Source organism: Tympanuchus pallidicinctus, unplaced genomic scaffold (genome assembly GCF_026119805.1).
Source record: "Tympanuchus pallidicinctus isolate F22 unplaced genomic scaffold, pur_lepc_1.0 scaffold66, whole genome shotgun sequence".
Taxonomy (NCBI): Eukaryota; Metazoa; Chordata; class Aves; order Galliformes; family Phasianidae; genus Tympanuchus; species Tympanuchus pallidicinctus.
In genome coordinates this window covers 1-50,641 of record NW_026294787.1, presented here as the reverse complement: position 1 = coordinate 50,641, position 50,641 = coordinate 1, and the positions used below count along the sequence as shown (strand labels likewise).

General features: G+C 66.2%; 3 protein-coding genes and 1 long non-coding RNA gene across 5 annotated transcripts; 2 read left to right on the top strand and 2 right to left on the bottom strand.

Moving 5' to 3' along the window:
* Positions 1–2,774: 2,774 nt before the first annotated feature.
* LOC128072017 (uncharacterized) lies at positions 2,775–4,821 on the top strand. Its single transcript, XR_008202061.1, has 3 exons — positions 2,775–2,867; positions 4,274–4,339; positions 4,729–4,821. It is a non-coding gene; the product is annotated as an uncharacterized LOC128072017 (long non-coding RNA).
* Positions 4,822–6,965: 2,144 nt separating this feature from the next.
* On the bottom strand, positions 6,966–16,156 carry POLR3C (RNA polymerase III subunit C). The gene is made up of 15 exons (XM_052665395.1): positions 15,999–16,156; positions 15,267–15,435; positions 14,914–15,169; positions 13,428–13,613; positions 12,686–12,774; positions 12,289–12,393; positions 11,825–11,917; positions 11,218–11,298; positions 10,145–10,196; positions 9,050–9,110; positions 8,272–8,422; positions 7,997–8,098; positions 7,806–7,855; positions 7,168–7,317; positions 6,966–7,076 (listed from the first exon to the last, which is right to left on the bottom strand). The coding sequence occupies exons 2-15, from the start codon at positions 15,411–15,413 to the stop codon at positions 6,995–6,997; spliced, it is 1,605 nt and encodes a 534-aa protein (XP_052521355.1). The 5' UTR covers positions 15,414–15,435; positions 15,999–16,156; the 3' UTR covers positions 6,966–6,994.
* A 21-nt stretch (positions 16,157–16,177) lies between these two features.
* RNF115 (ring finger protein 115) lies at positions 16,178–23,596 on the top strand. Of its 2 annotated transcripts, XM_052665396.1 has the most exons (9): positions 16,178–16,362; positions 19,227–19,285; positions 19,550–19,601; positions 19,695–19,906; positions 20,338–20,409; positions 21,021–21,093; positions 22,271–22,364; positions 22,517–22,632; positions 22,706–23,596. In XM_052665396.1, the coding sequence occupies exons 1-9, from the start codon at positions 16,270–16,272 to the stop codon at positions 22,829–22,831; spliced, it is 897 nt and encodes a 298-aa protein (XP_052521356.1). In that variant the 5' UTR covers positions 16,178–16,269; the 3' UTR covers positions 22,832–23,596. The 2 variants fall into 2 exon arrangements, with proteins under 2 accessions (XP_052521356.1, XP_052521357.1); XM_052665397.1 differs by lacking the exons at positions 16,178–16,362; positions 19,227–19,285; positions 19,550–19,601; ... (1 more) ...; positions 20,338–20,409; positions 21,021–21,093 and adding an exon at positions 21,255–22,100 and having other exon boundaries at positions 22,234–22,364.
* Positions 23,597–23,800: 204 nt separating this feature from the next.
* ITGA10 (integrin subunit alpha 10) lies at positions 23,801–49,096 on the bottom strand. The gene is made up of 30 exons (XM_052665398.1): positions 48,518–49,096; positions 45,375–45,486; positions 44,820–44,927; positions 44,240–44,313; positions 44,037–44,151; positions 42,668–42,795; positions 37,236–37,384; positions 36,093–36,243; positions 34,172–34,331; positions 33,483–33,556; positions 32,369–32,513; positions 30,963–31,111; positions 30,363–30,506; positions 29,686–29,886; positions 29,176–29,303; positions 28,582–28,745; positions 28,020–28,159; positions 27,800–27,907; positions 27,628–27,713; positions 26,835–26,976; positions 26,310–26,402; positions 26,162–26,238; positions 25,989–26,078; positions 25,817–25,901; positions 25,618–25,731; positions 25,432–25,512; positions 25,233–25,346; positions 25,036–25,131; positions 24,710–24,823; positions 23,801–24,373 (listed from the first exon to the last, which is right to left on the bottom strand). Exons 1-30 carry the CDS (start codon positions 48,674–48,676, stop codon positions 24,320–24,322), a joined length of 3,555 nt encoding a protein of 1,184 aa, XP_052521358.1. The 5' UTR covers positions 48,677–49,096; the 3' UTR covers positions 23,801–24,319.
* Positions 49,097–50,641: the final 1,545 nt, after the last annotated feature.

The window sequence follows — 50,641 nt, the reverse complement described above, 5'->3', positions numbered from 1 at the left end:
TGGATGGGAATAGCAATAGAATGGGGTGGGAATGGGAAGGGGGGAGGAGGAGAGGGGGGAGAATGGGAACGGGAAAGGAAATGGGATGGGAATGGGGTGGGATTGGATGGGAATAGCAATAGAATGGGGTGGGAATGGGGATGGGGATGAGAATGGAGTGAGATGGGAATGGGAACGGAAATGGGATGGGAATGGAAATAGGAATGGGATGGGGATGGGAATGGGGTGGGAATGGGGAATGGGAATGGGGTGGGATGGAAGTAGGGATGGGGATGGGGATGAGGATGGGGTGAGATGGGAATGGGAACGGAAATGGGGTGGGAATGGGGTGGGAATGGGGTGGGGATGGGGGGAGGGGGGCAGGGTGAGACCCCTGGGGTCCCCGCAGCCCAGCGCCCCCAAAGGCGAGGGCGGAACCCGGAACTGCCGGCAGGGGGCGACCGTGAGGCACTGCGGGGCGGGGGGACGTGGGGGCATCATGGGGACATCATGGGGACATCATGGGGACAGTTCAGGGTTGTGGGATTTTGGGACAGTTTGGGGACATGGGGACAGTTTGGGGCACAGCGGTGGTTTGGGGTCACTGTCCCCGTGTCCCCGTGTCACTGCGCCATGGCGTTGTCACCGTGTCACCTCTGTCCCTGTGCCATTGTCACCGTGTCACCGTGTCACCATGTTCACTTCCTTGTGCCACCGCGTCCCTGTGCCAACATTTATCCGTGTCCCTGTGTCCCACATCACCGTGTCCCTCTGTCGTTCCCCCCCCCCCCTCCCCCTTCAGAGCCGCCCCTCTGCAGCGCTGTGGGGCCGGAGGAGCCTTGGGGCCGCGCTGCCCCATGGACGGAGCTGAGCGGCACGGAGTGCAGGTGTGGGGCGGGGGGGTTTGGGGGCCTGGGGGGGGTTGGGGAGTTTGCGGGGCCGGGGGGCACAGGGGGCTTCGGGGGGCCGGGGAACGGGCGGGGCTGCGGGGCTCAGCGCACAGCGCACCGCGACCCACGGCTCCGCACGCGGTGCGGCGCTCACCCCGCAGGGCCGCAGCGCTGCTGGCGGTGCTGAAGAGGAGGAGGAGGAGGAGGAAGGGGCGACCCCGGCCATCCGGCAGCGCCGCCGCCCGGCGGGCGCCCAACGCCCCGCAGCGCCCGCGGTCCGGCGGTGCTCGCGGCCGCCGCGTGACGGCGGGGAGCCGCGCGGGAGCGCGCGGTGCGGGGCTGAGGAGCGCGGGGCCGAAGGAGGTCGTGCGGAGCCGCGCGGGAGGAAGGGCGGGGGGGGCGGCGGGGCGGCGGCGCGGGGCGCGGCGGAGCGGCAGGGGGACGAAGCGGGGAGAGCGCGGGGCTCCGCGGCGCTGCTGGCCGAACTGACGCGGCTGCGGGAGGAGCGGGAGCGGCTGCGGGAGCGGCTGCGGGAGCTGCGGGAGCCGCGGAGGAGCGGAGCCGCGGGGCGGGCGGCGGCCGCGCGGGGAGAAGCGCGGGAGGGGCGGCGCGGGGCCGCGGAGCCGTGCGCGGCGGCGCTGCGGGAGCTGCACCGCGGGTTGGACGCGGCGCTGCGCTCCCAGCGGAGGGCGCTGCGGGCCGTGGCCGAGATGGAGGCGGGCGGCGCGGGGAGCGCGGAGCTCGGCGGGACGGGGCGGGACGGCGAGGCGGAGGAGCGGCGGCGGGGCGGCGAGGAGGGGCCGGGGCGGGAGCGGTGCGGGGCGTGCCGGCACGGAGGGCGCCAGGTCAGCCCCGCCACGCCGCGTCCCCGTCGCCGCTGCCCCCCGTCGCCGCCCCTCCCGCTCCCACCCCCGTCCGTCGCCGCCCCGTCGCCATCGCGGTCCCCACCGCATCCCACCGCACCCCATCTCCATTTCATTTCATCCCCATCCCATCCCCACCCCAATCTCATCCCAACCCAGTTCCCATCCCATCCCAACCCCGTCCCACTCCCCCATCCCATCCCATCCCATCCCATCCCATCCCATCCCATCCCATCCCATCCCATCCCATCCCATTCCATCCCAGCCCAGCCCATTTCCACTCCATCCCAATCCCAATCCCCATCCCAAACCCATCCCCATCCCATTCCAATGCCATCCCACCCCATCCCAATCCCGTCCCAATCCCAATCTCAATCCAACCCCATCCCATCCCTATCCCCATCCCCATCCCATCTGCATCCTACCCCAATCCCAACCCATCTCAATCCCAATCGAATCCCATCCCACCCCATCCCACCCCATCCCAATCCCAATCCCAATCCCAATCCCACCCTCCCACCCTCGTTCCCCCCCCCCCCACCTTACCCCCCAACTCTCCCCCCCTCCTTCCCCCCCCCCTCCTCCCCATCGCTGTCCCCATCCCACCGCCACCCCGACGCCCCCCGCCCCCATCCCACAGCTGCCCCCCGTCCCCTTCCCCCCGTCGCTCCTGTCGTCCCGTCACCCCCCTCGTTGTCCCCATCCTCTCCGCACCCCCCACTGCCCTCCCCATCGCTGCTCCCCGCCCCACATCCCACGTCCCACATCCCCACGTCCCCCCCCATGTCCCCATCCCTGCCCCACACCCCATCCCTGTCCCCACATCCCCATATTCCACTGACCCCCATCCCCACATCCCTCTGTCCCCCCCGTCCCCATGTCCCCCGGTCCCCATATCCCATTGACCCCCCATTCCCCCGTCCCCATGTCCCCCGGTCCCCACGTCCCCATATTCCACTGACCCCTGTCCCCCCCTCCCCGTGTCCCCCGGTCCCCCCATCCCATTGACCCCCCGTCCCCGTGTCCCATTGTCCCCCCCCCGCAGGTTCAGCAGCTGCTGGCGCTGTCGGGTCGCCTGGAGGCGGAGCTGCGCGCGGTGCGGGAGGAGAGCGGGGAGCTGCGGCTGCGGCTGCAGGTGGGGCGGGGGGCGGCGCCGCCGGGGGTCACCGCTGTGTCACCTCCGAGTGTCACCCCCACATCGCCTCTGTCTGCCACCGCTGTGTGCTCCGTGTGTCACCTCTTTGCCACCTCCGTGTCACCTCCATGTGCCACCTCTGTGTGCCACCTCCGTGTCACCTCCGTGTGTCACCACTGCATGTCACCTCTGTGTCACCTCCATGTCACCTCTGTGTGCCACTGCTGTGTGTCGCCTCTGTGTCACCTGTGTGTCACCTCTTTGTGTCACCTCTGTGTGCCACCTCTGTGTCTCCCCTCTGTGTCACCTCCGTGTGTCACCTCTGTCAGCTCTCTGTGTCACCTCTGTGTGCCACCTCTGTTCCACCTGTGTGTCACCTTTCTCACCTCTGTGTCCCCTCTGTGTGTCCCCTCTGTGTGTCACCTCTGTCACTTTGTGTCACCTCCATGTGCCACCTCTTCACCTCACTCCTCTGTCACCTCTGTCACCTGCTGTCACCTCACCCCACCCCCAGTGTCACTTCTGTCACCTCACCTCACCCTCAGTGTCACCCTGTGTCACCTCACCTCAGCCCTGGTGTCACCCTGTGTCACCTCTCTCTCACTTCACCCCACTGTCAGGCTGTGTCACCCCCCGCTGTCACCCACTGTCACCTCACCTCATCTCCATTGTCACCTCTGTCACCTCACCGCATGTCACCATGTGCCACATCATGTCTCACCCTGGTGTCACCCCGTGTCACCTCACTGCACCCCTGCTGTCACCCTGTGCCATGTCACACCAACCCCCGCTGTCACCCAGTGTCACCACCTCACCCCCTATGCCACCTCATCCCTGTTGTCACCCTGTCCCCTTATGTCACCCTGCATTGTATCACATCACCCTCAGGTGTCACCTGGTGTCACCCAACGTCACCTCACCCCTTGGTGTCATCTGGTGCCACGTCACGTTTTGTCACCCCCCTGTGTCACCTCATGTCACCTCGTGGTGTCACCATGTGGTGTCACCCAGAATCGTCGCATGGTGTCACTGCTGTCACTGTGCGGTGTCACCTGCCACCACCCATGGTGTCACCCAGTGTCACCCCATGCTGCCACCCAACGTCACAGCGTGGTGTTCGCAGCTGTGGAGTCACCCTGTGCCACCTGGTGTCACCCCCCAGAGTCGCCCTGTGTCACCCATCACCTCATCGCGTCACTCGCTGTCACCCCGTGGTGTCACCCAAAGTCACCCAGCATCACCCCGTGGTGTCACCCAATGTCACCCAGCATCACCTCGTGGTGTCACTTGGAGCCACCCAGCATCCCCCCATGCTGTCACCCCTCATCCCCCCGTGGTGTCACCCAGTGTCACCCCACGCTGTCCTCCCCCACCCCCCGATGTCCCACGGTGTCTCCACTCCGCAGCTGCAGCAGCAGAAGCACCACGACGTCGTGGCCGTTTATCGGACGCTGCTCCTGAGCGCAGCGCAGGTGGGAACCCAGCCCAGATGGGGCGGGGATGTGGGGTGGGGGCCGCAGGGTGCCCCACACTGACCCTATGGGGCAGGGATGTGGGGTGGGGGCTGCAGGATGCCCCACAGCGACCCTATGGGGCGGGGATGTGGGGGGGGGTTCTGCAGGGTGCCCCACACTGACCCTATGGGGCGGGGATGTGGGGTGGGGGCCGCAGGGTGCCCCACACTGACCCTATGGGGCGGGGATGTGGGGTGGGGGCCGCAGGGTGCCCACAGCGACTCTATGGGGCGGGGATGTGGGGTGGGGGCCGCAGGGTGCCCCACACTGACCCTATGGGGCGGGGATGTGGGGCTGTGGGTCAGCGCTCGGTGCCCCACAGCTCCCCACGGCTCTGTGGGCTGCAGGGCTCCCTGGATGAAGCTGCCCACCAGCTGCTGCTGCACATCGCGGCGCTGAGCTGAGCGCCACTGCGTGGGGACGGGGGACGTCGGAACACGGGGACACGTGGGGATGCGGGGACGTATGGGGACATGGGGACACGGGGACATGGGGACGTATGGGGACCTGGGGTCGGCGCATTAAAGTGAGCAGCGCAGCTGTGAAACACGCACTGATTTCTTCAGAGCGGCTCAGCGCCGCAGCGCCCCTACAAAACCCACCCCTATACAACCCGCCCCTATACAACCCGCCCCTATACAACCAGCCCCTATACAACCCACCCCTATACAACCCACCCCTATACAACCTGCCCCTATACAACTCGCCCCTATACAACCCACCCCTATAAAACCCGCCCCTATACAACCCACCCCTATACAACCCGCCCCTATACAACCCACCCCTATACAACCCACCCCTATACAACCCACCCCTATACAACCCGCCCCTATACAACTCGCCCCTATACAACCCGCCCCTATACAACCCGCCCCTATACAACCAGCCCCTATACAACCCGCCCCTATACAACCCGCCCCTATACAACCTGCCCCTATACAACTCGCCCCTATACAACCTGCTCCATGAGGCGCCATGGGTCTCTACGGGTCTCTGTGGGATGCTATGGGATCTGTGGGGCACTACGGGGCTCTGTGGGATGCTATGGGATCTGTGGGGCACTACGGGGCTCTGTGGGATGCTATGGGATCTGTGGGGCACTACGGGGCTCTGTGGGATGCTATGGGATCTGTGGGGCACTACGGGGCTCTGTGGGATGCTATGGGATCTGTGGGGCACTACGGGGCTCTGTGGGATGCTATGGGATCTGTGGGGCACTATGGGGTGCTGTGAGCTTCGTGCTCTGCTCTACTGCACGAAGTGACCCCCAGCCTCCCCCCCCACCCCGACCCCCAGCACCGCAGAGCCGTGGGCACGGATTGCTGCCAGAGCGGCGTCACACTGAGCTGTGGGTCAGCGCCGCCCTGCTCCGTGTCTGCTGCCCCATAGGAACCCATAGGGCACCCACAGCAGCACCGGTTGGGTTGGGGGCCCTATGGATCAGAGGTGTGGGGCATGGCTGCGCCCCACGTCCCCCCCATCCCACACAGGGGAGCGCGGGGCTGGGGGTCCCACAGCCCCCAGGCTGGGGTTTGACATCGCTGCTCCTCGTTCCTTGGGGTCGGCGTTGGGCTCTGCGCCCCACATCCCCCCGCAGCCCCACACCGGAGGAGCGCAGGGCCGGGGGCCCCGCTTGAGGTGTGAGGTTGGCATTTCTTCTCTTCAGGGTCAGCGACCCACATCCTCCATCTCCCCCAGCCCCACAGGGCAGCGCAGGGCTGGGCTCCCACCGCTGTGCTTTCCCCTTTCTCTGGACCTGTTTTCTGTTCTGCAGTTCCAGCACAGCTCTGCCTTCGGTCACAGCTTTGTGCTTCCATTCGCCCGCAGCTCGGCCGCGTTCCGGTCACGCCGTCACCCCACGGCGTGTGGGGCTGCAGTGGGGCCGAGGGGTCGGGATGGGATCACGCGCAGATCCTATTGGGGTCACCGCGCAGCCATAAACCACCTTTATCTGCTGGCCCTACAGCCTGTCCTACAGGCCGCCCTATAGCGCGATTCCAGCGCCGCCGCATCAAACGTGGGGCAGAGATGGGTCCTGTGCTCCTCTACTGCAGCCCCACAAATGGAGGGCATGGGGTCAGCCCTGCCCCACAGCGCAGGGTGTGGGGACACGGGCAGGTGGGGGGCACGGGAACGGCGTTGGGGACGTGGATGGGTCTGGGGGCACGGGATGTGGGGACAGGGAAACGGGGTTGGGAACGGAGCTGGGGCCACGGGAACGATGACGGATGGGGACACGGGAACGGCGCTGCGCACAGCGCGGGGACGCAGCGCCAGGAATGGCGTTGGGCGGAAACGGCGCCCCCTGGTGGCCGGGAGGAGCGGGGAGGCCGCCGGGGGTCGGCGGGAGCACCGGCATCGCCAGCGGGGGGCAGCTCGCCCCGCAGCCCCCCCGTCCCCGCAGCCCCCCGCGCTCACTGCCCCGCTGCCCCCCATCCCCCATGGCCCCGTACCCGAAGCCCTCCGAGCCCCTCGCCTCCCAGCCCCCGTTGCCCCCACCCCAAAGCCCCCCCCTTCTGCAGGCCACGGCCGGAGGCAGCGGGACGTCCCTCCTCCATCCTTTATTTCCCCCCCCGGCGCGACGCCCCCCGCGCAGCGCCCCACCAGCGCCGCTCACGCCGTCCTCACGGTGCTCTCGATGAACGACTCGAGCACAAAGATGGTTTCGTCCACCTGATTCTCGCTGGCGTCGATCCTGGGGGGTCGGGAAGCGGCGGTTTGCGCTCGGGGCTCCGCCTCCTCCCCCCCCCCAGCCCCCCGGCTCCGCCCCTCGGCCCCCCGCTCACTTATTGACGTTGCGTTTGAGGCTCTCGAGCTGCTGCCGCTCCGGAGCCGTGATCATCTCCTCGATCTCTTGCAGCTGCGCGCGCTCAGCGCCGGTGGCCATCATGGAGCCCAGGATGGCTTCGACGCGCTGCGATTTCTCCAGCAGCCGCCTGCAGAGCGCAGCGCCCGGCCGGCTGCAGCCCCCAGCGGCCCCCAGCGGCAGCCCAACCCTCAGCCCCCCCTGCAGCCCCCACCCACAGCCCCCAACCGCAGCCCCCAACCGCAGCCCCCTCTCAGCCCCCACTCACATTCCCTAAACTGCAGCCCCCAACCTGCAGCCCCACCTGCAGCCCCCAGCCCCCAACCGCAGCACCCCCCACCAGCAGCCCCAACCACCCCTGGCCCTCCCAACTCACAGCCCCCCCCCCACCCCCCAGCCCCAATCTCCTGCAGCCCCCCCCCAGCCCTCCCAACCTGCGGCTCCCCACACGCAGCCCCCCCAAACCACAGCATCTCCCCCCAGCCGCCCCCCACCCTGCAGCCCCACCACCTGCAGCCCCCTGACCCACAGCCGCCCCCCCTGCAGCTCCCACACACCCACGGCTCCCCCCCACACGCAGCCCCCTCCCCATCCTGCAGCCCCTCACCCCACACTCACTTGTTCTCCCTGGTCTCGTGCTGCCGCCTCTCCATCAGGTTGGCCACGCTCTGGGGAGAGGGAAGAGAAAAGGGCCGGGCTGCGGGGCGGCATTTGGGGCTGTGGGGCGCAGCACAGCAGGAACACCCGTAACAGTGGGGGCAGAGCCGGGGCCCTCGGGGCGGCAGAACCCAGCGCGGCTGGGGAGGAACCTTATAGCAGCGCTGCAGCAGCATCCTGGCGGAGGACGGCACGTTGACGGCGTAGAGGTAGAAGGTTCGGGACGGAGCGTGGTCGGGGGTCCGGGGGATCTCCTGGGGGCGGAGGGAGAAGGGGGGCTGCAGCCGTGCTGCGAACGTGGCAGGGACCGAGAGCTGGGCCCACATCACCGCTCAGCCGCACGGAGCGCAGTGACCCCGTCATGGGGGCTCAGGGACCCCAATCGTGTTGGGGGGCTCAAAGAGCCGCCCCCCCCCCCCCCCCCGACCTGCAGCGCCACGAAGTTCTCGGACAGCATCCTGTACAGCATGTCCTTGGCCTCCTTGGCCGGGATCATGGCGAAATCCTCCACCTGCTTCTGCTCCAGGTGCTGCTTCCGCAGCAGGAGGCGGAAAATCCGCGCACAGCGGGAACCAAACCTGAGCAGGGAGGGGAGAATGAGAGGAAGGAGGGGAGGGGAAAGGATGGAGGGGGGGAGACAGAGAGGGGAGAGGAGGGAGGGGAAAAGGAGGGGGAGGAGGAGAGAGGAAGGAGGGAAGGGGGAGGAGAGGGGAGAGGGAGAGGAAAGGAGGGGAGGAGAGGAGACAGAGAGGGGAGAGGAGGGAGGAGAGGAGGAAAGGGAGAGGAGAGAGGAGGAGGGACGGGGTGGGGGAAGAAGAAGGCAAGGGGTGAAGAGAGGGAGAGGGAGGGGGAGAGAGATGGAAGAGGAGGAGGGAGAGGAAAGGAGGGGAGGGGAGCAGACAGAAGGGAGAGAGGGAGGGGAGAAGAGGAAGGGGAGAGGAGGAAGGGAGGGAGGGAGAGGAGGGGAGGGAAGAGAAGGGGAGAGGAGGAAGGGGATCGGGTGGAGGGGGGAGAGGGAGAAGGGGGGAGGAGAAGAGGGAGATGGAAGGAGAGGGGAAGGAGGGGAGAAAGGGAGGGAGGAGGAGGGAGGAGGAGAAGTAGAGGAGAGGGAAAGGAGAGACGGAGGAGGGGAGGACGGAGATGGAGGAGGCTGAGAGCAGAGCGGAGCAGGACAAGACGCGGCCGCGCGGGGCTCCAGCTCACACCTCTCCTCCACGATGGACTCCAGCGTCGCCGTGGCCAGCGAGCGCAGCGCGCGGTGCAGGTCTGAGCGGAGCCGAGTCAAAGGAGCACAGCGACACGGGAGCGGATCCCAAAAAGGATGCTGACCCCGTAGGGACCATCGCCCCCCCCCAAAGGATGCTGACCCCATAAGGACCACCGCCCCCCCAAAGGATGCTGACCCCGTAGGGACCACCGCCCCCCAAAGGATGCTGACCCCGTAGGGACCACCGCCCCCCAAAGGATGCTGACCCCGTAGGGACCACCGCCCCCCCCAAAGGATGCTGACCCCATAGGGACCACCGCCCCCCCAAAGGATGCTGACCCTATAGGGACCACCGCCCCCCCCAAAGGATGCTGACCCCATAGGGACCACCGCCCCCCCAAAGGATGCTGACCCCGTATAGGGACCACCGCCCCCCCCTAAGGATGCTGACCCCGTAGGGACCACCGCCCCCCCCAAAGGATGCTGACCCTGTAGGGACCACCGCCCCCCCCAAAGGATGCTGACTCCATAAGGACCACCGCCCCCCCCTAAGGATGCTGACCCTATAGGGACCACCGCCCCCCCCTAAGGATGCTGACCCTATAGGGACCACCGCCCCCCCCTAAGGATGCTGACCCCATAGGGACCACCGCCCCCCCCAAAGGATGCTGACCCCATAGGGACCACCGCCCCCCCAAAGGATGCTGACCCCATAGGGACCACCGCCCCCCCAAAGGATGCTGACCCCATAGGGACCACCGCCCCCCCCCCCCCAAAGGATGCTGACCCCATAGGGACCACCGCCCCCCAAAGGATGCTGACCCTGTAGGGACCACCGCCCCCCCAAAGGATGCTGACCCCATAGGGACCCCCAAAGGATGCTGACCCCGTAGGGACCACCGCCCCCCCAAAGGATGCTGACCCATAGGGACCACCGCCCCCCCCAAAGGATGCTGACCCCATAGGGACCACCGCCCCCCAAGGATGCTGACCCCATAGGGACCACCGCCCCCCAAAGGATGCTGACCCCATAGGGACCACCGCCCCCCCAAAGGATGCTGACCCATAGGGACCACCGCCCCCCAAAGGATGCTGACGCTGTAGGTGCCGCCGCCGCTGTCCCCGGATTTCGCCACGAACTGCAGCTGTGCAGACACGGAGCTCAGCAGCTCCCGGGTGCCAGAGCCGCTGCTGCCCCGAAACCCCGGCGGACAAAACCCGATTTGTGCTGCGCGCCGGGTGGAAACAACTCGCAGGGGGGAGCAGCAGCCCAGCGCCGCAGCAGCTGCACCCTGACGGCGCAGAGCTGTGCAGGCGGAGCTGCGCCCCACTGGGAGGAGTCGTTTCCATCCAGCGCTCCGTGTCCATCTGTTTCCATCTCACAGCGCCCCACTGCGCCCCATAGCATCTCAGCGCCCCACTGCACCCCATAGCATCTCACAATGCCCCACTGCGCCCCATAGCATCTCATAGTGCCCCACTGCGCCCCATAGCATCTCACAGCGCCCCACTGCGCCCCATAGCATCTCACAGCATCTCACAATGCCCCACTGCGCCCCATAGCATCTCACAGTGCCCCACTGCATCCCATAGCATCTCACAGCATCTCACAATGCCCCACTGTGCCCCATAGCATCTCACAGTGCCCCACTGCATCCCATAGCATCTCACAGCATCTCACAGTGCCCCACTGCACCCCATAGCATCTCACAGCATCTCACAGTGCCCCACTGCGCCCCATAGCATCTCACAGCATCTCACAGTGCCCCACTGCATCCCATAGCATCTCACAGCATCTCACAATGCCCCACTGCGCCCCATAGCATCTCACAGTGCCCCACTGCATCCCATAGCATCTCACAGCATCTCACAATGCCCCACTGCGCCCCATAGCATCTCACAGTGCCCCACTGCGCCCCATAGCATCTCACAGCATCTCACAGTGCCCCACTGCACTCCATAGGATCTCAGTGCCCCACTGCACCCCATAGGATCTCAGTGCCCCACTGCGCTCCAGAGGACCTCACAGCATCTCACAGTGCCCCACAGCATCTCACTGCGCCCCATAGGATCTCACAGCGCCCCACAGATCTCATAGCATCGCACAGCACCCACAGCATCTCACAGCGCCCCACAGCACCCCATCACAGCACCCCACAGCCTCACCGGGTCGTCGGCCATCAGCGCCAGGCACTGCTCCAGCACCGCCTTTGTGATGTTGTAACCCGGCGGCAGCGAACGGAAAATCTGCGGGAGGAGAACGAGTGGCACTGAGAGACTGCGGGACAGACGGACACTGCGGGACAGACGGACACCTCCTGCCCAACCCCCACCGAGAGACATTCGGACACCTCCTGTCCGCTGCAGGACAGACAGACGTTGCAGGATGGACAGACACCTCCTGCCAAATGACGCCGTGGGACAGACAGACGCTTCCCACCCAAACCCGGCCGCACAGGACAGATGGAAACCGCGGGACAGACGGACGCCTGCTGTCCAACCCCACTGAGGGACGTAGTGACACCGCAGGACAGACGGACACCTCCCGCCCGATCCCCAGCGAAGGACGCACAGACACCTCCTGCGCGACCCCCGACCGCAGGACACACAGACGCAGCAGGACTGACGGACACCCCGACCTCCGCCGGCGGACAGACGGCCCCTTCCCTCCTTCCTGCCCACAGCAGCGCTCACTGCAGCCCAGGGGGGCACACGGGGACCCCGGGGGGGGGATGGGAGGAGCGGGGAGGGGGGGGGGAGGGGGGACACCGACCTCATGGGAGGAGAGCGGCTGCGTGTGAGCTGCGCCCGACGCCGTGGTGACCTCGGACATCCGCAGCATGGTGCGAACGATCTCACTGCTGGGCTGCGACGGGGGCGGCGCCGCGCTCAGAGCAGCACCGAGCGGCTGCCCAGAGCGGAGCTCTCCCCACACAGCACACAGCTGTGGGCAGCCCCCACCCCAGCGCAGGGTGTGGAAGCCTCTCCTGCCCCCCACCGCAGCCCTGCCCCGCCGTGGAGCTGTGCTGCAGGGACGCGGATCCCCCCAGCAGCCCGGTGTCCAGAGCCGCTCCACCGTGGAGTCTGGCCGCAGGAGAAGGCAAGGCTCCCCCCCCGCAGCCCCCGGCCCCGCTGTGCCGCAGGACGGAACCCCACCGTCGCCCCCCGCCCTGCAGACCCCAGAGCCCCCGCCGCCACGGGGTCGGGCTGCAGAGGATGGAAGCCCCCCGGACGCACCTGGTCCATGCGATTGGCCACGGCGCTGACGATGGCCTGGTCTCGGAAGTGCTGGTGGAAGCGCTCCATGTTCACTTGCCAATAAATGCCGTCATCGGGGGGCGGCTGCGAGGGGAGCAGAGCTGCGGCTTCGCTCCCAGCACCCCGGGGTGATGCTGGACCGCGAGCCACCAAGCCTGAGCTGCAGAGCCGGAGCAGCAGGGGCGGATGGGGACGGAGAAGCGTTTGGAGCCAGAGGGGACAGCGGCCGATGGGACGCCCCCAAAAGTGGCCGCACAACCCCCCCGCGTTCCCCACAGCACAGCCCTGCTCTGACCCACAGCCCTGCTCTGACCCACAGCCCTGCTCTGACCCACAGCCCCGAGCTTTGGGAATCTTCACCCCCCCCCCCCAGTACCTCCTCACCGCCTGCATCCGATTTCTGCTTCTTAGCCCTGGGGGCGCCGCTCTCCTCCTCATCGCACGACCGCCTCCGCTTTCCCTTCCCTGCCAAACAACCACAGCGCAGCGCTGGGCCCATGCTGCCAAACAGCCCACAGCCCCCACTTGCAGCTCCCAGCCCTCAGCCCCCAGGCCTTAGCCCCCACCTCTCACCCCCAGCCCCCAGCCATTAGCCTCCAGCCCCCAGCCCCCAGCCCTCAGCTTGCAGCCCCCAGCCCTCAGCTTGCACCCCCAGCCCTCAGCTTGCACCCCCAGCCCTCAGCTTGCAGCCCACAGCCCAAAGCTTGCAGCCCCCAGCCCTCAGCTTGCAGCCCCCAGCCCTCAGCTTGCAGCCCCCAGCCCTCAGCTTGCAGCCCCCAGCCCCCAGCTTGCAGCCCGCAGCCCTCAGCTTGCAGCCCCCAGCCCCCAGCTTGCAGCCCCCAGCCCCCAGCTTGCAGCCCGCAGCCCCCAGCTTGCAGCCCCCAGCCCCCAGCTTGCAGCCCCCAGCCCCCAGCTTGCAGCCCCCAGCCCTCAGCTTGCAGCCCCCAGCCCCCAGCCCTCAGCTTGCAGCCCCCAGCCCTCAGCTTGCAGCCCCCAGCCCCCAGCTTGCAGCCCCCAGCCCTCAGCTTGCAGCCCCCAGCCCTCAGCTCTGACGCCTCCCCCCGGCCCTTGGTGCCCAGCCCCCCTCCGGCAGCCCCCAGCCCCCCCCAGCTCCTCACCCACGAGGTTCAGCCTGGGCACAGCATACATGTCCTTCTCGTTGAGCACCAGGGTGGGCGCAGCAGGGGGGGGCACCTCGGGGCCCTGGGTGCCTTCAGGGACCTGCGGGCACCTCTGCACGAAGTGCGTGTCCGCCAGGCGCACAAACGTGCTCCACACGTCCGCGTAGTCCATGGTCTTCCCATCTAAGCCGGGACAGAGGGAGGGCTGTCAGCGCAGGGAGGGGGCAGGGAGGGCTGTCAGTGCGGCGCCGCCACTGCTCCGATCTGCTCTGATCTGCTCTGATCTGCTCCGATCTGCTCTGATCTGCTCTGATCTGCTCCGTTCTGCCACTGCTCCGTTCTGCCACTGCTCCGTTCTGCCACTGCTCCGTTCTGCCACTGCTCCGAGCTGCCGTGGGCCGGTTGTTGTCTGCAGCCCCATGGCAGCGGGTCGGAGGCTCTCTGGGTGCTGGCTGTGTGTCGGGAGGCTCCCACAGCGCTGCAGAGCCGCCCCGAGAGCATCCCACAGAACGGCCTGGATGGAAGGGAGCCACAGGCCGTCCACTTCCAACCCTGCCACGGGCCGTGCTGTCAGCTCAGGCTGCCCAGGGCTCCAGCTGACCTCAAGCACCTCCAGGGCCCGGGGCTACCGGAATCCAATCAGCACTGCCATCTCGCCATTTTCCTTCCTAAATACAGGTTTCTCCTCAACCCCTCGACGTCCCTTATCGCTTTTATTACTATTTGCAGTCAGAAATCACCCCGTGTCACTTCAGTAACCGCTGGGGCCGCCCAGCCGGGGAGACGTGGGGCAAAATCAATTTCCTGAGCAGCCTGAAGGCAGGGAAGAAATCGCAAAGCACCGCTGCCCAAAAAGCCCAAAGGTTTACGCAGGAGAATCAGCAAGCAGCTGAAGGAGTTTTCCAACTGCTTCCAATGAGCAAAAACCCTCTGCCCCCCCCGGGCTCCGCTCCCCACCATCACAGAATCGCCGGGGTTGGAAGGGAGCTGCAGAGATCACGGCGTCCAACCCGCTGCCAAAGCCGTTCCTGCAGCAGGTCGCACAGGTCGGTGTGCAGGCGGGTCTGGAGCACCTGCAGAGAAGGAGACTCCAGCAGCCCCTGGGCAGCTGCGCCAGCGCTCCGCCACCTCACCAAAGCAGTTCTTTGCACGTCTGTGCAGGACTTGCTGCGCTGCGGTTGCTGGCCGTTCCCCTCGTCCCGTCTCCAGCACTGCTGACAAGAGCCCGGCCTCGCCGCTCTGCCCCACACCTCCATATTTACAGACCTGGCTCAGGTCCCCTCTCGGCCTCCTCGAGGCTGAACAGACCCGCTTCCCTCAGCCTTTCTCCGCAGGGAGAAGCTCCAGGCCCTTCACCATTTCGTGGCCCTTCCCAGGAGCTCCCTGTCCTTTTTGTACCGGGGAGCCCAGAGCCGGACGCAGCGCTCCACACCGGCAGCCTCCACCCTCGCCAGGTCCCCGCACGGAGGGGAGCAGCGCCCACCTTCCATGGTCTCCGTCAGCCGATCCGCCACCTTCCTCACCACGGCGCTCAGCGTCATTTTGCCGTTGAGGAGCAGCTCCTCCACCAGCAGCTCCCCGGTGTCGCCGTACAGCGCCTTGGCCGTGTAGATGTAGCGCGGGTAGCGCAGGATGCGCAGCACCCGGCGGCACCGAGCCTCGTACTCCACACAGCCGCGCTTCTGCAGCTGGTAGGCGGCCAGGTTGTGCTGGATGAGGACGCACAGCGCCTTCCTCACCTGCCCCAGGAGCTCTCGGTTGGTCACGCGCTCGCAGAGCCCTCGAGGCGCCCCGGCCCGTTTTTGGGCCCCCGCTGCCCCCCGTTGCCCCCCATACCTGGTCCAGCGCCAGCCCGGTGTCGGCGCAGATGGCCCGCAGCGGCTGGCTGCCCGTCCTCACCAGGTACGTCCCCACCTTCTCCACGATCTCCCCGAAATGCTCTCGCAGCAGCAGGGAGCACAGCTTTATCTCCGCCTGCGTCATGGCGGCACAGCTGGGATCACGGCTGGGGAGCAGAGCGGAGCCCCGCGGTTCTCAGCGCGGCTCTGGGGGCGGCCGTGGCACTGAGACCCCTTGCAGCTCTGGGGGCGGAAAGGAGCTGTTTGGAGATGGGTTTTACGGGAGGAGGAATTTTGTGAGGGCAGAGGAAATGGGATTTTGGGGTGAAAACTCTTCGTTAAGGGAGGGGTTTTGAGGGAAAAACCCCATTCTCCAGTGGATGGGGAGGGGATCCGGGGCTGAAATCCTCCTTTTACCAATTAAAAAAATAAAAATCCCATTTTCTCGATGACTCGGTTCCACAGTGAGGAGGGGAGAGAGGGAGGGAGGGGAGCGGGACATTTCCCGGGGAGGAGGAGCCGCTGCCCCCCCGCCACCGCTGCTCGCCCCCCCCCGCCCCTTCTGGAGCAGATCACCGCCGGGGGCCGCGCCCACCCACACGGAGCTCCTGCCGGGGTCCCCGGGTCCCCACGTCCCCGCCCCGGGCTCGCGGCGCTGCCGGGATCCCCGCGTCCCTCCCTGCACCGCGGCAACGCCGAGCTCCTCGCCCCCCCAGCGCCCCGCTCTCACCGAGGCCCGGCTTAAACCCATGCGACCACCGCGGCGAACACCATTTCCGGCGCCCAGATGACTACTTCCGCTTCCTCGGCGCCGCCGCTCCGGAGGACCGCGGCTACGTGCCGCTCTACCCGCTCCGTCTCGTCGTGCTGCCGTGACGCCGCGCTCTCTCGGAGCGGCCGGGAGGACCGGAAGTGCCGGCGCTCTATCCGTCGGGCCGCCGCCTCGCTGCCCGGCCGGAGGACTGACGGCAGGGAGCCGGCAGAGGAGGCGGAGAGAGAAGATGGCGGAGGCCTCCGCGGCGGCTGCGGCCGCCGTGTCCCAGCACCGCTTCTTCTGCCACAGCTGCAAAGGGGAAGTCAGCCCCAAGCTGCCGGTAAGCCAAGGGCGCTCCGAGAGGCCGGGCCGGGGGCGGGCCCGGGGGAAAGCCGCGGCCCTCGGCGCCCCGCAGAGCGGGGCCGGGGCTCCGCGCGGAGCGGCCGGCGGGCAGCGCTGCCCCCATCGCGTCGCCGGGGCCGTGCTGGGCCCGCCGCCCCCGAGGCCTCCTAGCGGGGGTCCCGAGAGCCCGGGAAGGGAGGGGGGCCGCGAGACCCCCGCGGTGGGGGTGACCCCGACCCCTCCTCCGGGCCCCGCTCTCCCGCCCTGCTGAGCCGTGGGCTGCCGGCTCCCCTCCTTCCCTGCCGTCTGCAGGGGGCTGCGACCCCCGCGTCCCCTCCCCAAGAAAAGCTTTCGGGGATTGCCGCCCCCCGTCAGAGCTCGGCCGTCCCTCGGGGCAGCGCCGACCCCCCCGAGCCGCACGGAGCGCCGGGGCTGCGGCGACCCGAGGGCTGAGCGCCGCTCCCGGCCCATAACTGAGTTCCTTTAGGGCCGGGCTCGGCCCCGGTGCCTTCCTCGCTGCGGGGTGAGGAGCACGGGGGCGGTGGGGCTGCCGCGACCCCGACGTGCCCCACGTGGGGTCCATGCTGGATGTCGGGGTCGGGGTGCCCTCCGCTCTCGCCCCGTATCCGAGCCCGTGTGGGGCCGGGGTCGGTCCCGGTGCCCGCCTCGCCTGAGGGTGAAGAGCAGAGGCTGCTCGGAGCCCACGGCCCTCTGAGATGCTGCGACCCCAACGCTCCGCCGTCAGGGGCTCTGCTGGGTGTGGGGCCGGGGCTGGGCTGTGCTCTGAGGGCACCTCACAGCCGCTGCCACGTCCGTGCCCGCGCTCCCTCCACGTCTGCCTTTATCCCACTGCCCGCACGTCGGGGGTTTGGCCCCGCACCCCCCCACGCTGTGCGTTATGAGCCGTTGCATCCCCTCCCCCCGTAGGACAGCCGCGTGCCCCCCTGCTTGTGGGGCCGAGCCGCTCCTGACGCTTTCTCTTCCCCCGCGTCCCCGCAGTTTTGCTCGGCTCTCCCTCCGCACCGCTTCCCTCTGCCGCCGACGCGGGCGCTCTGCCCTCCCGCATCTCGGTGAGGAGGAGCGCCGTGCGGGAGCCGCTCGACCCCTCCGTCCCCGCGGAGCCCCCGCGTGCGTGCGGAGCGCGTCGTGCGGCCGCGGTGCCGAGCGCCCCCCGGGCGGACCTTCCCCGGCACGGCCCGGCTGCCGCCCGCGGGTTCCTCTGCTTCTAAATCGGGATCCGGCGCCGCGGGTGGGAAGGAGGCCGCCGCATCCTCGGTGTGTGGGGGGGAGGACGGCCGGCTCGGCTCTCCTGGCGTGCTCTGCTCCACTTTCTGCTTCCAGAGCGCCGGGATTGGGGCTGCGCGAGTGTCCTGAGCTCTGCGTGCTCGGGCTGTGCGGGTGGTTGGGGCTGTGCGGGTGGTTGGGGCTGTGCGGGTGGTTGGGCTCTGGCTGCGCTCGGGGCTCTGTGCCCCGTTGCGGTGGGAAGCACCCGCTGTGCTGAGCTCAGGGCACGCGTCGCTCTGCAGCCGTCCGTGTGAACTGAGCGCTGCGCCCCTCGCAGCTCCGCGTCCTGCTCTGCTGGCGGTGGGGTGGAGGTGGAACGGCGACGGGGCACCTCTGAGCCCCGGTGCCGCTCCGTGTGTCCTCCCCAAAGCTGCTCCTTCCCGCTGTCCTCCAAACGGAGCGCTCGGAGCCGGGGCTGCAGTTTGCGCAGCGATGGCTTTGGGGAGCGCCGTGCAGCACGGGGGGCTCGGGGTCGCGGGGGACAGCGGTGGTGGCCGAGATGGGCCGAGCCCAGGAGCCGCCGTCGGCTCCTTCGCCCCATCCCTGCCCTGCGCCCTGCCGAGGTCAGCGGCCCTCACTGCGAACCGCCGTCCCCGCCGGGTGCTCTGCCCTCGAGGGCGAAGCGGCCCCTGCCTGCCTGCCATCCGCACGCAGCGAGGGACGCGGAGCCGAGCGGGGCAGCGCGGCCCGGGGGAGGGCGATGCCGGCTGCTCCCGGGGAGGAAGCGCACAGCGGGGGCGGGCGGAGCGGATCGGCGGCAAACGGCGGTGCTGACGGTGGCGGAGGGACGTCGTGCTGCTGCTCTGCTCCGCGTCCTGCTGGCAGCCCGGGACGGCGCGTTGTGCTGCGGGGGAGGAAGGCAGCTGGGCGTGGGGTGTCTGCTCTGCTCTGCTCTGCTCTGCTCCATCTCGGTGCTGAGGGGGGTGCAGGCGAGAAGGGCACGGCGCTGCCGGCTGCTGTTCCGCCTTCTGACCCACTCGGCTTTGCTCGGCGCGTTCTGCTCCAAAGCAGCTTCGCTCGCTTCTCAGTCCAGAACACGTGTGAGTTGCTGCCTGTTCCGGCCGTGCACCAGGGAGCTGCGCCCAGTGCCGCTGCTGCCGGCTGCCTGCAGAGCCCCGGGCTCAGGTGTGGCTGCAGCTGTGCAGTGCTGCTGGCGCTCTCTGGACAGCCCACCCTGCGCCCATGTGCAGCACTGCCACCCTGCGCCCACCCTGCGCCCACCCTGCGCCCACGGGCGTCGCTCCCAGCCCAGTCTGACACGGAGCCGCTGCAGCTCAGCGCTTCCCCTTCTCACCCCTCTGCCTCTGTTCATCCCAATGGTTCCCAGGAGGCTTCACGCTCAAAGAGAAGCATCGCAAAGGGGTCGGGCAGAGCTGCGCGTGGCTGAGCCGTGCCGCGGCGCCCCTCACCGCAGCGTCGCAGCCCCCCGCCCGCTCTGAGGCAGCCCCGGTCCGTGCTGCAGCACGCGGCTGCGCCCCCCTTGGCTCCGCGCTCTGGCGGCGCTGCGTGGCTGCGGGCCGGGCTCCGTCCCGCTGTGCTGGCGTCACACGGCTCAGCCCGTCCTCCTCCTCCCCCCAGGAGTACACGTGCCCCAGGTGCGAGTCCGGCTTCATCGAGGAGGTGACAGAGGATTCCAGGTGCGTGCGGTGCTGAGGGGCGACGGGGAGCTGCCGCGGCAAAAGGGGCCGCGCTGAGCCGCCATCAGCGCCCTCCCCTCCTTCCCCACTCCGCCTCCCAACCCCCCCGGAGCTGGGATCCGTTCCTCCCCCTCCGTGTCCCCGCCCCCCCGTGCTGCGCTCAGGTTCCCCCCCCGCTCTTTGTGCCCCTCGCGCCCCTCCTGCCCTCCCCTCCATCCCTGCTTTGGTTTCGGAGACCCCCCCCGACCGTCCGTTCCCCCGCAGTTTCCTGGACGGCGGTGGCCTGGAGGACGGCCCTTCGGCGCAGTTTGCAGAGGTGTGTTGTCCCACGGGGGGCTTTGGGGTGGCAGGGAGGAGCGGAGCGCCGCCAGCGGCGCCGCGTGACGCGTCGCGTTCCCCTCTCGCGCAGCTCTGGGACCACTTGGACCACACCATGTTCTTTCCCGACTTCAGACCCTTCCTGAGCGGCGGCTCTCTGGACCAGGACGGCAGAGACAACGAGCGGGGCCACCAGGCCCACGCCGAGCTCTGGGGGCCGAGCCGGCCGCCGCGGTTGCCCATGGCGCGCAGGTTCCGCTCCCGGGGCAGCTCCCGGCCCGACCGCTCCCCGGCCATTGAGGGGTACGAATCCCCCGGCCGGGGGGCGCTGGGGGGTCCTGGCTGTGGGGCGCTGCGGTCTGGGGGCGCCGTGGGGCCTCTGAGCCCATGCATGTGGTGCATGTGGCCGGGGGGCGGTGGGAGGGGGGCGGGGAGGGCAGGGTGTGGGGCGCCGCCCCCTCCTGCAGTGCTGCATCACCCTGCATCCCTGCTGCATCACCCTGCATCCCTGCTGCATCCCTGCTGCATCCCTGCTGCATCCATGCTGCATCCCTGCTGCATCCATGCTGCATCCATGCTGCATCGTACCACATCCACACTGCATCCAGACTGTGTCCAGGCTGCATGCACCCTGCATGCACCCCCTGCTCGCTGTGTCCCTTCTGCAGACGGCTGCCGGCCGCAGTTGTGATGCTGCGGTGGCTCAGCTCGGCCCTTCCCGCTTCCCTCCCCAGCATCATCCAGCAGATCTTCGCGGGCTTCTTCGCCAACTCGGCCATTCCCGGCTCACAGCACCCGTTCTCATGGTGAGTACTGCGCCTGCCTTCGCCCCGGCCCTCTGCCGGCACCTGTGCGCCACTGCACACCGGTAAAAACAGCGGTAAGAACCGCAGCAAACAGCGGCTGCCCGGGGCCTGGGAGCCACTCTTCCCATTTGCCCCCAGTGCGGCTGCGAGTCTGCAGTGGGAGGCTGGGGCCGTGCAGGGCTGTTTGCTGAGCACACGGCACCGCACTGCACCGCACTGCACTGCACTGCACCGCACTGCACCCACATCACTGCATCCACATCACTGCACCGCACTGCACCCACATCACTGCATCCACACTGCACCCACACTGCACCCACACTGCATCCACATCACTGCACCACACTGCACCCACGCTGCACCCACACTGCATCCACATCACTGCACCACACTGCACCCACAGCACTGCACCGCACTGCATCCACATCACTGCATCCACATCACTGCGCCCTCACTGCACCACACTGCATCCACACTGCACCACACTGCATCCACATCACTGCATCCACATCACTGCACCTCACTGCATCCACATCACTGCACCTCACTGCACCCACACCGCATCAAGCTGCATCCCTGCCACGTCACCCCACATCACGCTGCATCCACAGGAGCGGGATGCTGCACTCCAACCCTGGCGATTACGCGTGGGGACAGAGCGGCCTCGACGCCATCGTCACGCAGGTGAGCGCTGCTCAGTGCTGCAGAGCCGTCGCCTGCAGTGCTGGCTGTGTGCCTGCGTGTCCTGGGCCGTCCACAAAGCGCCCCTCTGGGAGCCGCGGCGCTGGGGAGGGGGTGGGGAAGGGGCTGCGGTGGGGAAGGGGCTGCGGTGGGGCAGGGGCCGGGCAGCGCTGTGCTCCAGGAGCTCCTGTGCTGCCGCTGCTGTTGTGCCACGGCCGGCTGCTCCCAGCGGGACGAGTCCCTCGTCTGACCCACGGCTTCCTCCTCCCATCCTCTGCCTGTGGGGCGCGGAGCTGGGAGCAAATGAGAGCCCCGTGATCCCCATCCAGCCCAGCTGGGCGATGGAGACCCAGAGGTCCCGGTTTGGGGATGGGGGCCCGTAGGTCCCAGCTGGGAGGTGGGGATTCGTGCATCCCGATTTGGAGGCGGGCGCAGGGCGCGGATCTGAGCCCATCCCGCTCAGCCGGGCAATGAAGACCCATAGATCCCATCCCAGTTCGGAGATGAGGACCCATAGATTCCAGATGAGGGATGTGGACCCAGAGATCCCAGCTTGGAGATGACGACCCATAGATCTTGGCCCATCCGAGCTGGGAGCCGGGCCCCATAGATCAGATCCCATCCCGTTACAGCTGGGAGATGGGCCCCCCCAGCTCACGCTTCGGGGCGAGGAGCTTTGCTGTGTGGCGCCCCTCACTGTGCTGTGGGGCAGCGCTGGGATGCAGCCCCTGCTCCACTGTGGCTGCCGAGCTGTGCCCCACACCTCGTCCTGTGCCCCACACCTCGTCCTGTGCCCCACACCTCGTCCTGTGCCCCACACTTCATCCTGTGCCCCACACCTCATCCTGTGCCCCACACCTTATCCTGTGCCCCACACCTCATCCTGTGCCCCACACCTCATCCTGTGCCCCACACCTCGTCCTGTGCCCCACACTTCATCCTGTGCCCCACACCTCATCCTGTGCCCCACACCTCATCCTATGCCCCACACCTCGTCCTGTGCCCCACACCTCATCCTATGCCCCACACCTCGTCCTGTGCCCCACACTTCATCCTATGCCCCACACCTCATCCTATGCCCCACACCTCATCCTATGCCCCACACCTCGTCCTGTGCCCCACACTTCATCCTGTGCCCCACACCGTTCTGTGCCCCACGCCTCATTTCGTGCCCGCGCAGCTCCTGGGGCAGCTGGAGAACACGGGGCCGCCCCCGGCCGACAAAGAGAAGATCTCCTCCCTGCCGACGGTGGCGGTGACTCAGGATCAAGTCGGTGGGTGTCCGCGTTCCGGGGGGGTTCGGGAGGCGCGGCTCCTCCCCGTGCGCGCCGCCGCCTCTCCGCCGTCGCCCGGGGGCGGCGCTCGCGGCGCGGGCGGGACGAGGAGAGCCGCCTCCGAGCGCCGCTCCCCGCCCGGGGCTCCGCAGACACGGGGTTGGAGTGCCCGGTGTGCAAGGAGGACTACGCGGTGGCCGAGCAGGTGCGGCAGCTGCCGTGCAACCACTTCTTCCACGGCGGCTGCATCGTGCCCTGGCTGGAGCTGGTAAGAAGCGCCCTCCGGGGTCCCCGCGGCCGCGGCCCCGCGCCGCCCGCTCAGCCCCCGCCTCCCCCCGCAGCACGACACGTGCCCGGTGTGCAGGAAGAGCCTGAGCGGCGAGGATTCCTCGCGGCACTCGCACGGCCCCGCGCCGGGCGGCGGCTCCGGCGGCGACAGCCAGAGCCGGGAGCGGTGGACGTTCTGACGCTCCGCCCGCTGCCGCCCGGCGGCTCCGGCGGAGTCGCGCCGTCCGATCCCCGAGCCGCCCGTCCGGCGGCCCCGGGCGCGTCGCGGCTCGGCGAGCGGCGCCTCCGCTCCGGAACACGGAACGTCCGGGCGCCGCGGGCGGCTCCGAACCCCGTGACGGGGCGGGCGGAGCTCCGCGGGGCGGGGGGGAGCCGCGGCCGCGTTCCGTGGGCGAAGGGACGGAGCGGCTCCGGGCGGGGGGCGGCGGGCGCGGCGGCGCTGTGCCGCGGCTCCCTTCCCCGCTCCCTTCCTGCTCCGCGGCTCCATCCGCGCCCCGGGTCTGTCTGCGCTCTTTGGGTCCATCCGTGTCCGAGGGTCCGTCTTGTCCCCGGGTCCGTCTGTCTCCGGGTCCATTCACGTCCCCGGGTCCGTCGGCGCCCTTCGGGTCCATCCGCGTCCCCGGGTCCGTCCGTGGCCTTGGGTCTGTCCGCGCCCCCACGTCTGTCCCCGTCCCTGGCTCAGCTCGGTGCCCATCCACGCCCCCCGGTCTCTCCGTGTCTCCCCCTCCGTCCCCCCGCGGAGCATCGCAGCCCCCAGGCGCTGCGCATCCCGGACCGCCCAGACGGCGCAGAGCCGCGGAAGAGCCGCTCGTTGCTCCGCTCTCTGTCCTTTTATTTCGGCGCTTCCGTCGCATCCCGGCCCAAAGGAAGCCCCGTTTGTACGGCCCCGACGGGTCCCCGCGCCGACGGTTTGCGATGATGTCCAATAAAGGCCTTTCTAACGACCGGCGCGGGGCTGCGCCGCCTGCGGTGCTCCGTGCCGGGGGGGGTCGGCACCCCATGAGCCCCCCACGCTGCGGCTGTCGCCCTTCAGGGCGGTGCGGGAGGGCAGCAGGGCCGGCCAAAGGTCCGGGGGGGAGGGAGGGAATGGGATGGGTGGAGGGGAGGGGATGGGATGGGATGGGATGGGATGGGATGGGATGGGATGGAAAGAGACGGGATGGGATGGAAAGAGACGGGATGGGATGGAAAGAGACGGGATGGGGGTGGGGGTGGGATAAGGATGGGATAGGAAATAAGGATGGAAATGGGATCAGATGGGATGGGAATGGGATTGGGGGAGATGGAATGGGAATAAGGATAGGAATGGGATGCGATGGGATGAGAGGATGGGGATAGGGTGGGAATGGAATGGAAAGGACCGGGAAGCATTTGTGGCACACAGGGAGCGTCGGGGTGGGCGGCGTTTATTGGTTCTGCTCACCCCCACCGCTGGCATCGCCCCGTCCCCCTCTGCCCCTCACCCCACGGCGGCGATGCGGGATGCGGCTCCTCCTCTGCCCCGCTCCTCCCCGCGCCCTGTCCGTGCCCGGCGCCGTCCCCGCACCGCCATCGCCGCTCCGTTCCATCGTGCGGAACCCGTGGGGCGGCCCCAGCGCTGGGGGGGGGGGGAAGAAGGGGGCACAGCTCCTCCGTGGGGCTGCGGGCCGGTGGGAAGCGCGGGGCCATCACTGCTCCTCCTCCTCCTCCTCGTGGGGCTTCTTGCGGGTGAAGAAACCGAACTGGGGGGAGGGGGGGTGGGGGTGAGGTGGGGAGAGAAGGAGGAGAGGGAGGGGATGAGGGGAGAGGGATGGGGAGAGGTGGGGAAGATGAGAGAAGGGGAGAGGGGGAGGAAGGACGGCGAGGAATGGGGAAAGGGAGAGGATGGGGGAGGACGGAATGGGGGGAGGGGATGCGGGAGTGAGGAGGGGGAGAGGACGGGGAGAGGACGGAGAGAGGGCGAGCACAGGTGAGAGGGCGAGGATGAAGGGAGACGACGGAGCAGAGGGCGAGGACGGGAGGAGAGGGTGAAGGGGGGCAGCGGGGACCACGCTCCCCCAGCGCGGCCCCCCACGCACCTTCCACAGGCAGACGCTGATGGCCGCCAGCAGCAGCAGCCCCCCCAGCGCGCTGCCCACCAGGATCCACAGCGACACGGGCACGCGCCGCTCCCGCAGCACCTCCAGCTCCGTCTGTGGAACGGGCGGCGGCCGTGGCGGGGGGAAGCGGGGGGGGGGGCGGCTTCCGCAGCCTCAGCCCTCCTCCCCGCGCCCCCCAGCTCCCCATGCCCCTCCTTCCCGGTTCCCCCCTCCTCCCGGTGTTCCCCATCCCGGTATCTCCCTGCCCCCGGAGCTCCCCAGCTCCCCGTGCCCCCCCCCCGCCGGTGCCCCCCCGGTTCCCGCACCTCGCTCCGATGCGCGCCCTCATCCAGCAGCAGCACTGCGCTGCCCGCCGCGCTCAGCGTCGCGGTGCTGACGATCCGCACGCTGCTGAACGTCGCCTGCACGGAGCGGAACGAACGCGGGGTCTCAAGGCACGACCCCCCCAAACCGCGTCCCCCTTTGGGATGGGGCTCGCGGGGCGTCCCCTCCCCCCCCTCACCGCTCGGAAGAAGTCGTTGTGCACCGCTCGGAGGACGTGAACGGCGACGCCGTGGCCCCGCTGCAGCCGCCCCAAGGCGCAGCTCAGCTCCCGGCACCACGCGTTGCTGCAGTCCTACGGGGGCACGGAGATGGGGCAGGGGGCACGGACCCCCCCCCGCCTCCCCCCGGGGGCCCGAATCCCCACCGGCCGCCCTCACCATCCTCCCCACGCGCTGCAGATCCGCGGGATGCACGGCCGTCACGCTGCTGTTGGGGGGGTCGCGCAGCTCACACGTGGCCTGGGGACGTGCGGGGGGGGTTGGGGGGGTCAGCGCTCAGCGTAGGGCTGCGGGACCCTCTTCCCCTCCCGTCTCCTCCCCTTCCCCCCTCCGGCGCTCGCTCACGTTCTCCGCCCGCACTCCGGTGACCGACAGGAACGGAACGCGGCCGTAGCCCAAGGACGGCAGCGCCAGGCGCAGCGTCACGTCCCGCACCGCGAAGCAGCCCAAGTTCTGCACCTGGGGGCCGGGGGGACGGACGGGGCACTGGGTGAGATCCTCCTCCCCACCCCCCCGTCCTCTCCCCCCGCCCCACCGCCGTTACCTTCACCGTGGTTCTGAATTCGGGGCCGGGGCCGTGCGGGAAGGTGCCGTGCGGGTGCACCTCGTAGCGGTGCAGGGTGGCCTCGCTGCGGGAGCACGGCGGGTGGGGGGCGGCCCTGCAGATCCCCCCAACCTCACGGAAACCCCCCCCCACCCCACAGCGCCCGCTTTACCTGGACAGGAAGAGGTCGGGTTCGTAGCGGATGGGAGCAGAGAGCAGCACCGCGTTGTCCCACAGCGTCGCGTTGGGTTCGGTGCTGTCGCTGCGGGGGGGATCCGGGAATTGAGGGACCCCCAAAACGCCCCGTAGCCGCGGGGGGGCGTTGGCGTTGTCACCATCCCCTACCTGGTGGCCTCCAGTGCCACTTCCACTCGGTTGAGCAGCACAGAGCAGCTGAACTCAAACTCCAGCGCAAAGACCACCTGGGGGGGGGGCGGCGGTGAAGGGCGCTGGGGGTCGGGGTGGGGGGACCCGGGGGAGCCCAGGCTCCTACCTTGGCCATGGAGCGGAACACGGGGTAACCCACACTGCACAGCTGCTGATGCTCCCCCAGCGCCGCGCACTCCAGCTTCACTGCGCTGCCATCCTGCGGGGAGCCGCACGGCGTGGGGCGGGGTTGGGGCTCCGGGGGCACCGGGGGCTGAACGCACGGCTGCGATGCGGCAACGGGGCCTCATCTCCCCGCTGGGATCAACGGGTGCCTCCTCCCCGCCGGTACCGGCGCGTCACCGCAGCCCCGCCGCATCACCGCATCCCTCGTTGGGACCGGCGGCTCCTCGCCTCCCAGCCGGGATCAGCGGCTTCCCGTTTTCCTACCGCGATCACCGCGTCCTCGTTTTCCAGCTGCGATCGCCGCTTTCCCACCTCCCGGCTGGGATCCCCGCAGCCCCCCGCACCGCGCGCCCCACATCCCCGCCGCCACGGGCCGGGATCGAACGCATCCAAACGGCTCCGCGCGTCCGCGCCGTGCGGGCGGCCCCTTCCTCCCGCCGGGGGTCGCGGGGGTCCCCGCTCGTACCGGCAGCGCCATGCTGGAGAAGTGCAGGTTGGCGGAGGAGCGCAGCGCCAGGCGCGCGTTGTACGCGTTCTCCTTTCGGTTCTGCAGCGCCGCCTCCACGCGCACCTTCCGGCGGCCGCCCCGCACCACGCCGGGAGCGCCGCTGAGGGGACAAAGCGGCTGCGTGACGGAATGCGGGGACACCGCGGGGATGGGAACACCTTGGGAACACCTCGTTAGAGCAGCATGGGGACACGCTGGAGACACTGCAGGGAGCTTTGGGGACATCCTGGGGATACTGCAGGGACACCACAGGGACTCGAGGACGCCACGGGGAGTGTGGAGTCCCGGGGTCACTGGGGACAACTTGGGGACATAGTGGAGATTCCTCGGGGACAACAGTGGGGTGCCGTGGGGACGCGCTGGGGACACGTTTGGGACACTTTGGAGACACGTTGGAGACGCATGGGGGACACGATGGGGACACATGGGGGACATGTAGGGCACACGTTGGGGACACATCAGGGACACTTTTGGGACATGTTGGGGTCACAAGGGGGACATGTAGGGGACACACGGGGGACACAACGGGGACACATCGGGGACATTTTTGGGACACACTGGGGGCACACGGGGAACATGTAGGAGACACGATGGGGACACACGTTTGGGACACACTGGGGACATGTAAGGGACACGTTGGGGACACATTTAGGACATGTAGGGGACACGATAGGGACACGATGGGGACATGTAAGGGACACACTGGGGACACATGGGGACACATTTGGGACACGTTGGGGACACCCCGTACCCGGCGCCCAGGGGCTGCATGGTGGCGCGCAGCACCAGGTCGGTGACGCACACGTCGTCCTCCCCGCAGTCCTTGAAGAAGGGGATCTGGGGGGGGAGGGGACACCGCCGTCACCCCGCGGGGACACCGGCCCCACGCCCCCCCCACGCCCCCCCCCCGGCCCCCCGCCCACCTGCGTGCGGATGACGCTCGGGGAGCCCTCGTCCAGCGCCGGTCCCGCGGGGTCGGGCAGCGCCAGGCGCAGCGTGAGGGTGAGGGGACGCAGGAACTCCGCGGTGTCCTGGGGGGGGACGGGAGACCCCGCGGGTGGGACGGGGGGCCCCGGGGGACGGCCGGGGGGTGGGGGGGGGTGGGGGGGGGTGGGGGGTCGGGGACCCCCGGCCGGCGCTCACCAGGACGTGGAAGGGGATTTGGGCGCAGCGCCGCTGCCCCAACGGCAGATCCAGGCGACTCCGCAGCCGCCGGGAGCCCGAATCGAAGGCAGCGCGAGAGCGAACGGCGCCGTCATCCAGGGAGGCGTTGAAGTGCAGGACTGCGGGCGGGGGGCGGGAAGGAGGCGGGGGTCGGGGGGGGTCGCAGAGGGAACGGGGGGTCAGTGGGAGGGGCCCGAAGGGGTCGGGGGGGATAGGAGGGGTCAGCTGGGGTCGGGGGTCAGTGGGGGTCAGCTGGGGTCAAAAGGGTCGAGAGGTTGGGGGTCAGAAGGGGTCAGGGGGTCAGCTGGGGGTCAGCGAGGTCAGGGTGAGTTGGGGGGTCAGCGGGGTCAGAGGGTCACGTGGGGTCGGGGGGTCACGTGGGGTCGGGGGACACCCCCAGGTGTAGCGGCTCTGCCCCACGGGGCGCTGCGGGGTCACTCAGGGACACCGCGGGCGCCGCCATAGCGCTCAGCTGCGGGACCCCCGGCGCTGCCGGCCCCGCTCCCCCCCCCCACCGCCTCCGTCCGCCCCCGCCGCTCACCGACGTCTCCCCGCCCCGCCCGGCCCCGCACGGCGCTCCGGAAGCAGGCGCTGCCGCGGATGCAGACGGCGGCGGCGGCTCCTCGGCGGCAGTTCTTCTGCACCACGCTGATGGCGGCCGGAACCACCGAGACAGAAACGTCCAGGCGCAGCACCGGGCGGGAGCTGCGGGAACCGGGGGCGACGGGGGGGGGTCCTTATGGGGCGCTGCCATGGGCTGCCGCTATGGGGTGCCCATATGGGGTGGGGAGGCGCCCGGCATCCTGCCCCGCTGCCGCCCCACAGCATCCAGCACCCCCATCCCAACATCCCGCCCCATAGCACCCAGCACCCCACCCAGCTGCCGCCCAACAGCACCCAGCACCCCACCCAGCTGCCGCCCAACAGCACCCAGCATCCCGCCCCAGTGCCGCCCCATAGCACCCAGCATCCCGGCCCAGTGCCGCCCCATAGCACCCAGCATCCCGCCCCAGTGCCGCCCCATAGCACCCAGCATCCCGGCCCGCTGCCGCCCCATAGCACCCAGCATCCCGCCCCGCTGCCGCCCCATAGCACCCAGCATCCCGCCCCAGTGCCGCCCCCCCTCCCCACTGACCGCAGCAGCACCGCCGCCCCCTGGGCGCCCACCGCCAGCGCCACGCCGCTCCCGTCCGGCTCCGCCCGGCCATCAACGCTGCGCCCGAAGTAACGCAGCCCTGAGCTCAGCTCCGCCGCTGCGATGCGCTGCGGGACGAGGGGTGATGGGGGCGGTGGGGTTACGGGGGCTGCGGGGTGATGGGGGCTGCGGGGTGATGGGGGCTGTGGGGTGATGGGGGCTGTGGAGTTATGGTGTTTATGGGGCTATGGCGCTTATGGGGACTATGGGGTTATGGGGGCTGTGGGGTGATGGGGGCTGCGGGGTTATGGCGTTTATGGGGGCTGTGGGGTCTATGGCGACTATGGGAATTTTGGCGACTATGGGAATTTTGGGGTTTCGAGGGCTGTGGGGCCATGCAGGTTATGGGGCTTCGGGGGCTACGGAGTTACTGGGGCTGTGGGCTGACGGCGTTTACGGGGCTTTGGGGGCTGCGGGGTTTTCGGCTGGGCTCCGGGTTCCCCCGCCCACCTGCGCGTGGCGCGGCCGCACGGCTCCCGCGGTGCCGTGGAAAACGTAAACGGCGCCGCGATGCCCGTCCTCCAACGGGGCGCCCACCGCCGCGTCCGCCCAGCCGTCGCCGTTCACGTCGGGGAGCGCCGCCAGCGCCGCGCCGAACCGCGCGTCCCATTGGGCCGCCGGGGAGAGCGCCGACACCGCCCGCACGGCGCGCTGCCGCCACAGAGACCCGCTGCGACCCACTGCGACCCACTGCGCCTCACTGCACTGCTGCCGCACTGCGACCCACAGCGCTGCTGCCCCATTGTGTCCCACTGCAACCCACTGCGCCCCATCGCCCCCCACTGCCCCCCATTGCGCCCCGCAGGGCTGCTGCCCCAACGCACCCCATTGCGCCCCACAGCCCCACAGCCCCACGGCACCACACCGCGCCTCTCAGCCCCACAGCGCCCACAGCCCCACGGTGCCCCACCAAACTCGCAGCCCCACAGCGCCCACAGCCCCACTGCAGCTCCTCAACCCCTCCGTGCCCCCAGTGTCACCGCACCCCGACCCTCCGCGTCCCCCCAACCCCCCCGCGTCCCCCCCAACCTCCCTGCACCCCCCAACCCCACTGCCGTCCCCCCAACCCCACCGCGTCCCCCAATTCCCCCGCATCTCCAACCCCCCCGGACCCCCGCCCCACTCACCGGCCCCACACCGTACACGTGCACCCTGCCGGTCTCCCTGCCGCCCTCCCCCAGGAAGTTGGGCGCAGCCACCAGCAGGACGTCGCTGCTGCCGTCGCCGTCCGCGTCCAGCACGCACAGCTCGCTGCCGAAATACGAGCCGAGCTGCGCCGCGCCGCCGCGTCACTGCGCTGACAGCCGGCAGCCCCGCAGCGCCCCGCAGCTCAGAACCCCACCCCAACCCCATAACCGCAGACCTACAACTCTGACCCCAACCCGACTCAACCTCATAACCCCAACCCTTCAATCCCAACCCCAGAACGCCGTAGCCCCATAATCCCATAATCCCTTAACACCATAACCCCACAACAGCCCCACAACAGCCCCAATAACAACCCCCAATAACACAGCCCCACAACAACCCCAATAACAACCCCAATAACAACCCCAATAACACAGCCCCACAACAACCCCAATAACACAGCCCCATAACAGCCCCAATAACAACCCCACAACAACCCCAATAACAACCTCATAACAACCCGACAACAGCCCCAATGACAACCTCATAACAACCCCACAACAACCCCACCACAGCCCCACGCCCCCGTGCTGCCCCACCTGCTCCCCTCTCAGCGTCTGCTCGGCTCTCAGCGCCCCGCCGGCTCCCATGGTGAACAGCAGCACCGCCCCGCGATGGCGGAACCGCGGCGCTCCGCCGACCAGCAGCCGCCGCCCGTCGGCAAAGAGCAGCGCCGACACCGCGTAACCTGCGGGCGGCCCGCAGCTGCCCCACAGCGCCGAGCATCCCCGCCCCACAGCGCCCAGTGCCGCCCCATAGCGCCCAGTGCTGCCCCATAGCGCTCAGCATCCCCGCCCCACAGCGCCCAGTGCCGCCCCATAGCGCCCAGTGCTGCCCCACAGCGCCGAGCATCCCCGCCCCACAGCGCCCAGTGCCGCCCCATAGCGCCCAGTGCTGCCCCACAGCACCGAGCATCCTCGCCCCACAGCGCCCAGTGCCGCCCCATAGTGCCCAGTGCTGCCCCATAGCGCTGAGCATCCCCGCCCCACAGCGCCCAGTGCCGCCCCATAGCGCTGAGCATCCCCGCCCCACAGCGCCCAGAACTGCCCCATAGCGCCGAGCATCCCCGCCCCACAGTGCCCAGTGCTGCCCCATAGCGCCCAGTGCTGCTCCACAGTGCCGAGCATCCCCGCCCCACAGCGCCCAGTGCTGCCCCATAGCGCCCAGTGCTGCCCCATAGCGCTGAGCATCCTCGCCCCACAGTGCCCAGTGCCGCCCCACAGCGCCCAATGCCGCCCCATAGCACCCAGTGCTGCCCCACAGCACCGAGCATCCTCGCCCCACAGCGCCCAGTGCCGCCCCATAGCGCCCAGTGCTGCCCCACAGCACCGAGCATCCTCGCCCCACAGTGCCCAGTGCCACCCCATAGTGCTGAGCATCCCCACCCCACAGCACCCAGTGCCGCCCCATAGTGCCCAGAGCTGCTCCACAGTGCCGAGCATCCCTGCCCCACAGCGCCCAGTGCCGCCCCATAGCGCTGAGCATCCATGCCCCATAGCGCCCACCGCTACTCTATAGTGCCTAGAGCTGCCCCATAGCGTCCAGTGCTGCCCCACAGCGTCGAGCATCCCTGTCCCACAGCGCCCACAGCTGCCCCACAGTGCCCAGTGCTGCCCCACAGCGCCCAGTGCCGCCCCATAGCGTCCAGTGCTTCCCCATAGCGTCGAGCATCCCCACCCCACAGCGCCCAGTGCCGCCCCATAGCACTGAGCATCCCTGCCCCATAGCGCCCACCGCTACCCTATAGTGCCCAGAGCTGCCCCATAGCGTCCAGAGCTGCCCCATAGCGCCCAGTGCTGCCCCACAGCGTCGAGCATCCCCGCCCCACAGCGCCCAGTGCCGCCCCATGGCGCCGAGCACCCCCACCCCGCACAGCCGTGCGGCGCTTCCAGCCCCCGCTTGCCCCGCATTCCCAGCTCCCCGCAGCCCCCCGCCCGCCCCGTACCCAGGTAGGCCGCGTGCTTCTCCGGCCCGGTGTGGAACTGGCTGCGGAGCCGCTCCCGCGTGGGGACGCTGCGCCCGCGGCTGCTCTCCTCCAGCACCGCCCCGTCCCAGTCGTAGGCGCCCACGGCCCCGAAAAGGATCCCGTCCTGTGGGGGGGGCGGCGCTGTGGGGCGCGCGGCCTCACAGCACAACGTGCGGGCAGGAAACCCCACGGCCGCGGGGCGGCCCCGAATCCCGGCCCCAAAACCTGAGCCCACATCCCAGCCCCATAACCTGACCCTATAACCTGAGCTCACATCCCAGCCCCATAACCTGTCCCTATAACCTGACCCTACAACCTGACCCCACATCCTGGTCCCAAAACCTGACAATAATAACCTGACCTCACATCCCGACCCCACACCCTGGCCCCATAACCTGAGCCCATAACCTGACCCCATATCCCAGACCCATAACCTGACCCCATAACCCAACCCCACATCTTGGCCCCATAACCTGACAATATAACCTGACCTCACATCCTGGCCCCATAACCTGACCCCACAACCTGACCCCACATCCCTATCCCGTATCCCAACCCCAAATTCCAACACCAAACACCAACCCCAAATCCTGACCTCAACCCCAAATTCCAATCTCGTATCCCTGACCCCGTATCCCAAACCCCATATCCCAATCTCAAGCCCTGGCCCCAAGTCCTGAACCCAAATCTCAACCCCAAACACCAACCCCGTATCCCAAACCTCACATCCCAACCCCAAATCCTGACTCCAAATCCCAACCCCGTATCCCAACCCTATGTCCAAACCCCAAATCCCCATTCCTGATCTCAGCCCCACATCCCAACTGCACATCGCTGACCCCAAATCCCAAACCTCACATCCCGACCCCAAATCCCCATCCCAAATCTCGATCTCAACCCCACATTCCAACCCAACTCCAAATCCAGATCCCACATCCCGACCCCAAATCCCATCTCCACAATCAATCCCCAAACCTGATCCCACATCCCGACCTCATATCCTGAACCCAACCCCAACCCCGATCCCATATTGCATCCCCCCTCCTGCCCCCAGATCCTGACCCCGAACCCCGATCCCAAATCCACCCCACACCTGCAGGGGGTGAACGGAGAAGCCGCTCTGTGCCATCTCCAAGGCGAAGGCGCTGCCGTTGTCCCCGTGGGTCCCTGTGGGGTCACAGCCTTATGGGGTCACCCCACACGCGGCACCGCGGGGCCTCTGCGTCTCTATGGGGTCGGTTTGGGGTTCCTGTCACTGCAGGGGCTGATTTGGGGCTGCATCGCTATGGGGTCGACTTTGGGGGGCCTATGGGGCAAGGTTGGGAATGTGTCTCTATGGGGCCATGTGTCTATGGGGTGGGTTCTATGGGGTGGGCTCTGTGGGGCTGTCCTTGGGGCTTTGTCTCTACGGGTTGGGCTCTATGGGGCAGTCTGTGGGGCTGTCCCTATGGGGCAGTCTCTATGGGGTTGTATCTCAATGGGTTGGGCTCTGTGTGTCTGTGCCTATGGGGCTGGGTCCCTACAGGGCATGTGTCCCTATGGGGCCATATCTCTATGGGGCTGTGTCCTTGTAAGCCTGTGTCCCTATGGGGCTGTATCTCTATAGGTCTGTGTCCCTATGGGGTCGTGTCCCTGTATGCCTGTGTCCCTATGGGGTTGTGTCTCTATAGGGCCGTGTCCCTATGGGGCCGTATCTCTATAGGTCTGTGTCCCTATGGGGCTGTGTCCCCCTGTCCTCCTGTCCCCCTGTCCCCGTGTCCCCGCGCCGCCGTCCCGTCCGACCCTCGAGGCTGAAGATTCGATCCCCCAGGGCGCCCACGATGCCGCGCAGCGCGCGCTCGTCGCTGACGTTGAAGAAAAGCGCGGGGCGGCTGGCGATGGAGCGAATCTCGCGCACAAACTGCGCAGGGCTGCGCTGCCGCCGCAGGTAATGGCCGAGAACCTGCAGCAACAAAGGCACCGCGCTGCACCGCACGGCATTGCACAGCACTGCATTGCACAGCACAGCGCAGCACAGCACTGCATTGCACAGCACAGCGCAGCACAGCACTGCATTGCACAGCACAGCACCGCATTGCACAGCACTGCACAGCACAGCATTGCACAGCACAGCATTGCACAGCACTGCACAGCACTGCACAGCACTGCATTGCACAGCACTGCACAGCACTGCACAGCACAGCACTGCACAGCACAGCACTGCACAGCACAGCACTGCACTGCACAGCACAGCACTGCACAGCACAGCACTGCACAGCACAGCACTGCACAGCACTGCACTGCACAGCACTGCACAGCACTGCACAGCACTGCATTGCACTGCACAGCACAGCACTGCACTGCACAGCACTGCACAGCACTGCACAGCACTGCATTGCACTGCACAGCACAGCACTGCACTGCACAGCACTGCACAGCACTGCACAGCACTGCATTGCACTGCACAGCACTGCACAGCACTGCACAGCACAGCACTGCACAGCACAGCACTGCACAGCACAGCACTGCACAGCACTGCACAGCACAGCACAGCACTGCACAGCACTGCACTGCACAGCACAGCACTGCACAGCACTGCACAGCACAGCACTGCACAGCACTGCACAGCACTGCACAGCACTGCACAGCACTGCACAGCACAGCACTGCACAGCACAGCACTGCACAGCACTGCACAGCACAGCACTGCACAGCACTGCATTGCACAGCACAGCATCGCACAGCACAGCACAGCACTGCACAGCACTGCATTGCACAGCACAGCACTGCATTGCATTGCACAGCACAGCACAGCACTGCATTGCACTGCACCGCACTGCATTGCACAGCACAGCACTGCATTGCACAGCACAGCATTGCACAGCACCGCATTGCACAGCACTGCACAGCACAGCACAGCACCTCACCCCACCCATCCCACCCCCATCCCACCCCATCGCAGCCCCAATCCCAATCCCAATCCCAATCCCAATCCCGATCCCAACCCCAATCCCACCTGCAACCCAAAACTCATCCCAACCCCAATCTTTTCCTAATCTGAACCCAACCCCAATTCCAACCCCATTCCCAATCCATCCTCATCCCAACCCCAACCCCAATCCCAGCCCACCATTACCCCAATCCCAATCCCAATGCTGATCCAACCCAATCCCAATCCCGACTCTGATCCCCATTCTGCCCTGGCCCCAACCCCAATCCCGTTCCCAGCTCCAGCCCAATTCCAATCTCGACCCCCACCCAACCCCACCCCATCCCAACCCCAATCCTGACTCCAACCCCAATACGCACCCAAATCCCCGTCCCAATCCCAACCCCAAACAAACCCACCCCAAATCAACCCCAATCCTGACCCAACCAAATCCCAACCCAACCCCAACCCTCACCTGACCCCAAACCCACTCCAATCCCAATCCCCATCCTAATTCCAGTCCCACCCCCAATCCCAACCCCACCCCCAACTCTGACCTGACCCCAATCCAATCCCAATTCCAACCTCGATCCCAATCCCATTCCAACGCAATCCCAACCCAACCTCAACTCCATCCCAGCCCTATTCCAGTCCCACCCCCAATCCCAATCCACTCCCAACCCCAACCCCATCCCAATCCCACCCCAACCCCAATCCCAACCCCATCCCCAGTCCAACCCCGAACCCCAATCCCCCCACTCCCACCCCCCCCCCCCCCAATCCCCGCCCCGCACACCGCGATTCCCAGCCTGGTGACGTTGTTCCTCTCGCAGACCCGCAGCGCTGCGGGCAGCCGCTCCCCGTCGTGCGACTCGCCGTCGGTCAGCACCACCAGCAGCCGCGCGGCGCCGCGCCGCCCCCCGACAGCGGGGCTGAACGCCTCCGAGCTGCGCGGCCGCGGCGCTCAGAGCCCCGAGGGCGGCCGCGTCCCGATGCTCACGGCGAGCCGGTGCCAATCCCAGCCCCGAGCCCGGCCCGAAACCCGCCCCCAAATCCTCATCCCGGTCCGACCCCCGATCCCAACCCCAACCCCAACCCCAACCCCAATCCCAATCCCAGCCCAATTCCAGCCCAATCCCAATATTAATCCCAATTCAGCCCCAACCCTCATCCCAATCCCGGCCCTAAACCTGCTCCCAAATCCTCATCCCGGTCCGACCCCTGATCCCAATCCTGACCCTAATCCTAAACCCCAACCCAGCCCCAACCCCAATCCCAGCCCAATCCCACTCCTAATCCCAATATTAATCCCAATTCAGCCCCAATCCTAATCCCAACCCATCCCCAATCTCCAGACCAATCCACCCCAATTCCAACCCCAACCTTAATCCCAACCCCAATCCATCCTAATCCCAACCCCAACCCAATCCTAATCCCAATCCCACACCAGTCCAATTCCAGCCCCATTCCCAACTCCAGACCAACTCTCATCCCAAACCCAATCCTAACCGAATCCAATCCCAACCCCAATCCCAGCCGAACCCCAACCTCACCCCAATCCCAATCCTAACAACACCCCAGACCCAATTCTGACCTGACCCCAACCCAAATCCCAACCCCAACCCCAATCCCAGTCCAACCCCAGCCCCAACCCCAACCCAATCCAATCCCACCCCCAATCCTGACCAGACCCCAACCCCAATCCCAGTCCAACCCAGCCTCAGTCCCAATCCATCCTAATCCCAACCCCACACCAGTCCAATTCCAGCCCCAATCCCGGCTCCAGCCCAATTCTAATCCCAACCCAAACCGAATCCAATCCCAACCCCACCCAACCCAATCCCACCCCCAACCCCAACCCCTCCCCAGTCCCAATTCCATCCCCATCCCATCCCACCCCATCCCCATCCCAATGCCCCCCCCCCCCCCCCCCCCTCACCAGGCCATCCGGATGGCAGCAGCCGTCCTGGTCTCCCTGCTTTCCCTGCGCTGGATGTTCTGCGCTGCTGCCACCAGCTCAGCTGCCGTCCGGTAGCGGCCCAGCGGCCACTCCTGCACCGCGTGCTGCCCGTACTGCAGCACCGCCACCTGCGGGCGGACCGACCCCAAATGGACCCCAAATGCACCCAAATGGACCCAAATGGACCCAAAAGGACCCAAAAGGACCCAAATGGACCCCAAATGGACCCCAAATGGACCCAAATGGACCCAAATGGACCCAAATGGACCCAAATGGATCCAAATGGATCCCAAACTGCAGCACCGCCACCTGCGGGCGGACCGACCCCAAATGGACCCCAAATGCACCCCAAATGGACCCAAATGGACACAAATGGACCCCATACTGCAGCACCACCACCTAGGGACCAAACAGACCCCAAAAGGACCCCAAATGGTCTGCATCAGACCCCAAATGGACCCCAAACAGACCCCATACTGGAGCACCGCCACCTGGGGACCAAACGGACTCCAAACAGACTCCAAAAGGACCCCAAATGGACCCAAATGGACCCAAATGGACCCCAAATGGATCCCAAATGGATCCCAAATGGACCCCAAATGGGCCCAAAAGGACCCAAATGGATCCAAATGGACCCCAAATGGACCCCAAATGGACCCAAATGGACCCCAAATGGACCCAAAAGGACCCAAATGGATCCAAATGGACCCCAAAAGGACCCAAAAGGACCCAAATGGACCCAAATGGATCCAAATGGACCCCAAATGGACCCCAAATGGACCCAAATGGACCCAAATGGACCCCAAATGGACCCAAATGGACCCAAATGGATCCCAAACTGCAGCACCGCCACCTGCGGGCGGACCGACCCCAAATGGACCCAAATGGAACCAAATGGATCCAAATGGACCCCAAATGGACCCAAATGGACCCAAATGGACCCAAGTGGACCCCAAATGGACCCAAATGGACCCCAAATGGACCCAAATGGACCCAAATGGACCCAAATGGATCCAAATGGACCCAAATGGACCCCAAATGGACCCAAATGGACCCCAAATGGACCCAAATGGATCCAAATGGACCCAAGTGGACCCAAATGGATCCAAATGGACCCAAATGGACCCAAATGGATCCAAATGGACCCAAATGGACCCCAAATGGACCCAAATGGACCCAAATGGATCCCAAACTGCAGCACCGCCACCTGCGGGCGGACCGACCCCAAATGGACCCCAAAGGACCCAAATGGACCCCAAATGCACCCCAAATGGACCCAAATGGACACAAATGGACCCCATACTGCAGCACCACCACCTAGGGACCAAACAGACCCCAAAAGGACCCCAAACAGACCCCATACTGGAGCACCGCCACCTGGGGACCAAACGGACTCCAAACAGACTCCAAAAGGACCCCAAATGGACCCAAATGGACCCAAATGGACCCCAAATGGATCCCAAATGGACCCAAATGGACCCCAAATGGACCCAAAAGGACCCAAATGGATCCAAATGGACCCAAATGGACCCCAAATGGACCCAAATGGACCCCAAATGGACCCAAAAGGACCCAAATGGATCCAAATGGACCCCAAATGGACCCAAAAGGACCCAAATGGACCCAAATGGACCCCAAATGGACCCAAATGGACCCAAATGGATCCCAAACTGCAGCACCGCCACCTGCGGGCGGACCGACCCCAAATGGACCCCAAATGCACCCCAAATGGACCCAAATGGACACAAATGGACCCCATACTGCAGCACCACCACCTAGGGACCAAACAGACCCCAAAAGGACCCCAAATGGTCTGCATCAGACCCCAAATGGACCCCAAACAGACCCCATACTGGAGCACCGCCACCTGGGGACCAAACGGACTCCAAACAGACTCCAAAAGGACCCCAAATGGACCCAAATGGACCCAAATGGACCCCAAATGGATCCCAAATGGACCCAAATGGACCCAAATGGACCCCAAATGGGCCCAAAAGGACCCAAATGGATCCAAATGGACCCCAAATGGACCCAAATGGACCCCAAATGGACCCAAAAGGACCCAAATGGATCCAAATGGACCCCAAAAGGACCCAAAAGGACCCAAATGGACCCAAAAGGACCCAAAAGGACCCAAAAGGACCCAAATGGACCCCAAATGGATCTCAAATGGACCCAAAAGGACCCAAAAGGACCCAAATGGACCCCAAAAGGACCCAAATGGACCCAAATGGACCCCAAAAGGACCCAAATGGACCCCAAATGGACCCCAAATGGATCCCAAATGGACCCAAATGGACCCAAATGGACCCCAAATGGACCCCAAATGGACCCAAATGGACTCAAATGGACCCAAATGGACCCCAAATGGATCCCAAATGGACCCCAAATGGACCCAAATGGACCCAAATGGACCCAAATGGACCCCAAATGGACCCCAAATGGACCCAAGTGGACCCCAAATGGACCCAAATGGACCCAAATGGACTCCAAATGGACCCAAATGGACTCAAATGGACCCAAATGGAGTCAAATGGACCCCATACTGCAGCACCACCACCTGCGGGCAGACCGACCCCAATTGGACCCAAATGGACCCAAATGGACCCCAAATGGACCCAAATGGACTCAAATGGACCCAAAAGGACACAAAAGGACCCAAATGGACCCAAATGGATCCCAAAAGGACCCAAATGGACCCCATACTGCAGCACCACCACCTGCAGGCAGACTGACCCCAAATGGACCCAAATGGACCCCAAATGGACCCCAAAAGGACGCAAATGGACCCAAATGGACCCCAAATGGATCTCAAATGGACCCAAAAGGACCCAAATGGACCCCAAATGGATCTCAAATGGATCCCAAATGGACCCAAATGGACCCAAATGGACCCCAAATGGACCCCAAATGGATCCAAATGGACCCAAATGGACCCCAAATGGACCCCAAATGGACCCAAATGAACCCAAATGGACCCAAATGGACCCAAATGGACCCCAAATGGACATAATTGGATCCCAAATGGACCCAAATGGACCCAAATGGAACCAAATGGACCCCAAATGGACCCCAAATGGACCCAAATGGACTCAAATGGACCCAAAAGGACCCAAAAGGACCCCAAATGGACCCCAAATGGACCCCAAATGGACCCAAAAGGACCCAAATGGACCCCAAATGGATCCCAAAAGGACCCAAATGGACCCAAATGGACCCCAAAAGGACCCAAATGGACCCAAATGGACCCCAAATGGATCCCAAATGGACCCCAAATGGACCCAAATGGACCCAAATGGACCCAAATGGACACCAAATGGACCCCAAATGGACTCAAATGGACCCCAAATGGACCCAAATGGACCCCAAATGGATCCCAAATGGACCCCAAATGGACCCAAATGGACCCAAATGGACCCAAATGGACACCAAATGGACCCCAAATGGACCCAAATGGATCCCAAATGGACCCAATTGGACCCAAATGGACCCAAATGGACTCAAATGGATCCCAAAAGGACCCAAATGGACCCAAATGGACCCCAAATGGACCCAAATGGACCCCAAATGGACCCAAATGGACCCAAATGGACTCAAATGGATCCCAAAAGGACCCAAATGGACCCAAATGGACCCCATACTGCAGCACCGCCACCTGCGGGCAGACCGACCCCAATTGGACCCAAATGGACCCAAATGGACCCCAAATGGATCCCAAATGGACCCAAAAGGACCCAAATGGACCCAAATGGACCCAAATGGACCCAAATGGACTCAAATGGACCCAAAAGGACCCAAAAGGACCCAAATGGACCCCAAATGGACCCCAAATGGACCCAAAAGGACCCAAAAGGACCCAAATGGACCCCAAATGGATCCCAAAAGGACCCAAATGGACCCAAATGGACCCCAAAAAGACCCAAATGGACCCCAAATGGATCCCAAATGGACCCAAATGGACCCAAATGGACCCAAATGGACCCCAAATGGACCCCAAATGGACCCAAATGGACTCAAATGGACCCCAAATGGACCCCAAATGGATCCCAAATGGACCCCAAATGGACCCAAATGGACCCAAATGGACACCAAATGGACACCAAATGGACCCAAATGGACCCAAATGGACCCCAAATGGATCCCAAATGGACCCCAAATGGACCCAAATGGACCCAAATGGACACCAAATGGAACCCAAATGGACCCAAATGGACCCCAAATGGACCCAAATGGACCCAAATGGACCCAAATGGATCCCAAAAGGACCCAAATGGACCCAAATGGACCCCATACTGCAGCACCGCCACCTGCGGGCAGACCGACCCCAATTGGACCCAAATGGACCCAAATGGACCCAAATGGACTCAAATGGACCCAAATGGATCCCAAAAGGACCCAAATGGACCCCATACTGCAGCACCACCACCTGCAGGCAGACTGACCCCAAATGGACCCAAATGGACCCCAAATGGACCCCAAAAGGACGCAAATGGACCCAAATGGACCCCAAAAGGACCCAAATGGACCCAAATGGATCCCAAATGGACCCCAAATGGACCCAAAAGGACCCAAATGGACCCCAAATGGATCTCAAATGGATCCCAAATGGACCCAAATGGACCCAAAAGGACCCCAAATGGACCCCAAATGGACCCAAATGGACCCAAATGGACCCAAATGGACCCAAATGGACCCCAAATGGACCCCAAATGGACCCCAAATGGACTCAAATGGACCCAAAAGGACCCAAAAGGACCCAAAAGGACCCAAATGGACCCCAAATGGATCTCAAATGGACCCAAAAGGACCCCAAAAGGACCCAAATGGACCCAAATGGACCCAAATGGACCCCAAATGGACCCCAAATGGACCCAAATGGAGTCAAATGGACCCAAATGGACCCCAAAAGGACCCAAAAGGACCCAAATGGACCCAAATGGACCCAAATGGATCCCAAATGGACCCAAATGGACCCCAAATGGACCCCAAATGGACCCCAAACGGACCCAAATGGACCCCATACTGCAGCACCGCCACCTGGGGACCAAACGGACCCCAAAAGGACCCCAAATGGACCCCAAAGAGACCCGATACTGCAGCACCACCACCTGGGGACAAGATGGGCCCCAAATGGACCCCAAAAGGACCCCAAACGGACCCTATACTGCAGCACCGCCACCTGGGGACCAAACGGACCCCAGAGGAAACCCAAACGCACCCCAAAAGGACCCCAAACAGATCCCATACAACAGCACTGCCACCTGGGGACCAAACAGACACCAAATGCACCCCAAAAGGATCCCAAACGGACCCCAAACGGACCCCATACCGCAGCACCGCCACCTGGGGCACCCCATGGCCCCCCACAGGACGGTGGCACCTGGGCCGTCCCTGCGCCCCCCTCGTCCCACCTGGCTCTGCTGCGGCCCCACAAAGAAGCGCGCCAGCAGCGCCCGCAGGAAGCGCTGCACCTCGTGCCACGGGTAGATGCTGTTGGAGCCGTCCAGCAGGATGACGATGTCCAGGAATGTGGGGCAGCCTGCGGCATCGGGACGGGGGTCGGGGGGCTGCGGGGGGACGGGGGGCACGGGGGAATGGAAATGAGGGGACGGGGGGCACCGGGACACGGGTGGGGGGCAAAGGGATGGGGGGACGGGGGGGAACGGGAGCAAACGGGGATGTGAGGACAAGGAGATGGAGGATACAGGGGACACGGGTGGGGGGCACAGGGATGGGGGGACGCGGGGGGTTATGGGGCGAGTGGGGGGACATGGGGGAATGTGGGGGGACAAGGAGATGGAGGGCACAGAGACACGGGCGTGGGGGGCAGAGGGATGAGGGTCCATGGGGACAGAGGAACACAGGGATGGGGGACATGGGGACAGGGGAACATAGGGGAACATAGGGGCATGGGGGAACATAGGGGAACATAGGGGAACATAGGGGAACATAGGGGAACATAGGGGAACATAGGGGCATGGGGGAGTGGGGGCAAATAGGGATTTGGGGTTGGGGGGACACAGAGATGGGGGGAACAGGGACACGTGCACATGGGGACAGGAGTGTGGGGGGCACAGGGATGGGGGGAGGGGGGGGTGCAAGGATGGGAATCAGTGGGGGATGGAGGGACAAGGGGATGTGGGGAGGCAGGAGGACGTGGAGATGGGGGGAGGGGGGACATGGGGACAGGGGGACTGGAGGTGGGGGAATGTGGGGAGGGGGGAACACGGAGACACAGGGATGTGGGGACAGGGACACGGGGGGCACAGGGACACGGGGACATGAGAGTGTATAGGGACAGGGGTGTGGGGACGTAGGGCCAGGGGAATGAGGGGGGGACGTGGGCATGGTGACATGGGATGTGGGGCAGGGACACGGGGACATGTGGGGATGTGGGGACATGGGGGGAATGTGGAGGTGTGGGGACACAGGAACGTGGGGACGGGGTTGGGGGGGACATCGGAGCCAGGGATGTGGGGACAGGGGGACAAATCGGGGGATGGGGGCGACAGGGATGGAGGCACGGAGGAGCACAGCAGGAGTGGGGATGTGGGGGGGGCGGGAAGGGGGGAGCGAAGGGCGGGAAGTGGGGGGGGGGGGGGGGGGGGGGGGGGGGGGGGGGGGGGGGGGAGGGGGGGGGGGGGGGGGGGGGGGGGGGGGGGGGGGGGTAGGGGGGGGGGGGGGGGGGGGGGAGGGGTGGGGGCAGGGATCGGGGGGGCAGGGATTGATTGGGGGCTCAGGGGGTCGCGGGGGCGGTTCGGGGGTCGGGCGGGCACTGACGCTGCGCGGTGGGCGTGACGGTGCCGCTGTGCCGCATGCGGCGGTCGAGGCGCTCGCAGAGGCCGCTGCTGAACACGGAGCTGCCGCACGGCTGGGACCAGAGCGGGGCGCACACCTGGGGGTCGGGGCGCACGGCCTCAGCCCCCGCCCCACACCTCCCCCCCGCCCCCCCCGTCGCCCCCCGCCCCGCAGCCCCCCCTCACCAGGACGCCGCCGTCCCCGCCGCCGCTCAGCGCCATTCCCAGATGCATGTTGGGGCTCCGCAGCGCCGCGTCCCCTCGCCCCGAAAAGCGGGCAGCGGCCGATGGCACCGCGGACGCCCGGGCGCCGCCCGGTGTCCCGCCACCATCCCGCCCCACCGCGTCCCCCCTTCCCAACTGCACCCCTCTGTCCCCACCCCCCTCCAGCCTCCCCATGTCCCCGACCCCCCCCCCCCCACTCCCAGACCCCACTGCCCTCCCCCCACCAGACCCCCCCCCCCCATGTCCCCCTTGGACCCCACTGTCCCCGTGCCCCCACTGTGTCTCTCTGTCCCCCCCATCCCCTCTGGATCCCCCCATGTCCCCCCTTCTCAACTGGACCCCCCACTCTCCCCACATCCCCCCCCCGTGTCCCCACGTCCCCCCTCCCATCCCCACCCGTTGTCTCTATGTCCCCCTTGGACCCCACTGCGTCTCTATCTTCCCCCCATCCCCTCTGGACCCCCCCCCACTCCTCCCCCCACTTCTCCCCACGTCCCCCCTTCTCACCCGGACCCCCCCGTGCCCCCCCCCCCCCCGGTACCGAGGTTGCTTTTGGTGCAGGTGCCGTTGGGGGGGCTCCAGCGGACACTTGTAGAGCTCCCCGCGGTGGTCGCCCTGCGGTCCGTCCCATGGGGCCGACACCAGCAGCCTGTGGGGCAGAGCGGGGGGGGGGGGGGGGGGCAGGGCATGGAGGGGGGGATGCGGGGACAATTCCCCCCCCCCGCCCCACTTCCTCGCTCCCGCCCCACATCCCCCCTTTCCTTCCACTTTTCTCTCCCCCCTCCCTTCTTTCCCCCCTTCCCTGCCCTCTCCTACCTCAGTTTCCAACATCCAGGGTCCCAGCCCCACACATTGAGGCTCCTGCCCCACATTTGGGGTCCTGGCCTCACACTTCACAGTCCTCACCCCACACTTGGGGGTCCCAGCCCCACACTTGGGCTTCTCCACTCCATACACTGAGGCTCCTGCTGCACTTACGGGGGTCCCAGCCCCACACATTTGAGGCTCCTGCTCCACATTTGAGGTCCTGGCCTCACACTTCACAGCCCTGCCCCACACCTGGGGGTCCCAGGCCCCACACTTGGGGGTCACTCACCACCGCTCGCTGCCCACCGCGTGCTGCAGCACTTTGTACCCAAACTGCGACTCCGGGGGTCCGTGGAAGAGGCGCGGGTGGAGAACATCGATGTTAAATGGGGAGCAGAGGCCTGGGGGCACGGGGGGGGGTTATGGGGTGGTTTGGGATCACGGGGTTACGGGGGGTGTGGGGTTATGGGGTGGTTTGGGATCATGGCATTATGGGGGGTGTGGGGTTATGGGGTGGTTTGGGATCATGGCATTATGGGGGGTGTGGGGTTATGGGGTGGTTTGGGATCATGGGGTTACGGGGGCATAGGGGAGGTGTGTGAGGCTGAGGTGAGAGGTTATAGGGTTATGGGGGAGCATGGGGGGCCATGGGGGTGGGGGTGTTTTGTGGCATTATGGGGGGGTGGGGGCACGGGGTCACGGGGTCATTTGGTTATGGGGGATTTTGTGGTGTGCAGTGATGGCCTTACGAGGCGGGGGAGGGGTGTGGGGTTACGGAGAGGGGGGGCCTTATGGGGTGTGGGATCAATGGAAATGGGGGCCTCGGGGTTCTGGGCAGCGTGAGGTTATGGGGCAATGGGGGGGTGGGGGGGGATATGGGGGCTGTGGGGGATCAGGGAGGTGGGGGGGGGACGGGGGACGCGGGGTTATGGGGGATGCAGGGACACTGAGGGACGGCAGTGGGGGTGGGGGGGGCCATAGGGAAAAGTGAGGGTGGGGGGTGGGGGGAAGCCCCACAAAGCAGCGCCCAAAGCCCCCAGGCCAGAACCCCATAAGAGCACAGAGGACTCCGGGGGGCACCCCACAAAAGAGCCCCACAAAGGAGCCCCACAAAGGAGCCCCAAGAACCCCCACAAACACCCAGAACCCACATCCAGCACCCAGGAACCCATAAAACCAGGGACCCAGATCCTGCACCCCGAACCCCACGTGTCACTGAGAACCCCATACAAAGCACCCAGAGCCCCGCACGCAGCACCACGAGCCCACAGCCAGCACCCAAGACCCCACAAAGCAGCACCCAGAGCCCCACGCTACCTTCCGAGAACCCCATATCACACCCAGAGCCCCACACAACCCCCAAGCACCCCACATACAGCGCCCAGAACCCCACAGACAGCACCTCAAACAGAACCTCGTGCACAGCACCTAAAACCCCACACCCAGAACCCAAATCCCACACACAGCACCTCAAGAACTTCATATACGGCACCCCAACACCAGACGTTACACCCAGCGCCCCATATCCAGCTCTGAGAACCCCATATAACGCCCAGAGCCCCATATCCAGCTCTGAGAACCCCATATAACACCCAGCGCCCCACATCCAGCTCTGAGAACCCCATATAACACCCAGCGCCCCATATCCAGCTCTGAGAACCCCATATAACGCCCAGCGCCCCATATGGAACACCTGGAATCCCATATAAAGCACCCAGAACCCCACTGAGGACCCCCTACATGCCACCCCAAACCCCACAGAGCCGCCCCAGAACCCACATCCAGCACCCCAATAAATCCCCCCCACCCCACAGAAATCACTTTCCCCCCCCAAACCCTTTTCTGTCCCTTTTCCCCCCACCCCTCGCCTTTGGGGTCTCATCCCAAGAGGAAAAACCCCACAGCCCCATGTTGGGGATGGGGGGCACTGAAGCCCCCCGGCTGCTGCCCCCCTGTGACCCGCGGGGCTGATGGGCCGGGGGTCCCGTGGGGCTGCGCCGTGCGCCCACTTCCCCTTTTCCTTATGGGGTTTTTCCCCCCGTGGTCCTTTTTCCCTATGGGGTTTTTCCACGGCTCCTTCCCCATGGAATTCCCCCTCCGGGTGCCCCAAACTCTGCGGGATTCGTTCCAACGGTGACCCCCAACCCCGCAACCCCAAATCCCGACCCCGCAGCCCCCAGTCCCCTAGGAGACACCCCGACCCCCTGACCCCAAAGCCCCTCAGCCCCCCAAGTCTCCCCATTCCCTATGGGACTTTTCCCCCATCTCTCCCTGGGGACCCCGAACCCCAAACCCCCCCCGACCCCACAGCCCAACCCCTCTGGGGATTTACCAAAACCCCAAAGCCCCTCCAATCCCTATGGGGCATTTCTATGGGGTCTCCCACTCCCCATGGGAACCCCCAACGTCGACCCCCCTGCCCAGACCCCAAAACCCCCCTCGATCCCAAAGGCGCTTTCCCACACAGCCCCCCATTCCCTATAGGATTTCCCCACGAGGACCCCCAACCCCCCCCAGTTCCTATGGGACTTTCCATGAGACCCCCAACCTCACAGCCCCAAAGCTCCCCCAGCCCCACAACCCCGTCCCACCGACCCCACTGTGGCCCCAAACCTCCCCCCCCCCCCCAAACCCTATGGACATTTCCACAGGACACCCCGACCCCACAACCCCAAAGCTCCTCCCAGTCCCTATGGGATCTCCAACCCCCCAAACCCTATGGGACATTTCCACGGGGTCCCCCACCCCCCTTAGGATCTCTCCATGGGATCCCCTGACCCCAAACCCCCTCCCGACCCCACAGTCCAACCCTTATGGGACTTTCCACAGGACCCCGACCCCACAACCCCCAAAGGCCCCCCCCGAAACTGCAAGCTCCCCCCCAGTCCCTATGGGATTTTCCCATGGGGATCTCCAACCCCCCCACCCAAAGCTCCCCCCGACCCCACAGCCCCACGACCCCCCCCCCAATCCCCTATGGGACTTTTCCATGGGGTCCTCCAACCCCAAAACCCCAAAGCTCCTCCCAGTCCTATGGGATCTGCAACCCCCCAAACCCTATGGGACATTTCCACGGGGTCCCCACCCCCCACGGGATCCATCTATGGGACACCCCGACCCCAAACCCCCTCCCGACCCCACAGACCCCACAGCCCAACCCTTATGGACTTTTCATGGGACACCCCGACCCCCCAGCCCCACAACCTTCTCCCCAATCCCTATGGGATCTCCAGCCCCCCATCCTCCCAGTCCCTATGGCACATTTCCATGAGGTCCCCCACCCCCCTCAGGACCTCTCCATGGGATCCCCCGACCCCAAACCCGACCCCAAACCCGACCCCAAACCCGACCCCAAACCCGACCCCAAACCCGACCCCAAACCCGACCCCAAAACCCGACCCCAAACCCGACCCCCCCTGGCCCCACACCGACCCCACAGCGCCGTGAGCAGCAGCGCTGCCGCGGGGGGGGGGCCGCCCCATGGCTCTCGGTGCGCGGCTCCTCGCCCCCCCACGGCTCCGCTTTTTCCCTTTCCCTACAAAAACCCCATTTATATGGGATTTCTGCCTCCTCCCCCCCCCAAAGCCCCATAGGCCGCTATAAATAACCGGGCGGGGCCGCGCGGTTTGGGGCGGGATTCGCCGTTTTTGGGTGGTTTGGGGGAAAAAAAACCATCCGAAAAAGTTGGGATTTTTGGTTGTTTTTTAAGATCCAGTTTGGGGGATTTTTGTCGTCCTTCGTTTTGTTGCGAAAGAGGGTAAAATTGGGCGAAACGGCCCCAAAAGGGACGCGGGGGGGGGGGGGGGGGGGATGGGACAGGTGGGGTCTCAATGGGACGAGGCGCTGTGGGGCCACGTCACCCAGCCCCCCCGTGTCCATAAAGGGGCCGTGCGGGGACCTCAGCGTCCGGTCCGTGCCCTATAGCGGGCTATGGGGCGCCCCATAGCGGTGTCAGTGGGGCAGAACCCCACATTGGTGCCAATGGGACAAACAGCGGCCTGCCCCCCCCCGTGCCCCACATTCTCTCTCCACCCCATTGCTGTGACCCCATTGTCCCCTCGTGCCCCACACGCTGACCCCACACCCAACGTGGGGCGCAGACCCCACAGATCCCCTCCCCATAAGGAGCCCCTGGGCTGCCCCCAAAGCGGCGAGGAGCCCGTGTGGGGCAGGGCTTGGGGGATTGCAGTTATGGGGTGTAGGGGGCAGGATTGGGGCTTCGGGGATTTGGGGTGCAGGGGGCCGATGTGTGAATTGTCAGGGCTGGGCGGGGCTTTGGGGCGGAGATTGGGGTGTTGGGGCGGGGGAGGAGGGGGGGGGGGGGGGGCAGGGGGGGGGGGGGGGGCAGGGCTTGGGGCATCGGGGTCGGGGGATTTGGGGCTTTTGGCGCTTTTAGGGGCAGAGTTGGGGCCAAGTGGAGGATTTGGGGGCAGTGGTTTGGGGTGCAGGGTTTGGGGGGCAGGGTTTGGGGGCAGGGTTTGGCCATTCGGGATTTGGGGTGTTTTGGGGGGTGGAGTTGGGTGGGTTTTCCGGGGAGCCTCATTTGGGGTGCAGGGTTTGGAGATTTGGGGCACAGAATTGGGGGTGCGGAGTTTTGGGGTGCAGAGAGGGAAGGTTTGGGGTTGGATCTGTGGGGTGGAGGTTTGGGGTAAGCGGGCGCAATGTTTGGGGGGTGCGGTTTGGGGCCGGGGATTTGTGTTGCAGGGTTTGGGAGCAGGATTTGGGATTTGGGGTATGGGATTTGGGAGGCAGTTTTGGGGTGCAGGACGGCAGGGCTTGGGGCATCAGGGTTGGGGGATTTGGGGTCTTATGGGGTCGGGGCTGGGGGGGTTGAGGGGCAGAGATCTGGGGCGGAGGGGAGCAAGGGGTTCAGGGTTGGGGGCTTTGGGGTGCAGGGCTTGGGGGCGGAGTTTTGGGGGCGCAGGACGGCAGGGCTTGGGGCGCCAGGGTTGGGAGTTGGGGGCACGGGGTTTGGGGTTTGTAGGGGCGGGGTTTGGGGCTGTGGGATTTGGGGCACTGGGTGCAGGGTTTGGGGCGCTTTGGGGTGCGGAGTTGGAGGGTTTTGCAAAGGCAGGGGTTTGGGAATTCGGAGCACGGGGCCGGGGGGGGGCAGAGCCTTGGGCGCACGTGGGCAGGGCTTCGGGGTTGTAGGGTTGGGGGATTTGGGGGGCAGAGCTTTGGGGGTGCGGGGCCAGAGTTTGAGGGCTCAGGGTTGGAGGATTTGGGATGCGGGTTTGCGGTTTCGAGGGGAAGCGTTGGGGGTTTGGGGGCGCAGGGGGGAGGTTTGGGGTGCGGCGCCCGGGGGGTTGAGGGGCCTTGGGGGGTTGGGGGTGCGGGGCTTTTGCGGGGCCGTTTATAGGGTTCGGGGGCGGCGTTATGAGGCTCGAGGCGGAGGGCCTGGGGGCAGCGTTTGTTTGTGGGGCTTCTTGAGGGGCAAAGCGTGGGGTGAACCGCAGCCAAACCCCAGCCGTGCTGGCGACGGGGGCACGGGGGGAGGAATTTCTGCACGCCCACAGCTGCCAACGTGCGGGGCGGGCACCGAACCCCACCGCGCCG

Bases quoted from the DNA above. Each gene is read 5' to 3' on its own strand.
- POLR3C (XM_052665395.1), bottom strand. From the start codon at position 15,413: ATGACGCAGGCGGAGATAAAGCTGTGCTCCCTGCTGCTGCGAGAGCAT. The intron at 11,918-12,288 runs GTGCGTCCGGGG...CCCCCGTCGCAG, and splicing joins TGGCCAATCGCATGGACCAG to CCCAGCAGTGAGATCGTTCG. The intron at 8,099-8,271 runs GTCGGGGGGGGG...CTCCGCCCCCAG, and splicing joins AGAACTTCGTGGCGCTGCAG to GAGATCCCCCGGACCCCCGA.
- RNF115 (XM_052665396.1), top strand. From the start codon at position 16,270: ATGGCGGAGGCCTCCGCGGCGGCTGCGGCCGCCGTGTCCCAGCACCGC. The intron at 22,365-22,516 runs GTGGGTGTCCGC...GGGGCTCCGCAG, and splicing joins GGTGACTCAGGATCAAGTCG to ACACGGGGTTGGAGTGCCCG. The intron at 22,633-22,705 runs GTAAGAAGCGCC...CTCCCCCCGCAG, and splicing joins TCGTGCCCTGGCTGGAGCTG to CACGACACGTGCCCGGTGTG.
- ITGA10 (XM_052665398.1), bottom strand. From the start codon at position 48,676: ATGGGGCTTTGGGGGGGGGAGGAGGCAGAAATCCCATATAAATGGGGT. The intron at 44,928-45,374 runs GTGAGTGACCCC...TCTGCCCCACAG, and splicing joins GCGGTGGGCAGCGAGCGGTG to GCTGCTGGTGTCGGCCCCAT. The intron at 24,824-25,035 runs GTGCGGGAACCG...CCCGTTCCACAG, and splicing joins AGGGCGCGCATCGGAGCGAG to ACGGAGCTGGAGGTGCTGCG.